The following is a 72,089-nucleotide window of genomic DNA, read 5'->3' on the forward strand; positions in this document are numbered from 1 at the left end:
GTTAGGATTTGATTACCTACTATTTATTATCTTAAAACTCAACTTATTACGAATATATATTTTATGATAACTATTGAAAGAAAGACTAGAAAGTAATTCTGTTGCATTAACTTGTGTTAGTGGGCAATATGTTTATTAGATTGAAGGAATATTATATAGGGATGAGAGACACATGGAAGGGATTAGGGATTGCTTCTAGTTTTTTCTTCCATAGCAAAGGCGGTGCAAGTATTCCCCCCCCTGGTTGGGTAATATGCTTCGGCATATGAGCATATTTTGCCTCTAACTTGTGATATTCCACTTGGATTTCATGTTCTATCTATGCTGTACTCCTTTAAATTATATATTCGTGTGATCTTCGTGCTTTTTCCATTGGAATTTGTGACACTATATTATTAAGTAATACAAACAGTCACGAATTTGAGAATGAAAGATCTAAATTTGAACTATATGGATAGAGTTTATAGTCTCAAAACAGCTTTTAATAATGGCGAGGCAGACAAACTATAGTGCTGAACTCAATCATATCAAGTTCACAATACATGGGCTAATGTCTCTCTTCAAACAAAGATGTGTTTTATCTGGTGGATCGTGGTCGTACTCAATTTTATTCTTATGTGGTAAAAGATAATTCGCTTGTCCTATCTTCGTTAATTCATTCCTAGATTAATATAAAGAAAATAAATCATGAATACTACTAGTGATTAGAGCAAGTAGTCAAGGTATAAGGAAGGCATGCTCGAACGTGCCGAATTTCAACTCCAAGACTTCATATGATAGCACCTTATGTCTTAACCAACGCATCAACCCGAGGGGACTAACTTTGCTTAGACTCATGTGACAAAAGGCGATTAGCTCGCCCTGGGTATCCCCACCAACCCGTCCCTAAGTCAACACGGTGGAGGTAAATCATGGGTGACTACTAGCTTTTAGTGTAGGGGGTCAAGGCATGGGGAAAAACATACTCGGATTCGTCAAGTTTCGACATTAAGACCTCATGTGACAACACCTCATGCCTCAACTACCATACCGTCCTGAAATGATTTGACAAATGAAATTTTGCTTAGACTCATGTGGCAAAAGGCGATTCTCTCGCTCCCATCAATTTGTCTCTAAGCCAACACGGAGAAGGTAATCATGGATAACTGCTAGCTATTAGTATAGGTGGTCATGGTATGAGTGAAGATATATTCAGACACACCGAGTTTCAACCTCAAAATCTCATATGATAACATCTTATATCTTAACTATAGGTACCCTCATAAACTTTCGCACCATCTCGAACGGACAAACTTTACTTAAACTCAGCTCTTTGTTTGGATCATAAAATAAATCATATTAATGATTATTAACACTCAATTATCCGTAAATTTAATAGGCCCAGCTATAGATATCCAACTATTATCCAAGAACATGATGCTTAGATCCGACAGATATCCAAGAACTTGGGCTGTTGGCCCACCTATATAATGGAATCCAACTATCCAAGTGGCTAGGTCCCATAGCAGATCAAATCTTCTGTCTCGAAATTCTCCCTGTCCCTCTGTCCCACGCAGAAAACGACACCCGACTCGTGAAAAACACGTGACGAAAGCGGAAACCAAAAGAGCAACCAATCCGCTGGACCGATCAGGACATATCCTGATCGGTCTGGGAGGCTTCTGATCGGTCCACAGGCCGATCAGAAGTCTCCCAGACCGATCAGGATATGTCCTGATCGGTCCAGCGGATCGATCTGTTGACCGATCCACAGGCAAGCTGATCGGTCTGTGGACCGATCAGAAGCCTCCCAGACCGATCAGGATATGTCCTGATCGGTCCAACGGATCGATTACTCTTTTGGTTTCTGTCTTTATCACGTGTTTTTTATGAGTTGGGTGTCATTTTTTACGTGGGACATAGGGACAGAGAGAATTTCGAGACAGAAGATTTGATCTCGTCCCATAGTGAAATGAAGGACTACTTACGGACAGCGGACGTGCCAAGATACATGTGAACCAAGTGCCACGCACTCAAGACGAGTATCTGCACGTAGATACGCTCCAATATCAAAGTCCACGTGGATCGCCAATGTTTAAAGACACTCCAAAAAGGTCTCGTCAGACTTGTACCTTCCGAACGGCATAGTTAATGTCGTGCATCCATATCGAACAGCTTCATGTTATCCTTCACGTGGCCACTCCTTTGCGTGGCATCCCCTCCCTCCTTTCCATTCGTCCCTATCATAATCCATCATCTCATCCCTTTTATACCCAAATGTGATGCAAGGCTCCAACAATAGCATCAAACTTTATTGGTCAAAAATATAAAAAAATAAAATAAAAAACACTCCATTAAAAATAAAAAAAAAATAAATCAATCAAATAACATCTGATAAGAATTTTTATATCTATTTTTTCACATTATTATATTAAAATATTTTTTAAAAAAATTCAAACTACTTAACAGTTAAGATCACTTTAAAAATAATGATAAAAACTTATAAAAATAATGATAGAAACTACTAACTGCAACATAATTATATAATTATAGTTAAATTTTAAAATATTAAATTTACTGTTATATTAAAAAAACTTTTTATTAACTTATTTTAAAATATTTATTTAAACTAGTAAATAATTGTTAGACGAGTAGAGAAACTAATAGATTTAGCACCGATTAGCTATAAAAATAAAATGTCATTAAATTTTTCATCATAGTAAAATTTAGTAACTTAATTAAATTTTAATCGCTAAATTTAAAGTCGAATTAAATATGAATTGCTAATATTTAGCCACTTCCATGACAAATCAGTAAATAAAAAATTATTCATTTTATTAATTAGTAACTAAAATTAAATTTTAGTCGCTAAGTTTAATGGCTAAAATTAAATTTTAGACAAACAATCAAAATTTAATTTCGATCGTTAATTTAACAATCAAATTTAAACATATATCCATTTATTTTCTTTATTTTTATCCTGTTTACATCAAAAATATCCAAACATAATCATAAAAATAATATATCACAAACTTCGCAACTAACAAACAAATATCACAAACATCACAACCAATATCCAAAATTTATAAATTTTAAAATAATAAAATTTAAATTCAAAATATTATTATATTAAAATATTATTTATCAGCTTAATTAAAATTATTTAAATTTCATAAAATTTATTTTAAAATAATTATAAAAGTTATTATGTAAGAAGTTATTAAATAATTATTATAATATTATAATAATTTACTAATTTACAATATTATAATCATAATGTATTGATTAGTATAAGTGACAATAATATTAAAAATTAAATTATTTCAAAAAAAATATATAGGATGATCTCTTTGACGATTTATAAAATTTAGCATCTTTTTGCAATTTTGTTCGTATCTTGGTTTTTACTTTTTCTATTTTGTAAGGATCATGAAAACGTGGTTTAGTGAGCGAAAATAAACTCATCGGGCCCCACCACCGATAATCCCCATAATGTTTACATTGAAATGGTCATGTGCACAGGATGACGTGTCCCTCGACAAGGAAAGTTCACGTCCGCGATACACTCTCCTTTCTCCACGTATGACGCACGCTTTTTACACGTGATCCTAAATCACTTTCGCTTCTCAATCTGACGACTGACATGTGTCATGTCGTTTCAGTTATCCAACTCGTTTCCCAATTATTCCTAAGGGTTTTTGATTTAAAACTCCTAAAGGTTGTCCGTCGTCGTTCCCTATTGCTTCGACTTCTTTCAACCTTTCTTTTCCTTCTTGTTTTCGCTTGCTTGCCTTCTTCTTCGTGCTCCTCACTTGTCCTCTGTAAGTATTCTTCCTTTTCTATCTGTCATTCCTTCTTTCGATCCTATAATGACCGACGAGATGAGATCTCGGAAAAACTCCCCTTCTACTAGTTCATAAGAGAAGGTGCTCATCAATATTTTCGAGGTAGCAGATGGGGCGTCCTGGACCATCTAGTTGAAGCGCTTGATATAGCTCCTCAAAGGCTCGGGCGACCCTTGCTTGAGTGCGAAGAGATAGTGGTCTGTCTTCTAGTACTTCCTGCTGCTGGTGAAGTGGCGCAGGAAGATAGTTTTGAAGTCATAGAAACAAGTGATGGACCTGTTCGACAACTCATCGAACCATTTCTATGCCAAGCCAGATAGAGTATTCAAGAATACTCGGTACTTAATAGCGTCGTTGTATTGATGCAACAGCGCAGCATTTTGAAACTTGTGGAGATGATCCGGATCCTTGCTGCCATTGTACTCTCCAATGGCCGGGGGCTTGTACCCCTTCGGTAGCTTCTCCTTTAGTACCCTTAGAGAGAAAGACACTTGCGCATTAGGTTCCCCTCGGGACTCCTCCCTGAGGACTATAGCTTTCCACTTCTTTGAGTCATTGGGTGGGGAGCTTTCTGTCATAGAAGCCTGCAGTTGCTCTTTTTTATTATAGCAGTTCGGACCCTTATGATAATAGTCCGGGATTGGTTCCCGATAGAAGGTGGGGGAAACTCCTCGGGTTGTTTCCTCTTAGACTCCCTATCAAAAATATGAGTCAGGTCCTTGGAAACTACAGACATCTTATATGGTCGTGAAGCAGTGGTCTATTTTTCGGAAACCACTCGTCTCTTAGCTTCCTTGAACAGTTCGTACTTCCCAGCCGTCATAGTCACATTGATTCGTCTGGTATCCTCCATCTTAACGCTCCAGAACAGGTGAAGAAAGTTCCCACAGATGACGTCAAATTGATCCTGTCCGGAATCTGAGTTAGATGAAGGCCAGGATGAGCTGTTGTTGGCGTTGACGGAGGGGCGACTGAGATACCTCACTCGTATACGCTTACAAAAATGGACTCCCACGTGGTGCTGACGGATGACGATGACTGATCCGGCGGTACCTGAACTTTGCCCACACTCAGACAAGCACACGGGGCATTAGAGGCCATAAACTAAGGGAAAAGTCCTGGGAGCAAGCCCTCCGACGTTCAAATCAGGTACTTTTTCCTCCAAAAGAACAGTGTACGAAGGAGAAAGAAAGTAGAAGACAAGTGCGAATGTGCGAGAGAGCGTACCTGTGCAAGGGAGAGGACCTCCCTTTTTATATGACAGTGCGTACCTTCTGGATCCTGACTGATGTTAGAGAATATTGGGTATCAAGACTTGTCGAGTGATGGAGGACACGTGACATCCTCCTATAGACTGAGGGAAGGTTTCATTCGTAGATGACCACGGACCGTTGGAATCTTCCTTGACATTCAGCAGTTATTCTCTAACAGGCGGTTACGATTCCTTGCCCTATTGTCGTGTAGCACTTTTTGTCCTGACCTTCTGTCCCGACCTTCTGTCCCGATCGGGTATGAATAGGACAGTTCAGGATGATCTGTCGGGTATAATACCTAGCTTAAACTTTGAGGGGTCGGGTGCTGTGGTGAGATTGTCCAATAGCCGATCAGAAGTTGGCTGATCGAGAGTTAACTTGTTGAGTGAACAAGGCCTGTACCTAACCGATCTATGAGAACCCGACCAGCCAGATCTGGGTCAGATATTACCCCGACGACCTCCTATACCTTAGACCTTGGTGTCTCAGATCTGAAATCTTTGTTTGTGAGAACCTGACTGGGAATCATGTTGCTGACGCCGTCACCCGATCGTATTTTCTTTATGCTGACTGTCACGTCCCCTTGACTTCTGGATACTACGTCCCCTTGACTTTTTGACTATCATGTCTCCTTGATCCCTGACTATCATGACTTTATCGAACCCATCATTATACACTGTATCATCGTTAAATTTTGATCTCAAAATTTTATATAATGATACATTATATCTTAACGATTTCGCTCGCCTGCGGTTTTCTCCCTGCGGTTTGGTGCGGCTATGATGAGCTGGACGCGCCACGTAAGCAAAAAAAAATATAAAAGGAAAAATCACTACCACAGCCGCGATCTCTCCGCTTCTCCCCGCGGTTGCAGCTGATCTTCACGAGACACTGGCGGATCACCCTCGGCCGGATCACAACCGGATTCCGGCCGAATTGCGGCCGGATTCCGGCCAGATGGCGACCGGAATCCGGCCGTTTCGTGGCCAAAATCTGCCGAAAACACTAGCAGACACAGCGCTACCGATTCTGCCCGCGATCCGGCCGGAATCCAGTCGCGATCCGGCCTGAATCCGTTCGTGATCCGGCCGACGGTGGCCGGACGTCCAGTGGAAGGTCGGCAGTCGGTGGTATGGCGAGGTCGGCGAAGAAGACGAGAAGAGAGATGATGCCGCGTTTTTTTTTTTTTTTTAGCTTGGACGAGGAATGCCAAATCATCTCTACCGCACCAAACCATAAAAATTACACCGCAGGAGAACATTTCTCTATATCTTAATCATTACATCATCATAAAGAAACGAACGTTGTTGCTTAGACTTAGCACTGTGTTTGGATCATAAAATAAGTCATATTAATGATTATTAACACTCAATTGTCCGCAAATTAATAGGCCCAGCGATAGATATCCAACTATTATCCAAGAACATAGTGCTTAGATCCGACAGATTTCCAAGAACTTGGGCTGTTGGCCCACCTATATAATGGAAGCCAACTATCCAAGTGACTAGGTCCCATAGTGAACTGAAGGACTACTTACGGACAGCGGACGTGCCAAGATACATGTGAACCAAGTGCCACGCACTCAAGACGAGTATCTGCACATAGATACGCTCCAATATGAAAGTCCACGTGGATCGCCAATGTTAAAAGACACTCCAAAGGTCTCGTCAGACCTGTACCTTCCGAACGGTATAGTTAATGTCGTGCATCCATATCGAACAGCTTCATGTTATCCTTCACGTGGCCACGCCTTTGCGTGGCATCCCCTCCCTCCTTTCCATTCGTCCCTATCATAATCCATCATCTCATCCCTTTTATACCCAAATGTGATGCAAGGCTCCAACAATTGCATCAAACTTTATTAGTCAAAAATAAAAAACAAATTAAAAAAACACTCCATTAAAAATAGATAAATCAATCAATCAAATAACATCTCATACAATTTTTTATATCTATTTTTTTCACATTATTATATTAAAATATTTTTTAAAAAAATATAAAAGTTATTATGCAAGAAGTTATTAAATAATTACTGATCCGGCGGTAAAAAGCCGGAACCCCACAAGGAGTCAACGCTGAGGGGAGGTCAAAGGGTCCAGTGGCTCACCCGAAAGGGGCGAGCCGACCGGACTCGGAAAAAAGGGAAATCTGATAGTAAAAAGACACCCTGGTAGGGACCAGGGTTCCGACGCTCAAATGAAGCAGTGCACAATGACCGAGCGAAAGGAAGCACCCCCCGGACGGCGCAAAGAATCAGGGCCGTCCGGACGACTTTCACCGCGTCCGGACTTTCACCGCCCGCCCGGTGGGCCGGGCTCCCCAGACAGGTGGTGGGTAAAAGATGGGAACATTTTCTGACAGCCGTCAAGTCGTATGGCTATGCCATACTTCTAGCCTGACAACGGGGGTCCTGCCGTCCCATCAAAGAACATTCTCTCACTGTAGCAGTATGGGATCAGGTAAGCTCTCTGACAAGTGCATACCGTGGTATGGGTTGCTGACACGTACGCATCTCGATGGGCGTGCATCAATTCTTTCTCCGTCCTATATAAAGAGGCTATTACTTCGCCAAAGGTACGCATGATACAGATTTGGCAGTCACTTTCTCCATAGCCTACCTGACTTGAGCGTCGGAGGACCGTCGCCGGGAACCTCTCCCGGCCCGGTTTGTTGCAGGCTCGCCGGAGCACTCGAGCGCCACGTCCCAGCGTCCGTGACTCTTGGTTCGGACAGGATCAAATTGGCGCCGTCTGTGGGAACGCTCCTGCATCCGAGCAGAGACAATGGACGAGGCTGGACGACAGCACACGGTGACGCTTTCAAGGGAGGAACTCGACGCTCTGGTCGAGATAAGGGCCGCCAAACTTGTGGAGCAAAAACAAAAAGCATCCGTCGAGCGGGCGGAGCAGCAAGCAACATCGGCGTCAGGTGGCCGAGCGGAAGCACCTCCAGCCACCGTCGCATTCCATCGGGCCTTATTTCGCACCCCTGGAGCCACGCCGGCCCGAAGAGATATAGGATCTTCCTCAGATGAAATGCCAAGGCGGGATGACAGGAAGGGGAAAGCTCCCCGAGCGGACTCCTCCCCCGAGCAGATCAATCGCCAATTCTCGGAGGCTATACTACGGGACCCTCTGCCCAAGCACTACGTGCCTCCGACAATCGGCGAGTACAATGGAACAACGGACCCGGATGATCATCTGGGTAAGTTTGATAACACAGCCACGCTCCATCAATACACCGATGGAGTGAAGTGCCGAGTCTTTCTTACCACTCTCTCGGGATCTGCTCAACGGTGGTTCCGGAGGTTGCCGGACGGATCCATCACGAGCTTCAAGGAATTCCGAACGGCCTTCCTCCACCACTTCGCCAGTAGTCGGCGTTATCAAAAGACAAGTGTCAGCTTGTTCGCCATCAAGCAAGAGCCGAGAGAATCGCTTCGAGCTTACATTCAGCGGTTCAACCAAGTGGCGATGGACATCCCAACGGCCACCTCGGAGACGATGATGAACGCCTTCACGCAAGGCCTAGCGGATGGAGACTTCTTCCGGTCGCTCATCCGAAAGCCGCCCCGAGATTATGATCACATGCTACATCGAGCCAACGAATATATAAATGTGGAAGAAGCGCAAGCCGCTCGGAAAAAGGAAGCTCCTGCCGAGCGGGCACATACTCACGCCGAGCGAAAACAGCAAGCCGCTCAACAGCCGCCCAGAGGACCGAGGGCCGATGCAATCCGACCCCCCCATGCCAGATCTCACGTACAAGAGGTGGCTGCCACTCGGCCCAAGCCAAAGAGGAGGTGGACCCCTATGTTCTGCACCTTCCACCAGACGGATACACACAACACGAGGGATTGCCGAAGCATTCCCTTGTTGTCCAATCCCGTTCCCAGGAAAGCCGAACGACGGTCTCCTCCCATCGACAGGAGACATAGGACTCATGAAGCTGACCGGACCCACACCGAGAGGCGACATCAGCAGACACCCGATCGGCACCGATCTCCGAGGCAGGAGAATCGCCGGGCGTCCAGAGAACGGTCACGACCGTCTGCTCGGGAGGAGGAAAACCGGAACAATACTTCCCGGGGCGAGATCAACGTTATTGCCGGCGGACCGACCGGAGGAGACTCCAATCGAGCCAGAAAGGCGGGCGTCCGACAGCTGCAGATCCACGCGGTCGGCTGTAGTCAAGAACGGGCAAGTGGACCGGAAATCACTTTCGGACCCGGGGACTTAGAAGGAGTAGAAGTGCCCCACGACGACGCGCTGCTCGTTAAAGCGGTAATAGCAAATTACACCATTCACCGCATATTTGTTGACACAGGGAGCTCGGTCAACATCATATTCAAGAAGGCGTTCGACCAGCTGCAAATTGATCGAGCCGAGCTGCTGCCCATGACGACCCCGCTCTACGGGTTTACGGGCAACGAAGTTCAGCCGGTCGGACAAATCCGGCTGGCCACCTCGCTGGGAGAAGAGCCGCTCAGGAGGACCAGGACAATCAACTTCGTGGTGGTCGACTCTCCATCATCCTACAACGTCATTTTGGGACGACCGGCGCTCGGCGAATTCCGAGCGGTTGTCTCAACCTTCCACCAAAAGATAAAGTTCCCAGTGGAAGACAAAGTAGGAGAAGTGCGGGGAGATCAGCTAGCAGCTCGGCGCTGCTATATAGAGATGATCCGAGCGGAGGCCTGTTCCGCCCGGAAGGCACCCCGAATCGAGGTACACGCCATAACTGAGAAACCTCCTGCTTTAATTTATGATGAAAAGGAGGAAGTCCAGATCCATCCAACCCGATCGGAGGCCACGACTTTTATCGCCTCTGATCTGGGGAAAGAACAGAAGGAGAAGCTGATCCAGTGCCTCCAACGAAATTATGATGTCTTCGTCTGGTCGACACATGAGTTACCTGGAATTTCGCCGAGCCTGGCGCAGCATGAATTGCATGTCCGACCGGACGCTCGGCCGGTGAAGCAGAGAAAAAGGGATTTCAGCGCCGAGCAGAATACTATTATCCGGGCAGAAGTAGAAAAACTTCTGAAGGCCGGCCACATACGCGAGGTGCAGTTCCCAAGCTGGCTGGCCAACGTAGTCTTGGTCTCCAAGCCGGGCGGCAAGTGGAGGGTTTGCATCGACTTTCGAGACTTAAACAAAGCATGCCCCAAGGATTTTTATCCTCTGCCCCGGATAGATCAGCTGGTGGACTCTACGGCCGGCTGCGAATTAATTTGCATGCTTGACGCCTACCAAGGATATCATCAAGTCCCGCTCGCCCGGGAAGATCAAGAAAAAGTAAGCTTCGTAACGGCCGACGGCACATATTGCTACAATGTGATGCCGTTCGGATTGAAGAATGCCGGGGCCACCTATCAACGCTTGATGAACAAAGTGTTCAAGGAGCAGATCGGGCGGAATCTGGAAGTTTATGTGGACGACATTCTTATCAAATCCGTCCGAGCGGCCGATCTTTTCAAGGATATGGAAGAAACCTTCCGCACACTGCGCAAATATGGAGTCAAGCTAAATCCCCAGAAGTGCTTGTTCGGAGCTAAAGGAGGGCGTTTCTTGGGGTACATAGTGACCGAGCGGGGAATCGAAGCAAATCCCAGCAAGGTAAAAGCACTGCAAGACATGCCGCCCCCAAGAAATACAAGAGAAGTGCAAAGGTTGACCGGTCGGATAATTGCTTTATCCAGATTCATCTCCAGAACCGCCGATCGGAGCCTGCCATTCTTCAAAATCCTGCGCAAGGCTACTAAGTTCCAGTGGGATGAAGAGTGTGACCGAGCATTTGAAGAATTGAAGACATATCTAAATTCTCTGCTGTCTTGCCAAGCCGATCGGGGTGAGTCACTATATATGTATCTGTCGTCAACTGAGCATGCTGTAGGCTCAGCACTTGTGAGGGCGAGCGGCGAAGAGCAGCCGGTGTATTTTCTAAGCCACATTTTAAAAGATGCTGAATTTCGTTACACTGGGCTCGAGAAGTTGGCTTTAGCTTTGGTTTTAGCCGCTCGGCGCCTTCGACCGTATTTCTTGGCTCACACCATCATTGTCCGGACGAACAGTCCACTCGGAAGAGTGCTGTTGAATCCAGAAGCGTCCGGACGGCTTATCAAGTGGACGACAGAATTAAGTGAATTTGACATCCAATATCAGCCCCGCTCGGCGATTAAAGCCCAATCTTTGGCTGATTTTGTGACCGAAGTGCAAAGACCAGAGCCGGAAGCTATGTGGAGAATATATGTGGATGGATCCTCCACTCGGCTCGGAAGTGGGATCGGAATATTACTACTCTCACCTCAGGAAGAAAAGATGCACCTATCCGTCAGGCTAGACTACAAAGCTACTAACAATGAAGCAGAGTATGAGGCCCTCATAGCCGGATTGCAGGCAGCACGGCATGTGGGAGCCGGTCGGGTGGCACTCTATTCTGATTCACAGTTGGCCGCTCAGCAACTTTCCGGCACCTTTGAAATCAACAGTGTTCGGCTCAAACTCTACGCTGAGGCTTTTGAAAAACTCAAAGCTGCTTTCCGAGAGGTGCTTATTCAGAAGATTCCCCGAACGGAGAACCAGGAGGCCGATGAGTTAGCCAAACTCGCGAGCTCAATAACGCCGGTCGCCGTTCAGCAACCAATTGAAAAAACGCTGCTGGTGGCGCATGTCGACCGGATGCAAGGCCTCGCGTTTTCAAATGACTGGAGGACACCTATTATAGAATTCCTCCGTTCGGGCACCACACCATCAGATGAATATGCAGCCCGGCTCCTCAGAAGAAGAGCCGGTCGGTTTACACTAATCGGAGATCAACTTTACAAGAAAGCTTTCTCGCGCCCTTTGCTGAAATGTGTAAGCTCGGAGGACTCAGCTTACATCCTCCGGGAAGTACATCAAGGATCATGCGGAGGTCATCCGGGCGGACGCTCGTTGGCCAAGAAGATTCTCTTGGCCGGATACTTTTGGCCAACTTTACAAACAGATGCCGCTCGGACAGTATCTACATGCCTTTCGTGCCACAACTTCTCCCACCGACCGCAGAGGAGATGAAGGCATCAACCATCTCATGTCCGTTCGATCAATGGGGAATGGATATTGTGGGTCCATTTCCGATGGCGACCGGGCAGAGAAAGTTTTTACTAGTGGCAGTAGACTATTTCTCCAAGTGGGTGGAGGCCGAGCCGTTGGCAAAGATCACTGAACAAATGGTTAAAAAATTCATCTGGCAACACATCATTTGTCGGTTCGGCATCCCTCGCCGACTAGTGTCCGACAACGGACGGCAGTTCATAGGGAAGATGTTAGAGGATTGGTGCAAAAGCTACGGCATTGAGCAACATTTCACGTCCGTGGCCTATCCTCAGAGCAACGGTCAAGCTGAAGTCGCCAACCGGGAAATTCTTCGTATTTTGCGCGCTCGGCTCGACCATATGGGAGGAAGTTGGCCGGATGAAGTGCCGAGCGTCTTGTGGGCCATCCGAACGACGCCAAAAGAAGGGACAGGAGTCACACCGTTCCATTTGGTATATGGCGGTGAGGCTGTCATTCCGGTCGAAGTCGGCATTGAGTCAGCCCGAATCCAGAGCTATGGTGATGGCAATGCCGAACGAAGAAACATGGAGCTGGACTTGGTAGAAGAGGAGAGGGCAAAGGCGTCCGTTCGGCTGATGGCATACCGTCAGCGGATGAGGCAAAACTACAACCGGCGCGTCATTCCCAGATCGTTCCAGGTCGGCGATCTTGTCTGGAAGAAAGTGAAGCCGGTCGGCGATGTCGGCAAGCTTGAAGCTCCATGGGCAGGTCCCTTCAAAGTCATCGAAAAGCTCCGCTCGGGCGCGTATTATTTGGAAGACGAGGACGGTAGGCAGCTAGATAGACCGTGGAGCGCGAACCACCTCCAACCTTATCGGTCGGGGTGAAAGGTGTATCACTGTAAATCACCCTGTGTACTTCATTTTTCGACTAAATACTTGAAATGCAGAGATGAAAAGTCAAAAGAGCGAATATAAGGCATTATCATCGTGACCCGAAGGCCCCCGAGCCGATCGGCCGGGAGGTTTATGTCCGAACCGGGAGCTCGAACTCGAAGACCCCGAGCTGTTCAGCCGGGCTGCATACTAGTGTGGCAGGAAGGAAACCAAAACCCTGCGCTGATCAGGATGATAGAGGGAGATTATTGCCTGGAGCGAAGGCCTGAGCCGTTCGGCTAGGTACATTCTAGCCGAGACTACCTCAGGGATGATTATATACAAGCCAAGCGCTCGACGACGAAGGCCGCGCCGTTCGGCCGGGTGTGCAGTCTCACTGGACGCGCCGACGAGCTCCGTCGTTAAAAATCAAGAGCCGCGCCGACCGGCTATAAAAACCGCGCCGTCGAGCTCCGACGATAAATATCGAGAGACGAGCCGGCGTCTTTAAATAATCCGAGCGGACGCGCCGACGAGCTCCGTCGTTAAAAATCAAGAGCCGCGCCGACCGGCTATAAAAACCGCGCCGTCGAGCTCCGACGATAAATATCGAGAGACGAGCCGGCGTCTTTAAATAATCCGAGCGGACGCGCCGACGAGCTCCGTCGTTAAAAATCAAGAGCCGCGCCGACCGGCTATAAAAACCGCGCCGTCGAGCTCCGACGATAAATATCGAGAGACGAGCCGGCGTCTTTAAATAATCCGAGCGGACGCGCCGACGAGCTCCGTCGTTAAAAATCAAGAGCCGCGCCGACCGGCTATAAAAACCGCGCCGTCGAGCTCCGACGATAAAGATCGAGAGACGAGCCGGCGTCTTTAAATAATCCGAGCGGACGCGCCGACGAGCTCCGTCGTTAAAAATCAAGAGCCGCGCCGACCGGCTATAAAAACCGCGCCGACGAGCTCCGTCGTTAAAAATCAAGAGCCGCGCCGACCGGCTATAAAAACCGCGCCGTCGAGCTCCGACGATAAAAATCGAGAGCCGCGCCGATCGGCTATAAAAACCGCGCCGTCGAGCTCCGACGATAAATATCGAGAGACGAGCCGGCGTCTTTAAATAATCCGAGCGGACGCGCCGACGAGCTCCGTCGTTAAAAATCGAGAGCCGCGCCGACCGGCTATAAAAACCGCGCCGTCGAGCTCCGCGTCTATAAACGCCTGAGCTGGAGGTCTTGCGAAAATCCAGCGAAAACCCCTTTGGAGACGAGGATTTCTAGCTCAAATAGAAGCTAAAATAGAGAGGAACAGAAGATTATCTAATATGCAAGTCAAAAAAGTCATTACATAAGCCGGGCCGAACGGCGGGAATTCAAAAAAGCTTACAAAAACGCTCTTCACACATCAAAATCAAAAAGAGCGTCGGGGATGGCATCCATCACGCTCGCTAAGTCCTCGGGGGGGATGGTCAGCTCGGCAGACAGGTGACCTTTGGTCTTCAAGTAGCCCACCGCCGCCTTGATTGCCTCCTCGAACGTGAGGGATATCTTGTCGGTAAACTTCTCTCCGAAGCCTTCCGAGCGGAGGAACGCCTTCCTCACTTCCTCCGAGCGGGCCGACTCTCCCTCTTGATATTCCTTGAGCGCGGCATGGGCAGCGTCGCTAGCGGCTTGGAGATCCTTCAAGTCTCCATCGAATCTTTGGAGATCAGCCGAGCGGCTCTCTTTTTCGGTGGCCAGCAGAGCATCCAGGTCCTTAATGCGTTGCTCCAGCCCCCGGATCTCCACCTTCATGTGGTCCATATCATTGATGGCCTGTTGCTTCCGAGTGGTCGCCGTCTGGATCTCCTTGTCTCGTTGTTTAATCATTGTTTCAAGCCGAACGACCTTGCTCGCCAGGTCAGCAGCTCGTTTCCGCTCAGCTTCTAGTGATTTTTTGGCCTTCTCTAGAGCGGCCGTCGACTGCCTGGCGTCCCCAGCTATTTTTTGTTTCTTCAGTTCCTCCTCCAGCTCGGCCAATCGATCGCTAATGGCGATCTGCTCCACCCAGTTCTGCTAGCAAACACGAGCAGGTTAAAAACTTCAAATAGGAGAGAAAAGAAGGGAAGGGGCCATACCCCGGTAGCTGATTGAAGGTTGCTGTCGCCGAGCTGCCCGGGAGTCAATTTGGCTATACGACTCCGAGCATCTATCCAAGCTTGTGCGAGAGGACCCGTCAGGGTGATCATCTGCTCGGGAAATACCGGCCGATCGGCGGCAGCCATGTACGCCTCCGAAGGGAGGCGCAGGACGGTTTTAAGTAGATTCTGGCCGCTCGGCCCGCTCTGAGATGGCCCACCAGCAGAAGAGGAGGGTAGCTCGCCTAAACGCTTGAGACGTCGTCGAGTCCTCGAAGGGCTGGACGGCGGAACTTCCGAGCTGGCCCTCGGAGAATCCTGAGGGGTAGGGGTACTCTCGACGGAAACTGTTCCGGACAGCACCGGCGCACCTACACCCTGCTCAGGTTGTGGCTCATCAAGTGTAGAGGCAGGTGCGGATTCCGGTCGCCGGCGTTTCCGAGTGCGCAGCGGCGCATCATCGGCCGAACGGGCCTCCACTTCAGCTTCACTTCCATGTTCTATATTGCCCGTGGCCTCATCAGGAGGGGCAGGGGCGTCCGGGGCTTCTGGGACCGTTGGCGTCCCCTCACCTTCTTCGCCGGCCGGGTCAGCCGGAGCCAGGCCCCGTTCGGCGGCCTCCTTGCTCGTCACCGCCTCAATCTGAGCGGCTTTCAGTTTGAGCTTCTCGGTAGCTCTGGCTCTCCACATGACCTCAGCTGCAGAAGCAGAGAATAAATCAGTTAGAACAAAATAAAGGAGGAGATAGGGAAGCTTACTCATGCTACAAGGCAGATCGGCTGGTGCAGAAGACAAGCCGAATATATGCATTACTCCTGGGAGAAGCATCTTGTCAATGTGGTAGCGCTGACCGACTAGCTGTTCGGCCGCATGGAGATAGTCTGCGTCACCTCTAAACTTGCCGAGTTCCGGTTGCGCAGGCATAGCTGTCTGCCACTTAGTGCGGAAAGTAGGCCGCTCGGGAAAACGAATATAGAAAAAATGCTCCTTCCAGTGTTTGTTGGAGCTCGGCATATTATCGAAAAGGACGAAGCCTATCCTAGATTGGAAAACAAAGGTACCCCACTCGGCTTGCTTGGGATAGTAGAAGTAGTGGAAGATTTTCGGGTTTAAGGGAATGCCGTTCAGTTTGAACAAAACTATCACTCCGCTCAGCAATCTAATAGAATTGGGAACTACTTGGCCGAGCGGAATGCGGAAATAGTTGCAAACTTCTAAGAAAAACTTGTGAGGAGGAAAACGTAGGCCGGCCAGGAATTGATCACGGAAGAAGACAACAGTGCCGGACGGAGGATCGTTAGGCCGATCGGAAGGCGTGGCTAACACTATTTCGTGGTCGGTCGGTAGGTCATATGCTCGAATAAGGCGCATGGCGTCTTCCTCGTCGAACCGACTTTCCATGTTCGAGTACCAAAGACCCGGAGCACCGCCGGTTGACTGCGAGGTACTGGTCATGATCGAAAGGCCAGAATGCGGGATAGAAGAGGATGGTTCAAGCAAAGGAAGAAAACCGACTGACGAGGATGATTAACAGAAAGAAGAACGCGTCTCGAGCGAGAAAAAGGATCTTACAAGCGAGGGAGATGATCGGAAGTTGCCGTGTGATCGTCGGGAAGTCTGAGCACAAGGTCGCCGGCGAAAGGAGGAGCGACAGGAATCTGGAAATGAAGAAGATGAAATGCGGCGGAAACAGAGTCAAGGGCTTTATATCGCCGCCCGGAAGCGATCTCCACCGTCCGATCCAGGTCGTCGATATCGAGGTTGTCATCTGATCGTCCGTTTCAAACGGCGGCTGTCCCATCGGAAGTGACGCAACCGCCATACTCTGACAAATGCACGATCGCCACGTGTCAGCCGGTTACTAGCCGCATTTAATGAACTCCCCTTACCGTGCGCAGAGCACGTGATGGGAGGTGTGGGAGAACAACGGACGTCGATTCCAAGAAAATACAAGGCATGGACAAAGTATCGCCGAACGGATAGATATCGCCGCATGGATGAGCAGCCGTATGTCGCGCCGAGCGGCCTAATGCAATAATCATTGTTCGGCAGATCGGCAGTCCAGTCAGTTGGACTTTGCCTCCTTCGACTAGACTCGAGAGGAAGGCAAGTGATCCGGCGGTAAAAAGCCGGAACCCCACAAGGAGTCAACGCTGAGGGGAGGTCAAAGGGTCCAGTGGCTCACCCGAAAGGGGCGAGCCGACCGGACTCGGAAAAAAGGGAAATCTGATAGTAAAAAGACACCCTGGTAGGGACCAGGGTTCCGACGCTCAAATGAAGCAGTGCACAATGACCGAGCGGAAGGAAGCACCCCCCGGACGGCGCAAAGAATCCGGGCCGTCCGGACGACTTTCACCGCGTCCGGACTTTCACCGCCCGCCCGGTGGGCCGGGCTCCCCAGACAGGTGGTGGGTAAAAGATGGGAACATTTTCTGACAGCCGTCAAGTCGTATGGCTATGCCATACTTCTAGCCTGACAACGGGGGTCCTGCCGTCCCATCAAAGAACATTCTCTCACTGTAGCAGTATGGGATCAGGTAAGCTCTCTGACAAGTGCATACCGTGGTATGGGTTGCTGACACGTACGCATCTCGATGGGCGTGCATCAATTCTTTCTCCGTCCTATATAAAGAGGCTATTACTTCGCCAAAGGTACGCATGATACAGATTTGACAGCCACTTTCTCCATAGCCTACCTGACTTGAGCGTCGGAGGACCGTCGCCGGGAACCTCTCCCGGCCCGGTTTGTTGCAGGTTCGCCGGAGCACTCGAAGATCCAGCAGAGAGCGCCACGTGCCCAGCGTCCGCTGACTCTTGGTTCGGACAGGATCAATTACTATAATATTATAATAATATACTAATTTACAATATTATAATAATACTGTATTAATTAGTATAAGTGACAACAATATTAAAAATTAAATTATTTAAAAAAAATATATAGGATGATCGTTTTGATAATTTATAAAATTTAGGATCTTTTTACAATTTTGTTCGTATCTTGGTTTTTACTTTTTCTATTTTGTAAGGATCATGACAACGTGTTTTAGTGAGCGAAAATAAACTCATCAGGCCCACCACCGATAATCCCCATAATGTTTACATTGCAATGGTCATGTGCACAGGATGACGTGTCCCTCGACAAGGCAAGTTCACGTCCGCGATTCACTCTCCTTTCTCCATGTGTCCACCGCGACCACCGAGCGCTTTAACTCCCGCCTCCGTTATCTTCCATCCCCTCGGCTCGGCGCCGGATGCAACTCCAAAATTTTGTCTGTTTCGCTCTCATACCGCCACGACGCCGTCGGATACGGACCCCGAGATATTCTTAAACGGAGGTTAGATTCTGACGCAACCACGGTCGCCTCCTTCCCCGTAATTTAAAGCCTACTCTCGTAGATCAACAAGCAAGGGAGGACACGACGGACGGCAGCTATGATGATGGGAAGAGGGATTAGTTTTCTCAATCCGACGGTCCATGTTCCCCCGGTCGTGGCTCTCGACGATCTGGCGGCCGGGAACTTCCTCTCCTCTCCCCTTCCCGTCAGCGGCGTCGCCGCCGCCGGCGACTGCCTCCCCTTCGACGAAGTCACGCTGGCGGCCATGCGGTTCTACCTAGACCACGAGGAAGGAGCCGGCTCCGTCACCGACTCGCCGCCGGTGGTGGACGCGTACGCGTCGGACGAGTTCAGGATGTACGACTTCAAGGTGAAGTTGTGCGGCCGCGGGCGGTCGCACGACTGGGCCGAGTGTCCCTTCGCGCACCCGGGCGAGAAAGCGCGCCGACGGGACCTTCGGAAGCACTGCTACTCCGGCACTCCCTGCCCGGACTTCCGCAAGCCCGGCGGTTGCAAGCGCGGCGATGCCTGCGAGCTAGCGCACGGGGTGTTCGAGTGTTGGCTTCACCCGGACCGTTACCGGACCCAGGCCTGCAAGGACGGCACCGAGTGCCGCCGCCGCGTTTGCTTCTTCGCGCACACCCCCGACCAGCTCCGCGTGCTGCATACGCCGCCATCATCTCCGCTGCAGAGCGCGACGGCACCGGAGTCCTACGACGGATCGCCTCTGCGCCACCAGTCCTGTTTGCAGTCTTACTTTTCCAGAAGCCTCGTCTCTTCGCCGACTTCGATACTCAACTCGTCGCCCAAGTCTTCGCCGACGGTGTCTCCTCCAATTTCGCCCAGCGGCGCCAAGCTGCGGCGGGCGTCGTGGCCGGCGAGCTCGGGTGTGAACGAGATAGCGGCGTCGCTGAGGCAGTTGCAGCTGAACAGAGCAGACTCTATGCCGAGTTCGAAGGAGCTGCATATGGGAAACAGTACTGGCTTCATCTCCCGGCCGGGAGCGCTTGCTAGATTCAATACTGTTTTCCGTAGCCTGCCGACGACTCCGACGGGCGTAACCGCTGGTTGGCCGGAGGAAATATCCCCGGTGGAGAGAGTGGAGTCGGGGCGAGCGCTGCGAGCGAAGATGTTCGACAGACTGACTAAAGATCACATCTTAAACAAAGCAGAAGCTACAATGGACGTGGAATGGGTCTCCGAGCTGCTAAATAGTTGAAATTTAGCAGAGAAACATATGAACAATTTGACGGTAAAAAGCTTGAATTTTGAAGGTAGTGTCATTGCCCTTTTTCATGGAAGATGAATATTTGAACCTCCAAAACGGGAGATAAAGAAGAATTTGGTAGCTGAAGCGGTTCTTTTGCTTCTCATGGGCGAAGAACGGAGGAAGGATTAGTCCGATTTGAAATAAATGGAGTCAATTTGCATCGTATATAGAATTAGAGGTTTGATCGAAGCTGCTGTAGCACTCTCTGCAGATTTCTGTATTTTGATTCCCTGGATGTTCTCGATGTCATTTCAGTTGACTGCTAAGCGTTGTAAATTAACCGCAAATTGAGATTGTAAATGTTAAAATTTCTTATCCAATGGATTTCACATGTTTGTCCTTATCCTCCACGTGGCATGGCGTGGCGTGGTTGTAATCTTGGATTCGAAAATATGCTCTGCATGATTAAACATAATAGATAATTAGAAAGGAAAAATAATAATAATAATATAAATTTACGGTTTTTAATACTAATAACAATAAAATTTGTGATCATGGTAACTGAATTATCACAATAAAATAAAATTAGTAAAAAAAATAAGCATGTTTTTTATAACTACAAAATACAAAAAATTATTGTAACAAACAAGGCCCTATAAGGTCTCATGATGTTAGAGCTTAGGTTTGTCATATTTAACTATTGACTATTATTATTATTTTTAGTTGATGATATCATAATTTTGAAAGCACGAATCAAGCCAAATTTGGTCAGTGACCAAGTGTTAATCTTGTGAGTTTTTTGTTTGTTTATTTATTTGTTTGAAAACTTGATCATTTCCCTTCTTCATCCATAACTATAGCTTGATTTGGCTTGAATTAGTGCTCATGAAGTTCGTTGTCAGGACTCGGGAAACATAACAAACTTTTCATTTAGTTATAAGCAGTCTCGTTGCCAGTCTCACAGCACAAGGAGCTACAAAATTGTAATGTATACACAGAACTAGAGAATTAATATATGGGTACGAGCACTCTTTAACTATTTTCACATTCTTTGCTTGCTATGACACAACATCTATAGGATCGCTGATAAATTACTTCTGTAACATCTATAGGTTTCCTAATTGCAACATATTCAACATGCAATACTTCAGATGTCACCATTGCCGATCCTGGAATCATCTGTCGCATGCTCATCGTGATCATGGTTCTTGTTGGCTGCATCCAGAAAGAAGTGATGTGATGCCTCATCTTCCTTTTTGGCGTCCTCAACATGCTCATGACTGAGAAAGCTAGGTTGATTAGTTGAGGAAAGCAGTCTTGCCCACATCCTATCTGTTATCACAACCTTCTTGCATCTCTCGGTTATCCTCTGTGACATTGAGACAAAAATCATTTTAGCAACGTTGATCAGCTTCTGAACTTTCAATCACAACTTTTAGTTTCGAATGAGGATTTGGTGTGAATTAGTATTAGTTGCATCTCACAATGATTAAGCAAACAAGACTTACGTGGAAGGGTATGTAAGCGTGTCTTCCGTTAACAGGCCCAACAATGAAGCCGGTGTATCCTGCCATAGCACCATGTATGGCACTATGGGCAAGCAATGTGCAGTAGACATTATCTGATGCATTACTTGGAACTGCACGAATCATATATGTAGGATCTACAAAATGAAACATGTAATAAGTAATCATATAAGTATTAAGCAGTTAGCAAAAAAAAATAGGATACAGAAGATTATTCATAGCTAAAGTACCTATATACTTGAGAGTTATGGACATCTTATGGTTTGAAAAGTGATCCTGAGACAGAAAATCAGTGTCTTTAAAGATCTGGCAAGATTCTGAAAACAATGCTTGAAAACTAGTAAAATTATTGGTCTTTCAGGTACGATTAACACTACATTAGGGAAAACTCTCTGATTGATTTTTGAGAAGTTGTAGAACCAAAACTAAGCATTAGTAACCATCTAGAATGAGGATTTTATCTGTGTATTTAAGGATGTACTTTAGAGTAAATCCTACCTTTATCTTTTGTGACAACCAAAGACCAACATCAAGTAGAAGCTTATTGCCAGAAGCATCTTGATGGTCCATGGATTGCATGCTTTTGGCAATAAGATCTTGTCCTGCACCCTCAGCAACAACAATAACCATGTGACCATTTTCTTTGAGCCGTCTTTCAATAAACTCCAAAAGTCCACCTTTGCCTTCCAAGTAAAAAGGGGATTCTGGAATTAAGCAGCAATCCTGTAAAGAAGGGGGAAAAATTACAAACTTAGCTATAAACATAAAGTTCTTTATCAATGTACATTCTTGATGGTCATCTTCAGTATGATGACTAAGAAAATAATAGGACCTACCACATCACGGCTTGCAAGAGTGGCATACATCGCAATAAACCCTGCAATACACATAATTTAACATACAGTCAGAAGGCAATACTAATATATTAGGCACATGTTTAATTTCTATGAACCAAAGGCAAACATACATAGTAATTAAGATTTGCATTTTTTTTTAAAAAAAAACTTGATTAGTGTCAGTCTCAGGTAATTAGCAACTATGAAATTTAATGTGATACACTTTGTTGGGATGAACTTTTATACAAATGATATCATATTATCTATCACTTTAAGTATCAACTCCTATTATTTCAGAAAACATAACACCCAAATTTAGTCTAAGTTGTGGGCTAACCAAGGAGCTACTTAGATGAGTTAATTACTATTAACTAGGTTTAAGCATTTTAGGCTAGCAGTTGGGCCTAATAAGTCAATGAGTTAATTCTATTATCAAAGCAAGTCATGGCAATTGGTATCAAAGCGGACTTAATCCTAGGGATGGGTAATTCTAAGCACGGTAAGGTGTTCAAAAAGTTGGCGTGTGTTATGGTGTAGCTACCATTGGGCTTCACATGTTGCCAATCAAGGATTATTCTAAGATATGAGATAAAGTTTGGGTCTTGACAGGATCTCAAAACCTTAAGTGAGGGAGATTATAACACCCTAATTCATGGTGAGTTGTGGTCCAATCAAGGAGCTTTGTAAATTTAGCTACTATTATCTTGACTTAAGCATTTTAAGCCATAGATACTAACCACTGTAGCGACCCATTAGCTTCACAACGCCAATACCATTTTCAACACTTTCAGCTTCAACATGCGCTGCATTTATTGCTCTCTGTGCCTCCTCCACAGCAGTATCAAAACCAAAGGACTTGTCTATGACCTAGTTCAGAAGAATAAAAGTAAAAAATCAATAAGCATAAATTAGTTTGAAATCCGGAAGCACAAGAGAAAAATTGGCAAGAAAGCAATGGAATACTAAGTACCATTATGTCGTTATCTATGGTCTTTGGAATTCCAGCAATAGAAACTTTGAGTCCACGTTTCTGAATTTCCTGAAAATATACCAGAAAAGTTTCAGGTGAATCTGATCATGAAGAAGAAAGCATAAAATATGATTACAATATTTATGGCTACGTTCCTTTCACTATAGAAGCCTTTTCATTTATGATTACAATACCTCAAAGATTGCAGAAGCTCCTTTCTGAGTCCCATCACCTCCAATTATATATACCTGGAAAGGAAAAAATACAGAACAAATAAGAATATATGACGACTTCAAGGAATGTCACTTGAACCTTTGAAAATTAACATAGAAGAATCTAATGAAGTTGTTGCGAAATTAACCTGATTAATACCACGATCCTGAATACTATCAACAATCTTTAAAGTATCATGACCACCTCTTGATGTGCCAATAATTGTGCCTCCTCTTTTATGAATATCATTGACGCTTTTGGGAGTGAAGGTGATGGTATTGCGAGCATAAAAGCCCCTATAACCACCCTACACATTTTGAACATTAAGTTAGTTGATGAGGTAATTTAGATGATGAAAAGAGATAAAACATTCAATTTTTTCTTGACAACAAAAGGATCAAACACCATTTACTTGTTTCGTTGTTACTTACGTCTATTCCAAGGACTTTAGTGACACCATACATATCATACAAGCCACATACGATTTCCCTGATGACAGTATTAAGCCCCGGGCACAAGCCTCCGCATGTCACAATGCAGGCATGCACCTCATCTGACTCGAAGTAGACCTGAACAAGCATGAAGAATATAAAGAAAGAAACCAAAGTCATTATCTCTTTTCCTCGAGTGTTAACCACTTCAGTTTGAATGGGTTCCGTCTATACTTATTTAAAATAAAGAGAAGAACCTACTTTTTGACGAGGCCCAGAACGACGGAAGTGCGTCCCTCTTGGACTATTCTTGTGGACCACGATCTACAAGCATTATAAACATCAGTGATCCAGTTTTTTTAACCTTCGAAAAGTAGAAAAATTCAATTTGACTAACTATTTTTCAGAAACAAAAATGTATAGCTTTATAAATTGATTTCTTCTAGAAAAATATATAGGCAATAAAGTAATTTCATGGTCACCTTATGCGCAACTGTGTCGTCAACGTTCACAAAGTATTGCCTGTGAGAACAAAGTTCAATGAACGATTGATTCAGGAATCAGGAATATCCAAAGACAAGAAGCTAAGATCTGGATAGTTCCAAAGAAACATACTTGACAACTGAGTATGCTGGATTATTTTGTAGCGGATTCGGATAGGCCTGCCAACGAAATACCCAAGCAATTAGGAAGATTAGAGTGAACTGAAAGGAGGAAATCTAATCTGAATTAGATTAGATGCATATAATAATATCCAATAAGGAAGCTTAACAAACAAAATTCCCAATCAATTAGAAAGCTGAATAAACACCAAAATTGAAGCAAGGCAACAGAGAATCCCCAGCATACTATGACCTCTTACTCAACCAAGCACCGGAACGACAAATCGAGAACTCCAAAGCCACTACAAATCAACTAGAGATGCCGAATTTGAACTCCTTTCACAGAAGGATCATCCAGGCAGTAACAAAACAGGGACTTTTAACTCACCGGAAGATCCGTCAAGTAATCGGTAAGGTGGGGCACGTCCTCGAGAACATATCCCCCATCTCCGTACTCAATTTTCTTCAAAGGTTTGGAATCGGACGCCATCGTGCTCCCCAGACGCACCTTTACCTCGCTCCCTTTCCGCGTCGGCACCGTCACCGAGGAGAGAGAGCTCCGGAGGTCGAACAAGCGACTCGGGTTCTTCACACTCCCGTTAGACTCCGGTTTAATCGTCTGAGGAAAGGGAGGGTTCTGCAGTGGCTCCATGAGTGAAGGAACGACGATAGATGTTGAAGTAAAGTTTCTTCTTTGAACCTCCACCTGGAGTCGCCATACTTATAGCAGAGAAGGTCGTGAATCTGGCGGCGTCGCCTTCGGTTCCGTTGCGTCCCAGTTTCCGCGAAGACGAAGAGGAGAACAAGACTGGAGAGAAACAGAATATTCCGTTATCGATTCTTTAACGGAGACACACGGAAACATTCAATACACGTGGACGGAGCTGATTAGCAAAGTTTTAATAGAGGGAAAATGCAACTTTTAATGGTTTATTATATCTGCATTTTTTTTTTAAAAAAAAAATAAATTTATCTATGTTAGCTTTTGAAATTTTTCACAATTTTTTTATTTTTCTTCCTTCCATTTTTTAAATAAAATCTATAAAAAATTATCCACCATTTATAAAAAACATAAAATGTTAATCGTGATTATGTAATCATCCAGCATTATTCATTGAATTTAATACATCTTTGTCCGCTATTATTATAATCACATGACATCTTGTTACAAGTAACTTCATATTTTACCCTTCATAATTTCTTCCATAATTATATGTGCATTTTTATAGAAAGATAACAAATATATATAATTAAAAATGTAATTAAGTAATGAAAATTTAATATATAAATTTCATAAAATTTTAAATATATTTTAAGAAATTTTATTTTGATTAGTTATAATATGTGAAAACTGATATTTAAACTATTTGGCGATTTTTAAAACACAACCAACCCAATACACTCATCCAAAGGACTTTTATTTTAAAATTAAAATATTTGTGAAATTTTAAATATATTAATGCTAAATTTAAAAACAAAATATTAAATGATTTGATTGAACACGGGATTGGACGCCGTTTGAGTCAAAGACAGGAAACAGCTTATTTGCACCGGCATGCATTCCGCGGGGAGCACGTGCCGGACTAACGCGCGACCGTTTGTCCACGTGTTAGCTACAGTTGGGCGTTGGAGTCTCCCGAGGTTCTTCTTTTTTTCAATAACGTCCGTCAAAATGGATTTTGTTAGCTTTATAAAGGAAAAAAAAAACACGTATTTAAGGACCATTCTAGAATTTGGAATTTTTTGTGGCTTGGAGGACATGTCACGAAAAGATGGCTTGCGGAGTGGGGTATGTGCACCAGATAATTCCACGCCATCATCTACCTTCTTGACGCTTCCATTTCTAGATCATGTGGAAGGGCAACAAGTGTGGGACCCACCATACAAATTAAAGGACTGGCCACGTTTTATTCTTCTTATTTTTAGAAAAAAAAATTATGCGTTACTTTTTAGCTCACGCGCGTTTAATTTCATTGTATGAGACCACTCCCACTTTGGTACAGTTGATTTGTCGTTTTTATAAAACAAACCCTACTACTTTAATTGGATTGAAATAGTAAATCAACGAGGGGTGATAACAAAAAAATACGCTCAAGGTATCTTATAAAAATGGATCAAAGTAAATTAATCAGATCAGTATTAAAATACAATAAGAACAATTATCACCATTCTTCCTTCTCTTGTCTTGCATTTGACAGAAAAAAAGAGAGAGAGATTGTAATTTATCCAGTAATTTATCATTTATGATTTATATATTTTTTAATCTGATAGATGAAAAGAAGAATTTATATATTAAATAAATAGATGTTATGAAGATGACAAATTGTAGTTATAGATAGAGCAGTTTCCTTATCGTGATAACTTATGCCATCCATGTTTTTTAAAAAGATTTGGTAGCCACTAATTAAAGTAAAACATAAGTTCAGGAAAGCAATTGTGAATTTGTGGTTCTAATCATAAAGGATCGAGCAGTGAATTCCCTAACAATTGAATTACTCTTTCATCAATCAAATCACATCTTTATCAAATATATATATATGCGATATCTTGCAAGGCTTATAAAAAGGTAACATTAATTAATACCTCAATGGAAAAAATTTAAATTAGTGGAAGTCATTATCAAGCTTTACTTATCTTTTAAAAAGTCTTCCCTGATTTCTTTATCTTAATTATTAATATAGAAACGCATACAGCCAACGAAAGCGCTAGTTAATTAACAAAGGCATCGAGAAAGTGGAGTACTTTAAACGTGTGGCCCAGAACAAGAAGACGGCAAATAAAAAAGAGAATAAAAAGTAAAAAATAAAAACAATATTGTTGGAAGAACAAACCGTTTCGTTAATTTGGTATTCGCATGTGGATTAAGAAAATTAAAACCACGAGTATGTCGCCTAATTTGACTTTCGTAATTAGCATAATCAATCAGGTAGAAAGAAGTTAAGGCAAAGAAAGATATGTTGACTTCTCTTTCATGGATTGCATGTTTGACCAAATGTTTCTTATGACTTGAAGGGCCATGCCATCTAATACATCTTTATTGACATTGTCAACCATCGACGGCCATTCTCGATGCCTGGTTCATGCATTTCTTCGATAAATCTTAAATTACAATGACATCAACGACATTAATTAGCAAATAATCCATCACTCTCCTTTCTTCAGTGCAGTCAGATCTCGACAGTAAAGATAGGACAACCTATCATCGAGCTTCGACATGATCTGTGAAGCAGTGAATCCACGGTACTTGTTTTCGCAGGCTGAGACACAGATATCCATAATGTTCTTCAGCATCCTGTCCTCCTGATGGAATGGCTGAGCCAAAAATTCATCAAGAGGCATCCACTGTGACAAAAGTTATCATCCATTCATTTCTAAAGGTTAGAATATTTTTTTTGTAGAAAATGGAAATCTGTACCTTGGCTGCTGCGATCTCAGACTCATCGATGGTGATTTCAGATGATGCCGGTTTGAGCATGCATATAAAAAACAAGTCGGATTTCTCAAAAGCCACATAGTGAGCATGCCTGGTAGCATATAAAAACAAGAAAACAGAATTTCATGACAGAGATTTAAGGTCTGGAGAGCTTTTATAATGAGATAGGTATACCTGAACGCAAGTAGTTCTACAAAGGTAGTATCGATCTGAAAAATAAAAAATATAAAGTTAGAAACTGGACGAACTGCTTGCAAGACCACACGAATCCCCTCACCCCTGTCTCTTCTTTGACTTCTCTTACCGCTCCAGAAAATATTTCTTCCGACTGAGAAATTTGAGTAAAAAAATTCGTTTAGCAGTGTTCATTTAAGAAATTGTATTGGTATATTTGCCAGAACTTGGAAATTAGAATACCTTGTTGACGAACCCAGTTGGTAACTTCCATATCCCATAGCACCTTGAAGGGCATTTCTTTTCCTTCACAACTAGCACCTGAATAGAGAAAAATAATGCAGCAGCATATTGGAGAATTAACTTGTGAAGATAATGCTGAATTTGTATTTTAAAAAAAAAATAAATAACACAAAAGAACAACCTCTTTGTTATCGTTGATAACAAATCCTCCTACTCCAATTTGATGAGTTGCCGTGCCAGGAAGCATGCAAGGTTCATCAGGAATCCAGTAGGTTAACATTACATATCCTGGATCAGCATGGTGATAGCTAAAACCCTCCTGACAAATTAATAGTGGAGAAATATTAAATAGTAATCATTATTAATTAACCGAAATCTTTATTGTCTTTCTGAACATTTCTAGTAGGAATAAGAAGACCCACCTTTAGAGCAATTGGCACAAGTTCTGCCTGTTCTTCCAGTATCTTGAGCCAAATCCCTTTCTTTCCCTGCATCAGATACATTGAATGATACGTAGTGAAAGCCAAGCATCATTTTGAGCAATGTAAGATAACAAAATTCCAACCATTAGTTTCCAGTGAGAAACTGAAGATTGAAGGACGGATGAAAATGCATTTGAACTATTCGGCAAACACTGTGAGTTGATGATAACTCCATCGTAATCGTCTTCCCAGGCATCCAACAATTCAACAGTTAAGGTCTCTGTCGTGCTCAGGTTTGCACGGTTGGCACTTCTCTTGTTCCTGTGGTCTATGTTCGGTAACCGATCCAAATACTTTATTGGATTTGGTGCTTTGAAGAAAGGTAGCTTGAACGTCAAATCTGGACTTCATAATTAATTTGATTAGAAATCTAAAGAATTATATCTTAGAGTCTCGTCGTTAGATCTGATCAAGCTTGATTGAAATAAACTTGTTTAATCCAACTACAACTCCTTAACTAAATAAATAGAGTTGGGCTTCTATAAAGCATGCTGAAGTCATATACCTGTTACCTTTGTGCTGCAGTTAAGATGAGCCATACTTGGATATTTGTTTCCTTGGAAGGCATAGTTGAGTGAAGGAAGTGATGTAGGAGCTCTAGTGAAAGCCATTTTTGTTTATTTTGATGTCACAAGCTATATCATCACGTTGAATATATAGACATCTCCCTGAAGATGTATATGGATGTGCAAGAGGATGAGAATTGCATTAGTTGATACATTCACTGCAACTAGGACCAAGAATTTTCCTAATGTTGGTGTGATAATGAGTCCATAAGATCTGGTTATTCAACCTCTAAATGATAAGAATCGCTAAAGTTCATCCAAATTCGAGAGATGATTGATACGGTGCATGATGGTAGAGTCTAGTCGTCAGAAGTCAAGGGGACGTAGCAGTCAGAAGTTAAGGAGACGTGACAGTCAGAAATTAAGAGGAAGTGGCAGTCAGAAGTCAAAGAAATATGACAGTCAATATACGGAGGGGGACCATCCGGGGCCATCCGGCGTATAAAGCCAGAGCGGAGTCTACCAGTCGGGAAACTAGGTCTGCGGCACGAAGCGTGCTTAGGATCAAGCCCGACCTGACTTTACCAATCGGGTGTTCTCAAACTAGCCTATGCAAGCAGACTTGTCAGTCTCGGTCAGGGTCTGAATCATAAAGGCCGGCAGAGAGGGACTCTGGGCGCGACCTTCCGTCTATCCAGTCCGTTCATCAACACCTAGCAGATCGACCCAAGCTGTTTCGATTGCATCCGGGTAGGATAGAAGGCGCTATGCGACAACAGGTCAGGGAATCGTAACAACCTGTCAGAGAATATCTGCTGCATGTCAGGGAATATTCCAACGATTGGGGGCATCCACAAATAGAACATTCCTCCAGTCTATAGGAGAATGTCACGTGTCCTCCACCACTTGATAAGTCCTGACACCCGACACCATCTGATAGGGGTCAATCTCCAGAAGGTACACACTGTCATATAAAAAGGGACGTCCTCTCCCTTGCGCAGGTACGCTCACTCGCACACTTGTCTACTTTTCTTCTTTTCTTCTTCCTTCGTACACTGTTCTTCTGGAGAAAAAGTACCTGACTTGAGCGTCGGAGGGTCTGTTCCGGGGACTTTTTCTCTGGTTCTTGGTCTCTAACGCTCCGTGTGCTTGTCTGAGTGTGTGCAGAGTTCTGGTACCACTAACTCAGACCCGGTAGTTCTTCAGGGCCACGTGAGGGTTTGTTCGCCGAAACCCATACGACCGCAGCATCATAGTCTATCCTCCGTCAACACCAGCGACACCTCATTCGGTCTTCATCCGATTCAGATTCTGAACAGGATCAATTTGGCGCCATCTCTGGGAACTTTCTTCGCCTGTTTTGGAGCGTAAAGATGGAGGACACCGACAAAATCAACGTAACCCTGACGACAAGAGAATACGAGCTGTACAAGGAAGCCAAGAGGCAAAGACCTCCGAGAAACAGACCACAACTTCCCGGCCATACAAGATGCAGGCAATTTCTAAAGAGCCGACCCACACTTCTGATAGAGGGTCCAAGAGAAAACAACCCAAGGAATTTCCCTCGGCCTTCTATTGAGAGTCGGGCCTCGATTACCATCACAAGGTCCCGGGCGACTATAATAAGAAAGGGCAACCGCAGGCCTCTGAGGCGAAAAGCTCCCCGCCCAGGGATTCTAAGAACGGTAAAGCTATAATCCTCAGGGAGGAGCTCAAAATGGATCCTGAGGAGCAAGTGCCATTTTCTACAAGGGTGCTCGAGGAAAAGTTACCCAAGGGATACATGCCTCCTGCTATTGGAGAATATGATGGTAGTCAGGACCCGGAGGATCATCTCCGTAAGTTTAGGAACGTCACCCTGTTGCATCAGTATAGCGATGCCATCAAATGCCGAGTGTTCTTGAATACTTTATCTGGCTCGGCACAAAAATGGTTTGACGGGTTGCCGAACGGGTCCATCACTTATTTCCACGATTTCAAAACTGTCTTCTTGCGCCATTTCGCTAGCAGCAGGAAGTACCAGAAAACTGACCATTGCCTCTTCACTCTTAATCAAGGGCCAGCTGAGCCCTTGCGAAGTTATATCAAGAGTTTCAATTAGGTGGCTCAAGACGTTCCATCGGCCACATCTGAAATACTGATGAGCACCTTCTCTCATGGATTAGTAGAGAGGAAGTTCTTCTGGGACCTCATTCGGGATCTCGTAAAGAACTTCGACGAGATGCTGGGGAAGGCCGCTAGCTATATCAATGTGGAAGAGGCTCAGGCTGCTTGACGAAAAGCAGACAAGGTGCCTACTTCCACCAATAAACCAGAAAAGAGGCCACCTCAACCGCCAACCCAGCCTCTTCCTCGTACTCGAGACGCCCGACCACCCTTCGGTCCCGATCTGGATACTCGACCGATTTCGCGGGTGGAAGTTGTTCAAGTCCCAAGGCTTGGGCCATGGGGACAACACTATTGCACTTACCATCGCTCCCACACCCATGCCACCAGTGACTGCCTTCAGTTCGCCCGAGACTCTATGCGTGCCGCTGAGCTGGACCTACCTCCGCCAGAAATCGCGCCTAAGACTCAACAAAGGATATTGGCCCTCCAACAGTCGCGACCGGGGCAGGTCAACCTGGCAGGTCTCAACCTGATCTTGCTAGACAAGGGAATCAGTAGCCCGATCGCGACCAGAAGCCTGGGGAAGCCAGGGAGGAAGAAAATTGAGGCAACACGACCGTCCGGGAGATCGGCATGATCTCTGGAGGGCCCACAAATGGCGCTAAATTGATCCTGTCCGGAATCTGAATCAGATGAAGACCGGATAAGGTGTCGTTGGTGTTGACGGAGGAGAGACTATGATGCTGCGGTCGTGCGAGTTTCGATGAACAAACCCTCACGTGACCCTGAAGGACTACCGGGTCTGAGATGGTGGTACCAGAACTCTGCACACACTCAGACAAGCACACGGAGCGTTAGAGACCAAGAACCAGGGAAAAATTCCCCGGAGCAGACTCTCTGACGCTAAAGTCAAGTACTTTTTCCCCATAGGAACAATGTACAAAGGAAGAAAAAAAGTAGACAAGTGTGTGAGTGAGCGTACCTGCGCAAGGGAGAGGACATCCCTTTTATATGACAGTGCGTACCTTCTGGAGACTGACCCATGTTAGAGGGTGTCGGGTGTCAGGACTTGTCGAGTGGTGGAGAATATGTGGCCTTCTCCTATAGACTGGAGGAAGGTTCTATTTGTGGATGCCTCTAACCGCTGGAATATTTCCTGACATGCAACAGATATTCTCTGACAGGTTGTTACGATTCCCTGACCTGTTGTCGCGTAGCGCCTTCTATCTTGCCCGGGTGCAATCGAAACAGTCCGGGTCGATATGCTAAGTGTTGATGAACAGATTGGATAGACGGAAGGGCACGCCCAGAGTCCCTCTCTGTCGGCCTTTATGATTCAGACCCTGACCGAGAATGACAAGTCTGCTTGCATAGGCTAGTTTGAGAACACCCGATCGGTAAAGCTAGGTCGGGCTTGATTCTGAGCACGCTTCCTACCGCAGACCTGGTTTCCCGACCGGTAGACTCCGTTCTGGCTTTATACGCCGGATGGCCCCGGGTGGTCCCCCTTCGTATATTGACTGTCGCATCTCCTTAACTTCTGACTGTCACATCCCCTTGACTTCTGACTGCCACGTCTCCTTGACTTCTGAATATTACGTTCCTTTGACTTCTAACAATAGACTCTATCATCATGCACCGTATCAATGCTAAAGTTGAGATTGTTGTCATTTATGAAGCATTTTAGAGCCCATATTCTTTGAGCATTCTAAAATGCTCTCTACACCCTTTGAGAATGTTCCTTTGTTTGGATCAGAGCAACTATTTGATATTCCCTACATGCACGGCATCTACTACTACTCTGAATATGCTAGCTGTTCTGCCTAAACTATTTCTTCTCTGCATTTTACAAACCACAAGTTTAGATCGCTTGGCTATTGCAAAACGTTGCTAAATAATTAATTATCTTTAACATTACTATATCTTTAAAGTTCTTGATATTTTTAAAGAGAATGAAGCATCTCATTCTGCGATCTACTTGGTTTATGGTTGGAAAGCAAATGGGCAGTAGTTTCAGGTAAATTGGTCTCCTTGTTCTCTTGCTTCGTTTGGAAGCCACAGCATGGTGTCACCCAAAAGGCACTGCACTGACGTCCATAAAGATCCGAGTTCAAGTTATCACCCAGCGACTTATCCAACAACAAAACGATCTGCCAATCTCCCAACAAAGCTAAAGCAACGTTGAACATGGGCAATGAATTAATAATATTGGTTCCACACTCAGAGAGGAGATGACATTTTAGATGATAACTTCTTTCATTTGTGATTCATTGGAAAAGGATACATCAAACTGATGGTTACATCTCATAGGTTGGTTACCCGTGCCCCTAGAGCATTTCCCCAATTCACTTTTAGCCAAACTAAGCCACTGTAAATCACAAATCAGCTTTCAAAGTTAACTTTAGTTTCAGCTTTCTTTCCCAATCCGAACAGGGCTTGCAAATCAAGTTATCTTTCTCAATCCAAATAATTAAATGACTTGTATTTATAGATAGAAATTTTTTTTTTGATAAACTCAATTAGCCTGATTATCTCTGGGGAGATCGTTCTGGCTTCATAAAATTTTCTCACCGACTAACAGGATAAATCAAAAAGTGCTTGTAGCGGGTGATCAAGAAATTCAGTATCCTTTAGTTATGCGTCCCATTTAGAAGAAAATTTTTATAAAATCATCATAGTTAGAAATTGAACCGTGAATACATGAGACTCTTTACATTTATAGATAGAAATCAATATCTAAGATGATCAAAATTTTAAATTTCTTTTTGAAAAAAAAGTGAAATTGAGTTTTCTCACTTCTTACCTTTTAAACCTAGATATGAAATTAACAATAAGAGGTCTATAGACCCTTTACTATACGTGATTTTGAATTTTGATCTCATTAATTTGTGAAAAAATACCACATAAACAAATTCAGTTTTGTTAATTAACTTATGGGTTAAAGAAATAAAAAAAAAAGAAAGATGAATTATATTGGAGATAAATCTTCTATAGGTATTCCGTAGAAGCTAATTTGTAAATTAGCTTTTGTATTAATTGTTAAAATATACGGAAAACTAAGATGTGAGGCACCCATGCAATTTGACAAAGATATTTACCGAGTTTAAAAAGTTGATTATCCGATCTTTTTACAAACACTTGTAAATGACATGCAGTTACGTTGGAGAAAAAAGCTTAAAAAAATATAAATAATATTATTTGCATTACAATTTTAAAAATATCTTTTGTTAAAGAGTATAATGTAATTTGTATTATTGTAAAATGATAAAAATATCCTGCGATCTCTACTGATGATTATCACACCTCTGTCGGAGCTTGCGGCAACCAATAGTCATCGTCGTTGGCCTCCTCCGCCGGCCGCCGCCACTGGCAACCGGCGACGATCGCCGGCGGCGACCGACGGTGGTCGCCGGCTGCGGCGACGGTCGGCGGGCGACGACCAACGGTGGTTGCCGATGGCGGCGGCTGGAGGTGGGCGGCGGCGCCGGCCGGCGGTGGTCGCCGGTGGCGGTGGCGGCGGCGTCGGCCGGCGGTGGTCACCGGCAGGCGGTGGTGGCCGGCGGCGGCGGCGCCGGCCGGCGGCGCCGGTCGGCGGGTGACGACCAGCGGTGGTCGCCGGTGGCGGCGGCTGACGGTGGGCGGTGGCGGCGGTGGTCGTCGCCGGCGACCGGCGGTGGTCGTCGCCGGCGACCGGCGGTGGTCGTCGCCGGCGACCGGCGGTGGTCGTCGCCGGCGACCGGCGGTGGTCATCGCCGGCGACCGGCGGTGGTCGTCGCTAGCGACCGACGGTGGTCGTCGCCGGCGACCGGCAGGCGGGGCCGACGGCGGTGGGCAGCGGCAGCCGAAGGTAGTGGATGGCGGTCACGGTGAACTAGGGGTATATTCGACATTTAAATTTTGATTAAACGGTGACCTCGTAATGTAATCTGATTACATAGTATTTGTTTTGCAATCTAGATTACAAAACTTCATTACCTTTTGTAATACAGATTACATTACATTACAAGTTTAAAATTAAACCAAACAAACTAATCAACCTTGTAATGTAATCCGGATTACATTACAAGGCAGATTACACTCTACCAAACGTAGCCTAAGAGGCTAGACTACCCTATTCGGAACTAACGGATCTTCACCGGTTAGTTTTTAATTTTAATCGTTTGATGGTTACGCTTTATAATTTAGACAATCGATTCACGATTCAATTCATGATTATCACGGTTTAATATTATTATATTAAAATAAAATAAAATAAAATTTTAAATTAAAAAAATAACTTGCATTTATTTAAATTTTATATGTAAAAATTGATAAAAAAAAGTAACCATCTTGATTTGATGAATTCCAAAAATAATTAAGAAATAAAGAGTACAAAGTTTTATATAATTAATTATAAGAAAAAAATCTAAACCCTAAATTAAAAAGATAAAAGACTAAATTATCTTCAAGGCTATAAACAAATAATTCTAATAAATTATATAATCTAACATCCCCCTCAAACTCATGATGCTACAGCCAGAAGTATTGAGAGTTTGTCAGTCAAAAACCGGAAGCGCCAAGCGAAATGAACCTTGGTAAACATATCAGTTATTTACAGTGAGGAAGAAACAAAAGGTAGTTTGATAGTGTCAAGCTGTAGATGATGACGAGTGAAATGACAATCTATCTCAATATGCTTCTTTCTCTCATGAAAAACTGCAAGCAACTAACGTAGCCAAGCAATCTCACAAGTGGTGGTAGCCATGACATGATACTCAGCTTCTGTGGAGGATCTAGAGATAATATCTTGTTTCTTATTCTTCCAATAGATAAGAGAATCTCCAAGAAAAGTATAGAAGTGGGTGGTCGACTTACGATCAGTAAAGTCACCCGCCCAATCAGCATCAGAGTATGCACAAAGCTCTAACGAGGAAGTAGAAGGGAATAAGAAATTCTAAAACTGAGTTCCCCGAAGATACCAAAGAATATGAAGAACAACAACCCAATGAACTATGGTCGGTGCAGTAACAAACTGACCAACCACATGTACAACATACGCGATATTAGGACGAGTCATAGTGAGATAAACCAAGCTTCCCACAACTGTACGGTAGAGGTTAGGATCTGGCAAAGGAGAACCATATGATGAAGAGTACTTAGCATTAGTCTCAAGAGGAGTATCAACTACCTTGTTGTTAGTGAGACGTGCACGCTCAAATAGATCAGCTATGTACTTTGACTGAGACAAGAGATAACCTTTAGGTGAAGAGGCGATCTTAATCCCCAGAAAATAGTATACTAAACCCAAGTCTTTCATAGTTAAATAACGAGCTAATTCAAATTTCAAAGACTCAATTCCTTCTAAATCATCACTAGTAATTATCATGTTATCTGCATATAAAGACAAAAGTATACGACCTGCACGCATACTCTTGACAAATAAAACTAAATCATGATTACTGTGACGAAAGCCAAGCGAGGTAATCATCGTGAAAAACTTTGCAAACCAAGCACGTGGTGCTTGTTTGAGTCCATAGAGAACTTTGCGAAGCCTGCAAACTTCACCAGATCGGTGAATAACTCTAGGAGGAGGCATCATATACACTTCTTCTTGAAGATCATCATTCAAGAAAGCATTTTTCACATCCATCTAATATATTTTCCATTGACGAACAGAGGCAATGACAATTAACATATGAACAGTGGTCATTTTAGCAATAGGGGCAAAAGTTTTCTCATAATCCATGTCATACTCCTGAGAGTAACCTTTAGCAATAAGACAAGATTTGTAGCGTTCGACAGAACCATCAGATTTAGTTTTGATCTTATAAACCCAACGAGAACCAATGACGCATTTCCCTAGTGGCAGAGGTACCATATCCTAAGTATGAGTATGATGCAGAGTAGTTAATTCCTCGTCCATAGCATTCTGCTAAAGAGGATTACCAACAGCTTCTCTATAGGACAAAGGCTTAGAAAGATGATGAATAGAGGCAACAAAAGAAGCAAAGGAAGTAGAATAACAAGAATAAACAAAATCAGGTAGTTTAGTAGACTTACGAGGACGTGTAGACCGACGAATAGGATTGTTTGCAATCTCTAGAGGTGATGGAATAGTCGTAGGAGGGGGAGGGGGAGGGGGAGGAGATGTCTTGAGAATACAAGATTAAGTGAAGCCGTCATGTGGAAGAGTAGTCGTGGGGGAGGCTTTGTCGGTGTTGGTATTGAAGGGATCAATGCGAATAAGATCTGCATGAGTCATGTCATGTGGTAGAAGAGGTATGGAGAAGAAAGGAATATGCTCAAGAAACACAACATGACGAGAGACATATAATTTGTTACTAACTAGATCAAAACAATGATATCCCTTTTGACCAACACTATAACCAAGGAAGACACACAAAGTAGACTTAGAGGACAACTTATCATGCTCGACGTGTGGTCAGAGAACAAAATAGGTACAACCAAAAACACATAAAGAGAAATAATTAGGAGCATGACCATACAATTTTTGAAAAGGAGACAAACCTAAATTATGAGAAGTACAATAAGAACTGCTTCTCCCCAAAAAATACTAGGAACATCTGCAGATAATAAGAATGAACGAGCTGTCTCAACAGGATATCTTTGCTTTAGCTCTGCAATCCCATTCTGTTCAGATATTTCTCGACACGAGGTTTGATATATAGTACCTTCCGATGTAAGTAAATGAGAAAAATTATTGGAAGTGTATTCGTCCCCCCTCCCCCAAATCACAACAAAAACACTTGATAATTGTCAATATTGAGTTTTGACAAGAGCTTTAAAGTTATTGAAGATGGTAAGATAATCATATTTGTGTTTCATAAGATAAACCCAAGTATAGCGAGTGTAATCATCAATAAAAGAAACATAATATCTTGATTCCCCTTTTGTAGTAATAGGAGAAGGCCCCCACACATCAGAATGAACAAGATCAAAAAGATTAGGAGAAAAAGATAGACTTTTATTAAAAGATAATGTAGAAAATTTTGTCAGTTTACAACTACTACAATCTGTAATATTATGACTTTTTAAAATTCCTAATACTCCAGACGAAACTAAAAATTATAAACGAGAGACTGAAACATGACCTAGACGAGTATGCCACAAATAAAAATAAGAAGAAGAATGACTCAATCGGAAAGATGACAGATCGATACTAGAAGCTGCAACATCTAGTACTTGAAGCTGTAACATCTGGTCTATCCCAATCACCTTCTGAGATCACAGGTTCTACACATAACAATTGAACGAAGAAAAAGAGCTTAAATATCCTAACTCAGACAATTGACTAAGAGAAAGTGTAGACTAGGAATATAATAGACATCAGGAAGAGATAAGTGATTATGACCCAATTTGTCGTGAATTGGGCACAAACAATGAAGTACCAAACCCCTCCTACGCTAATGTAGTATAGGAATGACTCGGGTCGTCGGCCAACGAAAGCAACGATATGTTAGTAAACTTAGGATCGTATGCTATTTCTATTTTTTGAGATTTTTAATATGGAAAAGGGGGTTTGGATTTTAATTCTAAACCTAACAAATTAAAAGCAAGACAAGTAGGAAATTACTCTAATGCAGAATGAAATCTAACTAAGTGCGAATAATTAATCCACAACGCATTGTCACACTACGCTATGGATTAACTATCAACACAATTAAACTAAGGAACGAAATGACAAAACATTAAATGAAACCTAATCTAGTAAATGAAAGACAATGCAAGTAATAAAGCTAAGCCTAACCTAACTACAATTGCAGAAAATAAAAGGCACTATGAAGTAAAGCATCAACGAAACTAAGCATGTAACAAAACCTAAACCATGAAACAAAACCTAAACTAATCTATCCTAATTGCATTCAATCAAAACTAGAACTCAACTAAATTGAAATAACAAGGTAAAGCAAGAATTAAACAAACCAAAATGTATCAAAATAAACCTAACTATTGGTTGAAGCAATTCACCGAACACAATGTGGGTGTGAAGCTAATTAAGCGTAGTAAGTGCAATTCAAACATGGAATATCATATTCAGTACAAGCATTCAATGAAAGAACTTCAACACAAGCAAACTTCAACAATGAACCAAATTAAACTAACTAAACAAGAAAACTCTAATTATCCAAACCACAATCCACACTTCTTCTTCGAATATTAACGACTACCTCTGCCGTCACACGGAGACCCAACTCCGAACCCCGAAAATCAGTGGACAGCAGCACACAGTCGGACTAACTTCGACAATGAGGATGGTGCGAATCTTCCACCGAAGAACCCCCTTGGATAGAAGTTGCTGGAAAATTGAAATGGACTAAATCGCCGGTGACTGAAGGTGTCTGCTGGAACTCGCTGAGAACTCCCTTACCCTTGCAACCCGCTGGAAGCAGAGAAGGCCCAGGAGCTTGCTGATAAATTGGAGATAACGGGATTGCCACCGACGAGATGGTGATGGACTACCTGTTGGTTGGTCCTAAGAAGATCGTACCGGTTCCACTGTACAAAAATTTTGTACAAGTGTCGAACCTTTCCTAACAATCTATTGTGTCCTTTAGAAAATAAATTCAGAATCGCAAACGGAACTTAACATTATTGATTCCAAATTTAACTTATCTGTTCTTAGTGGTTTAGACTTGGATCGCAAACGATGCTTAACATTATTGATCCAAATCCACCTATGTTATAAATTCAATTAAATATTAATTTCTAAAATTGGCTTCCAGGTTAAACATGGCGAGGCACTAGGCCTTCTTGGATATGGGAGCAACTACCACTTCCTAGACAAAGTCTTTTAAAGAAATCTAATATTTAATTTCCTTATATAACTCTAGGTTTAACAAAAAAGAACAATCGAATCACAAGATCGAAAAATAAAATAAAAGAAACACAACATCAAATATCTAATCCGAAAATCTAGAATCATATGCCTCTTGTGTTTGAATTCATACAAAGAAAAACTAATATGATGCGGAAAATAATTACTAGTTATAGCTTTCTTTGTATACAACGACCTCTTGATCTTCTACCATATTCCTCTTCTAATCTCGGACGCTGTGTGGGCAACGATCTACCAAGATGAGAACCTCCCAAGCTCCTTCTTCTCCAAGCTAGTTTCGGCCACCACCAAGTCTCCAAGAGATGTAAAGGTCCGGCCACCACCACCAAGCTCCAAGGGATGCTAGAAACAAAGCCTCCTTTTCCTCCTTCTTCTCCAAGCAAGATCCGACCACCTTCCAAACTCCAAAGGATGAAGAGGTTCGGCCAAGGAGAAGAAAGAAAAAGGAGACAGAAGAACTAGAAGGGTCGGCCACACCAAGGAAGAGAGGAGGAGAATAGAATAAAGTTATTCACCATGAGGCACCCCTACCCTCTCTTTTATAATCCTTGGTCTTGACAAATAAGGAAAATTTAAATAAAACCTTCCTTAATTTCTTTGCCATGAAAAGGAAAATTTAATTAATTAAAATCAAATTTCTTTTCTTAAATCATATGGTCGTTCACCTTAAAACTCCAAACAAGGAAAGTTTTAACAACAAAATTAAAATTTCCTAATTTGTTTCCGGAAATTTTAAAATAAAAATTTCTCTAATAATTTTTCTCTTCATGGTTGGTTATAAAAGGAAATTTTATAAATTAAAATCTCTCTTATTAAAACATGTGGATGATTTCCAAAAAGGAAAGCTTTCTCTAAAATTAAAAACTCCTTTCAATCTACAAATAAGGAAAGATATCTAATCTTTCTCTTAATCTTTTGTAGAAAATTATAAAAAGAAATATTTAATTTTTAAACTCTTCTTTTAAATCATTGCTTCCACATAAGGAAAGATTTTAAAAAAATAAAAAATCCTTTTAATATGATGTGGCCGGCCACACCAAGCTTGGGTTCAAGCTAGGGTCGGCCACACCATCTTACTCATCCAAATTGCTTTGGCCGACCTAAGCTTGGGTTCCAAGCTTGCTTGGACGACCCTATTAGGATGGGTATAAGGTGGGTAAGAAGTGGGTATGTGGTGGGCATAAATTTCTATATACAAGAGGCTACGATAGGGACCGAGAGGAGGAATTGATTTTGGTCTTCCGATGAAATTAAGCTTCCCGTGTTCGCCCCGAACACCCAACTTAATTTCATCAATAATAATTCATACCACTAAAGAATTATTATTGAACTACCGCACCAATCCCAAATTATATTTTGGGCTCCTTCTTATTATGAGTGTGTTAGTCTCCCTGTGTTTAAGATGTCGGATGTTCACTAATTAATTGAGTTACTGACAACTCATTTTAATTAATGTCTTAGTCCAAGAGTAGTACCACTCAACCTCATCATCATGTTGGACTAAGTTCACCTGCAGGGTTTAACATGACAATCCTTATGAGCTCCTCTTGGAGACATTATCAACCTAGATTACTAGGACACAGTTTCCTTCTATAATCAACAACACACACTATAAGTAATATCATTTCCCAACTTATCGGTCCTTTTGATTTATCGAGTTAAATCTCACCCTTTGATAAGTCAAAGAAATAAATACTAAATATTTATGCTTGTTATTATATTAGGATTAAGAGCGCACACTTCCATAATAACTAAGGTCTTGTTCTTTTATTAAGTCAGTATAAAAAGAACTTACCTTAAATGACCCTACTCAATACACTTAGAGTGTACTAGTGTAATTTATTAGTCAAGATAAACTAATACCTAATTACACTATGACTATTCCAACGGTTTGTTCATTTTCATCTTAGTCGTGAGCAACTATTTATAATTTATAAAGAACTGATAACATGATCTTCTGTGTGTGACATCACACACCATGTTATCTACAATATAAATTAATTGAACAACTAAACTTAGCAAATAAATGTAGATATTTGACCAATGTGATTCTTTTATTTCAAAATATATGTTTATACAAAAATCTAGGCTTTTAGTATACACTTTAACACTGCTGGTACCCTCTTCGTCCCCTGTCCGTCCGAACCCCAGAAGGAGAGGAGATGTCTGAGAGATCCCGGAAGATGGAGGACACACCGGAGAACCCCTCTGGTAAGGTGAAGATGGTCAGAATCGTCGTCGTCGCTCGCTGCCCCGTCTAGAGTGCTTCTGTCGTCGCCTCTGGAATCGAGAAGAAGAAGTGGTGGAAAGGGTTGACCGGCCGGCGGCGGTGAAGAGAAGAAGCAGGGCCGCCGACCGAGAGAAGAGGAAGAAAGGTGTTGGTGTGGGGAGAGTTGCGTGCCCTAGATGCCGCGGGGAAGAAAGTCACGAGAAGAGGGATCTGTGTCGTCGTGTGAGGAAGAAAAGGAGAGGGTTCCTTAACGGATCGGGTTTGGGTTAAAGAAAGGGTATCCATTAGAGCTTAGATCCGATTCATTAAGAGTATGAAATTGGGCTTTTGGAATTGACTTTTAAGAATGGGCTTTTAGATTGGATTGGGTTTTTGAAATTGGACTTGAAGTCACATTGAATTAAAGCTCCACTTCTTGATGATCTTGATCAATGGACCAAATTACTCCCCTACAAAACAAGATGCACCTTTTAAATAAAATACCAAAAAATATAGGAAAAATTAAATCAACGCTCCAAATAAATCTCAACTCGTAAAATATGATATAAATGCGGAATTAAGCATACGAGAGGGTAAAAATACTAAATATAAGAGCCAAAATAGTGTATCAAAATGCTAGTTATCAATAAGCAAGTTGTAACAACAGAACCAACACCTAAGAATGACATCGGAGTACCATCAACAGTCATAATTAGAATATAAGGATATAAAAGATGATAAGTTAGGTGACATATGATGAGAGGCTCTAGAATCTAAGATCCATAAAGAAGAAGATATACCTGATGTACCAGAGGATGACAAACCTATATGAGAAGAAGCAGACATGACAGGGGACTCTGAAGCAAGGAATTGTTGAAACTGCTCCAGCATATGCAGATCTAAAGAGGGGCTAGCCACTGCATTACTACACTGAGATAGCCTATTTGGTAATTGTTGTGGTTGATTACCAGATTTCCATGAAGCATTCTGATGTAGCAATGATGGTTGTTGAGGTCGTTGCTGTTGATATTACTGTTGTGGTGGTTGTTTTTGCTGCTGCGGTAGTTTGCCTTTGTTTAACAATAATGGACACTAAAACTTTCAATGTCCTTTTTCTTTGCAATAAGAACACTCATCACTAGAAACCTTCGAAGTCAACCTACTTTGATTATACGGTATAGACCACTGTGGTGTGGCAAAAATAGATGGTGTAGATGGTGCAACAATTCTCTTATCAACTTGAGACTTAAGACGAATCTCCTCAGCTAGCAATTCATGTACTACTAATCAATGGAAGAGAGAGGACTATGATGCAAAATTGTTCCACGTAATCCTTCAAAATCATCACAAAGAGCCATCAAGAATAGGACCAGACATTTTTCTTCTCTACGAGTGACATAAGTTGGGAATGCTCTCAATTATGAGGATTCTGTGAGTACTAATTGGTCCCATGATTCCAACATGACAGAATGAACATCTTGGATGCCCATATCTTGCTGTCGAAGTGTGCGGATATTTGCTTCAAATTGATATTATTTGGCAAAATTAGACTGCGTGTATAATCTTGCCAGATGATCCCAAACCTCTTTGACAGTCTCGTACTTGGCCAACTGAGCACCAATGGAGTGTGAAACAGAATTATTGATCCACGTAATAATCTTTGCTTTATCGGTCTCCCAAATATCCAACGACTTTGCATAATCATCAGCATTGATGTTCATAGGTTGAACTCACACACTTGGAACATATCCCCACATATATTTTCCTCACAAAATTTTTTTCATAACATATCCCCAATACGAATAATTTTTTCCATTCAATCAGACACTGATTGATTGAAGTGAATCTTCTGTGCGATCACTCATGATGATAGAATGAATTGTGTTGACGAATAACTGAACACCAAATAAAACTAAGTATTGTGAAAACAAAGGACACCTGTGGATTAAATTAACAGTTCTTCAATTAAATTATCAAAAAAATATAAAGATGAAGGCTCTGATACCATGTAGAAATTGACACCAAAGAAAAGGTAGCCGTCTTGATTTGATGAATCCCAAAAGTAATTAAGAAATAAATAGTACAAAACCTTATATAGTTAAGTATAAGAAAAAATCTAAACTCTAAATTGAAAAAGTAAAAGATTAAATTGTCCTCAAGGCTATAAACAAATAATTCTAATAAATTATATAATCTAACATTATGTATCATCAAAGTCTACCTGGTTCTCTTACATTTTTACTCTTGTATATTAAGAAGTAACATTAGTATTCACTTTCAATTCTTGTTCCCGTAGTATTCATTTTTTCGGTATCAAATACTTCAACTTCCTCATTTGAAAGTTGTATTCTTTAGATTATATTTCAGCTCTAGTACTCTAATTGTCGAGTAATGCTTGGGTTTTCAACAAGTCAGGAGACAAAGTCGATTGTCGTTCATCCAATATTTACCTCCTTGACACTAGACAAGCTAAAATTTCATCGATGATCATGGAGAAGATGAAAATCCTTTGAGTCTTCTATGACCACCACTTTAAAATATTGAAATCCGCTTCACTATCAACTTTATTAAAATAGAAAAGTCATAAAATAATTTTCAAGTTCTTGTGTGGAACTTGAGTATTCTCATTGACATTTCATCGGTTCTTTTAATAAAAGTTGTACTTTTGTAAATTTAAATTACTATTACTAGTATCTTGTGTTTCAAAAATATTAGTTTGTATTGTATATTTTATACTATATTCTTTATAAATATCATATAAGTAATTTCTAAAATCATATATACAATATTATTATTATGAAGAATCTTTAAATGGATTAAAGCATCATAATACAAAATTAACATTTCTTATAAACTTCTAATTTAGTTCTAGAGTCTAAAGCAAATGTAACTAAATAAATTTTAAAAATATGAAAAAATAAATTTCTATTTCATTTTAATTGCTGATACACAATAAAATAAAATTGTATTGATATCATGTTTATTTAAAATTAATACTATATTACAAAAATTCATTAAAACTAAATAAGAAAAAAAATAATTGTTGTTGGGTGACTCATATATGAATGAAGGTCAATGCGAGAGATGTCATGAAAGAAAGATCTATTAAGATTTTTTTGTAACCGAATTATGTTACAATTTTTCATAACAGAATTTAGTTACGATTTTTCATAACAGAATTCTGTTACAATTTTACTAGATCTGGGGTTTGTTGGATCGAGTCACACGTGAGAAGGGGGGGGGGGGGGGGTGAATCATGTGATTTTGAAAAACTTATCTTTTTCTTTTTAAAACTAAGATCAAAGTATGCAGCAGAAAACTAAGTCAGACAACGAAACAGAAAAGACACACAAGGAAGTACGCAAACACGGTCATTTTACTTAGTTCGGAACCTGCGAAGACTCCTACTCCAAGACCCAAATCTCGTGGATCTATCGATGAGTAATCTACTAAATACCTCTTCCAGTACCCCCGAAAGAGGTTATCGAATATAAGATGAATGTAGGACAGTGTAACAATCTACACTTCCTTTTTACAAGTATGACAGGTAAACAGTAAATAAAAATTTGTTACCAACACTTTAGAAGATAGGAATCTGAACAGGCTCATACGTTAGTGTTGGTCAACCAGCAGTGGTCGGATATCGTGGGGTAATAGTGTAGCAGCAACAGATCGTAGTCTAAGCAGCAGAAGAATCTTACAAGCTCAGTATCAAGTTCTATTTTTTTTCGTTGCTTCGAAGTGCTAGTTGAGGCCCTTTATATAGCCGAGCTAGACCTGATCCAGATCCATTGATCTCGGGATCAGGGTTTGACTCGATGCTGATTTGTCGACTGATCCAGTTGTTTGGTCGACTGTTCTTGCCTAATTCGGTTCATCTTCCCATCTAGATTCAGCTTCGAATGAGTCTTCATTCGATCGATCGATCCCTCCATTCGGTCGACCGATCCCGCTATCTGGTCTGATCCGATCAATCGGCCTGATCTCGGTCATCGCATATCCATTGTTCAGTCGACTGATCCTGATGTTCGGTCGACTAATCCTGAGGTTCGGTGGACCGATCCCTTAGTCGAGCCTTAGCCACAAGTTGATCTGATCTCCGAGGTTCAGTCAACTTATCCGAACGTTCGGCCAACCGATTCTGATAAAATTTGAACTTGTATAATGTTAGTTTTCATGTAAAACAGAGTTAGAATAAAAAATAATAAAACATGTAAAGATAAGTTTTAATAGCCTTCGGACTGTCCGGTCTTGACTTTGAGTTTCATTGAAACTCTAGGTCGGATCGATACCTACTGTTCTTTCTTTAGGGAATGCATCATCACCTAGTCACTCTTCTCCAGTGACCTACCTTTACTTACCAATTTGTTGTTGGTTGACTAGCCTCTTGACTCACCAAGTCTTTATGCCAGTTGTCCAGTCCGACGGGCCTAACTGGACTTCTTTCAGTTGTTCGGTTTCATGGACTCAACCGGACTTCCTGCCAGATATCCCGTCAGCCCGTTGACATATCTGGACTTCGTACTAGTTATCCGGTCCCGCAGATCTAGTTGGATTTTAGCTTGGTGTCCAGTCCTTCAGATTCGTCAATTCCTGCACACTTACTAAAGTAGTTAAACTGTTAGTGCAAACTACACTAATAATCTGTTGGTGCGGGAAACATCCGACGATTGAACATAAGTTTTGATAATGGCAAAGGGTCCAAAGTTAAGGTTATTTGTGATCTAATGAGTTTGAATGAGATTGTAGGAAAGTCCTAAGTGTACTTAGGTAAAAGTCCTAGCTGCTGTTAGGCAGATGGAAAACCCTAGGGGGTGGCAACCCTAGGTCCTAGGGGGTGGTAACCCTAAGTGAGGAGAAATCCTAGCTAAGGTTAGGCAAGTGAAAAACCCTAAAGGGTGGTAACCCTAGGTCCTAAGGGGTGGTACCCCTAGGCAGAAAGTCTTGGTGGGTCGAAGGCTTCGAGCAAAAATCCTAGAGTCGGAGACTCTAGGTTGAAATCCTGGTGTCGCGAACCGGGTGGAAGACTGGATGGGTCGTGGAGCGAACATTCAGCAGAAAGTCCTGGAGATTCGGATGCTAAGCAAAAGTCCAGTTGATTTGGAGGATCAAAATGACAAATAGGTAACTAAGTAAAAATCATAGTCTCTTACTTATTTTAGTAGATATTTACAACTACCTTGGATTAACAACCATCTAGGTTGTAACCAAGTAAAAATCATAGTCTCTGACTTATTTTCCTTTAAATTGTTATTTCATCTATTGTTGTTGCTTAACTAGAATTGTGCTACTAATACAAGTCAAAAGAATGGGAAGGGGTTTTGTTTTCTTCTTACAGACAATGCACCCCCCTCTTGTCGGCCCCACTGCACTAACACAATCTTATATATGGACCTCTTCTTAAGATAATAGTGTACTCTGGTTACTATGTTAATGACTTCGAATTCCAGGTGGCCTCACGCAGACTAACCTTGAATTCTAGTGTTTATGTAAAAAGATCTATCAACAACAATAATTCTGAGTTTGATTATTACGAAATACTTGAATAAATCATAAAGGTTGAGTATCCTGCTTTACTTATAAAAATATGTGTTATTCATATGTTCTTGGTATGATCCGACTCCAAGAACAGGTACTAGAATACATTCAAACTATAATTTAGTTGAGGTTAATGTAAACAAAAACTTTGACAAGTATAAATCTTTCATTTTCATGGTATAAGCTGGTCAGCTTTTCTATCTTGAATATCCGATGAAGAGAAGAAGAGTTAGTGAATGGTTAGTAGTTTTTCGAATGAAGCCTTACTCAACCATAGAAATATCAAACTCCATTATGATCCAAAATTATGATGCATTTCCAAATGAAGAAGTGGAGATACATTCAGTAGATTTCCAGATTCAACCAACATCTCAATTTCTTGTAGATGCTAATGTACCTTAAGAGAAGATAGATGATGGAAAGATTTTTAGTAGTGAGGAGCTTATTGAACTAATATAGTTTAGCGAGGAGGACCTACAAAGTATTGGTGTTAATGATTCAAAATTCTTCAATCTCACTGGTTATACTCTATAAGTCATTAATGTTAAGTTAAATTTCTATTTAGATCTAAATCTTACTAGTTCTATCATATAAGTCATTATTGTTCTAATTTGATTATTATTATGAATGTATATATGTTTTAATATAATTGTGCAGTTATAGACATGTCAGATCTGATAGTTGCACTCAAGGGCCAAACTATATTGTGGATTATTGGGAGTTGTTATGTATTTATATTATTAGTAATTTTTATTGAATCTATATTTTATATAACATATTTCTAATATTTATATTTTTTATATAGTTTACCTCAGATGGTCAATAGGTAGCAGCGTACATAATGTTAAAATTAAAAGAATGATTAAGCCCTGCTAGTACTACATGGAGGCGACATATAGACCAAGAGATGAGCCAATTTTATTATGATGAATTTTTGGTAAATAATTTTAATTAACAGGATTTTTATTCTTTTTTATACTAATTTATGAACTTATTGTTGCAGAAAAGATATACCTAGGAGCCAGGACATGAGGCGACATTTTATGCAACTTGAAATGCAGCTTGTGCCAAATTGTATAAAGATATGTTATACAAAACAAGACAAAAGAGAATAAATTCATCTTATGTACTAGAGGATATTTGGGATGTATAGCAAGAAATCTGGGCTATAGATAGATGACAAGAAAATTCTACGACAGCTCGAGCCAACAAAAACATTGAGCTGACTAACCTTTTATTAGATCCACAAAGCATACAATTGGATCACAATCGATCATTGAGCATGTCTTAGACTTGGTAAGTTTACAATTAATAAATTTATATAAGAATTATGTGATTATCGATGAATTCTAATATTTTGATTTAATTGTATTTTTAATATTCTAGAAAATGAGCTACAACTATTGGATCGGGTGGACTGACTAGAGGGGGTAAATAGGCTGCAAATAAAATTAGAACCTCTCTTTCTTCTATCTTAGCAATGACACACTAATTAATTAGATAAAAAATAACATAAAAATAAACAAGAGAATCAGAAAATTTACTTGTTTACAACCTAAATGATTGTTAATTTAAGACAATGAAAAACACTAAAAGAAACTCCTTCCATATAGGTCGGAGGTAGAGAAACCCCTAACAGCAGTTAGAAGCTCAAAACTTAATTACAGAAAATGAATACTAAGTGTGTTGTTGAATTCCTAGCTCTAAAGTGCTATTTATAGCATTATGATCACAAGTGACTGTTGATGACTTGCATTAGAGGCCACTCCAATGTCATGCAGGGGGCCTCCATGTGAATAAAATCTTATCCGCATTACAACTACTATGCAACGACTCTATGCCATTGGAGGTGCCTCTAGTTGATTTAAGGCACCTCAGCTATTGTTCATCTGAGTCCCCTCCAGTCAACTGAAACATCTTAGGTCTCTTCCATGACAGTTATTCTGCTGGGCATCCGAGGCACCTCCAGGCCCATCTAAGGTGCCTCAAGCACTGTTCATCAGAATGGTTAATCTCAGCATTAACCATTCTTCGTTTCTCTTGTTTGGGTGATGCTCTGACTGTCCAAAGTTGAGTTCACCCAAACCTAATTCCGGCCTTCTCCTCGCAGGTTTCCTATCGACTTCTTGTCCCTCAGATGCTCCGCGCGTGTCCTTCTCACTCCACCAGTGTATTCTTCCATAGCTCGTCGTCCTTCAGATGTATTGAGCTCGTTGATTCCCTTCCCGTGTTATCCTTCTTGCTCATTGCATCTTCCGTTCGATTTCTTGCGTCCCTAAGTCCCTGCATACTCAGAAATAAAATATCAAATATACAGAGTCTAACTTAACTCAGTTGATCACATTAAAATTAATTCAAGGCACTTACAATCTTTCTCTTTTTAATGTGCATCAATCTGAGTTAAGATTAGGGTAAACAAAAAATAAATAGTTTAGCAATGAATCTCCTCCTTAACTTAACGCCTATAATTTCTCCCCCTTTGATTACATAAAAATAAGATAAATAAAATGCTAAACAAATTTTAAAAATCTGAATTTTTTTTAGGAGTTGTACATATAGTACGCAAGTCTATATGTTTTTCAAGAATTATTTTTCAAATATACAAATTTCTAGAATTTAAAAACCAGATTCCCCAAGAAAAATTTAAAAATTATTTTTAACCTTCGAAAAATTCTAAAACTCTTTGTTAATGTGAAACACAATAAAACTAATCTTAAAAAAAAATCACAAGAAAATTATTTTTCTTTTAATTAGAAAATAGTTTTCTTTATAGACATGAATGTTTTTGTAAAATAAATACTTAAAAATATAATTTTGCTTCAAAAATCATGATAATTTTTCTAATCATTAAAAATCTAACCATTATATTTAGAAAAATAAATTTTTAAAAATTAGTCTCCAAAAATTTTAAAATTAAAATTTCATTTTTCGGTAAAAAAATTCATAAAATATTATGTAATGGTTGAAAATTTTCAAGATTTTTCTGGCTAACAGAAAACATATTTGTTTATCATAGGAAAAAAAAATACTAAATAGAAAAGTCAAATAAAAAATTTACAAAGAAATAATTTTTCCAATGCATTTCATAATTCAACTAAATTAATTTTTATTATGAACATAAAATTAATTTAATAAGCTAAAATAGATTTTGAAATCTAAAATAAATTATTACTTATTGAATTAATTAAATATTTTTATAGAATATAATATTTTTATAACTTTTATAATTTGACCCCTATGATTTCTCAAATATCAGTTTAGTCCTCCATAATATCAAAATTATTTTATGGGGTATATGAATTTGAACATGCAAAATCTTTTTCTAATTTTAATTTTTACATTTATTCTTTCAATTTTGTATTTTAGTTAAAATTGTATTAAACTCTTCTTTTTATTTTTCAAGTTCTTCTAGTAAGCATGCATTTTTTTTTTCATTTATATATTTGGTCTTAATTTTACATAAAGTTCTACTTAACATTTTAATAGCATCATACATTTGGTCAGAGGGAAGGAGTCGTACCTCACTTACCGTGTTAAATTCATAGGTTAAGGCTCCCCCTTCATTGTTGCTTTCTTCCTAAATGACTTCATTATCTTCTTCTTGGTGACTAGCCATTAGCGCTAGCTTGGCGTATTGTTCCGTTTTAGACTCTTCTGATGACAACTCGCTTTATGTTGCTTGTAGTTTCTTTTGTTTGGACCTTCTTGTCACTTTCTCCTTTTCTTTTCTTTGTTCTTCAATCTGGGGGAGTCGTTCTTGATATGCTCTTCTTCATTATAGTTGTATCACTTTACCGTTCTCTTCTTCCGAAGTAGCTTCATTGCCTATTGCTTCTCAAAGTTGTTAGTTTTAAAGAGTTTACTGAACTTTCTTACCATGTATACTTCTTCATTTTCGTTGAGGGATGACTCCAAATTCAATTTAGTCTTCTTGGCTTTTAGTGCTAAATTCTGACTTGACTTCTCTTTATTTCTTTAGCTTATACATCTGAACTCATGTAATTCGAAGGTAGAAAATAACTCTTTTAAAGTACTTATCTCTAAGTCTTTTGAGATGTAGTAGGCATCTACTATTGGTGTTAACTTTTGGGTTCTCAAAAAGGTATTAAGTGCATATCAGAGAGAATCCCAATTTGAAACTGTTTCTCTAAGCTTGGTTAGTTCAGTGATTAGCTCTTTGATCTTTGTCTACAGTTGAGCCACCTTCTTTCCCTTTTCCATCCAAAGGTTCGTTAGTTAATTTGGGAGGATATCCCATCTTGCTAGCTTGGCCTCTAATGTTCCTTCATGAATCTCTAGGAACTTCTCTTACAGTTCTTTGGCAAAGTCGTAAATGTCGATCCAATTGACTTCTTGGGGTGATAGTATGCTCAGCAGATTGAACTTTGCTTTGTCGTTGGCCACAAAGTCAGTCTACTACTTTTTGTTCCATTGATGCTCTTCCTTTTCCTCTCTGTTCTCATCCCTAAGTGTTTCAAAATTATATTTAATTGTTAGCAATATATCAAAATCTGTTTTAAAAAATAGCTTCATACGGCGTTTCAAAAGAGCAAACTCCCCCTCGAACTTCGATGGGTGAATGCTTGATCTGACCATCTTCTTGTTGCTTCAGTTAGCAGTTAGTTCTTCTAAATGGTTAGACTCTAATATCACTTATTGAATAGGATGTATCAACTAAAGGGGGTGAATAGCCTGTAAATAAAATTAGAACTTCTCTTGCTTCTATCTTAGTAAGGACATACTAATTAATTAGATAAAAAAATAACATAAAAAAAAAAGAGACTTAAGATTTACTTGGTTACTGTTGACATAGCGGGGCTGACAAGAGGGGGGTGAATTGCCTGTCGAAATAAAACAAACACCTTTCCCATTCTTTCAACTCTAATTAAAAGTGACAATAATGATAAATTAAAATAACGACTAGAAAGAAGAGACACAAGGTTTACTTGATTATAACCTAGATGGTTGTTAATCCAAGGCAACTGAAAGCGCAATAAAAATCTCCTTCGTTGAAGGCAGAGAATCCTCTTATACTTGTTGAAAAGCTCAGACAATTGCTAGGAAATGATTACAAGAGTTGATATTTATTTTCTAGATCCAGGCGGTCTTTTTATAGCTTCTGAAAAATTTTATCCGAAGCTGGAAGGCGCCTCCAACAGACTGGAAGGCACCTCCAGTGAGGTGCCAAAGGATAAAGTTTTATCCTTTGGTAACGACAATATTAGCCTGGTCGAAGGAGCCTTCTATAGGGCTGGAAGGCGCCTTCGTATTGTTCATCGAAGGTGCCTTCCAGCCATGGAAGACGCCTTCCACAGTAAAAGTGCGAAGGAGCGTGGAGGCGCCTTCAACTCCCTTTGAAGGCGCCTCCGGCAACACTCACAGTCACCTTTTGCTCTTCTGCTGCTCCGATCACCTGGGTGATCGTGGCCATCCAGGATAGGGTTCACCCGAACCCATTTTTCGGTGTTCTCCTCGAACAGGCTTCCGCTCCGGCTTCTCATCCACCGGTGTACTCTTCCGCCGCACCTCATCTCTCGGATGCATCGAGCCCGTCGACCCCCTTTCCGTGCTATCCTTCTCGCTAACTGCGTCTTCTGCTCGACTTCTTGTGTTCCTAAGCTCCTGCACACTCACTACAAAAAAATAGGTGTATGTATCGGTCTTTTTAAAGCGTTTGAATAACCGCATCGAATGAGTAAAGGTTTAGAAGTGGTTACATACTTTCCGCTGCAATAGATCTTTCGTAGAAGCGGTTATGATATACCGCTTATATTTAGCACATTTAGATGTGGTTTTATATTCTTCTTCTAAAAGAATTCTTTTGAAGCAGTTGAAACCACTCCTAAAAATAATAGATTTTATTTTAAGCAAATATAAATAGAAGAGTTCATGCTCGTTTAGACATTAATAACTCATCTATTTTATTGAAACTCTCTTGATGTGTTAAATATGATTTGGTGTTGCATTAGATATTTTAGTTTCATTTTATTCATTAACGTGCGTATCTCTTTAAGCTATGTTATTGGTTCTGTAGATAGCATGTGGGGTCGCTTTTTAAAAAGTGATGAATTGAAGAGAATGGTTGATTAAGATTTGGCGCACTTGTTCCTGAAATAGGCAGCTATTTTTAGGATAGTGAATGTGAAGAGATATTAAGGTAAATGATGTTTCTTTGGTGCCTTGGACATCCGGAGTATGGTTGTAGAGCTTTAGATACTCTGCATTGAAGCACATGTACTTGTATGAATGTGTAGAGAAAGAGAAGCCTATTGAGGTGCATAGGTGAATTTCAATTTGTTGTTTTTGTGCAATTTTTATATGAATATAAGTGTCACCACACAAATGACTATTGTCACATGGGCAGTTTTCAATTATTTTTCATTGTTAATTTAAACTTGTACCAATCTTAATAAATTTATGAGCTCATTTTAATTATTATTAATAAATTTTACCATATATTCAGAATGGAAAAAATTGGCTAAGTGTAAAACTCGGCAAGGTCTACTCTTCAAGTCGATCGTTTTTTAAGTCTACTAATTCCTGGGCAAACAACATTATTATCAAGTTTATTTACTTTGCGGATTTTTTGTACCATCTACTGAGTTCAGACGACCACTAATTAATTAAATTGGTATTTGATCAGGGATTGATGAGATTTGATTTAACTAAATAAAATCCTTATAAAATTGAAAAGATTTATTAGGATATGAGCTATGGAGAAAATATAATTACTTGTAATAATAACTTTTTATATCTATCTCGTAAATTTCATTATTTCTTCAAAATCATACAATATTATATTTTTGGAATCATGTACACTAAATTTACAATTTTTGGAATCATAGTTAAAATTCTGTATATACTATTGCCATATTTTCTCATATCTAATTTAATAATCTAATATTTTATAAAGTTAAAAATTGTATGCATTAATTAAAAAGAGAATTTGGAAAACGAAAAGGCTCTTATTTTGGGAAAATGAAAGGGCTCTTATTTTTCTCCTAAACCCTAAAACCTCCATCTTATTTCAGAATCCCGCATTAATATTTGGTATTCCCGCTTGTAAGATTTTTTTTTTTCAGAAAATCTGTTTATAAAGTAAATCTACCTCACGATCGATTTTTTCCATCTTCGTGTAAAGCAAATCTATGCTCTACCCTAAGTTACAATTCATTTTGAGGTTCTGGAGATAAATTCTCTTAACATTATATTTTAAATGAATTTAGTGTTCAGATAGCTTAGAATGGACTTTTGTAAATCCTCCATAAAATAACTTAGAATGAGTGATGATTATTTTAATATTATATTTGTTCTTTATTAGGTTGCAAATATTTTTCGTTTGAGATTGGAATGTAGAATTTGTTCGCTAGGAGAGAAATTTTCATACGTGTTTTTATTCATCCAAGTTCATGACCAATGTTGGTAGAAATAAATAACCTGTTCATCATGATCTCTTTCTATATAATGTATAATTAAATTAAAAAACTCCACCACATCAGAAATCTGGGAAAGATTATGTGAGCACTAGAAGGTTACTGAGATAATCATGAGTATTGATAATTTTTTATATATAGTTATGGATATTCCTAGTAAAACTTAAACTTTTTTTCAAAAAAGTTCAAAAATAAATTGAGAAAATGGAAAAAATAAAAAAGGAACTCATGCACAGGGCCGAATAAGTATTTGCTTCTCTGGAAGACAAATTTGTAAGTATCAAATCATATTTTTTCTTTGTAATTTATGAATGTGTGAATTAAGAGTATAAGTTTTGTTTGCAAAATTTCAGCTGTCACATTTGTTGTATATGTGTTATTTTTCTTCTATTAGTTGAAAGAAAATGGTAGGAAGCCGACTCGCATCGAAATAATGCATTTGAGTCGAAGAAGTAAAAAGAAAGGAGGTGTTCTAGTCGATGCTGAAGCCATACACTATGAGGTACTAATTTGTTACAATTTTTTAAAAATGGCTTTTGAATAAATTTTTCATTTAATTGACGTTTTGTTTGTTAGCATTTGTTGGATGAGGTTGTGCAAATTTGCCTACAAGACATGCCTGAGGGAACACAAGCAATAGAAGTGCATGAGGATGCATTTCGATTACATTTTCTTTAAAATTTGATATCATTTTTGTTAAGGCTATTACAAAATGTATATCTATTCATTATAAATTTAATGCAGTGATGTATTCAGAACTCAGCATTCTGGTCGAGTTCGATGTCTAGGAGCAGGAGCACTGCCTAGCCAAGTCTTCCCTGAACAATGTAAACGTAGCTCATTCTACAATAGGCAAAACTATCACTCCCCTGCGGATATGATAGATAAATTCAAAGCAATGCAAGAACAAATGAAAAAAGATATGGAGATGTGTGAATCAAAATTGCAAGCAGAAATGGAGGCACAAAAAGCACAATTTCAAATAGAAATGGAGCAAATGAGACAAATGCAAGATCAGTTTGAAAGTTTTACACGTGTTATGGAGAGTATGATACATGGAAATGTTGGAGGGTCTAATGGACCTGAATTACTACCAACACAGGTATTTACATATTATATAATATCAAATTAACAAGTTCGTTACTTGTTCAAATCTATGATTTTAATTTTGATTTATTTTTACAGATGACAATTGTAATGGCAAACATCATTCAGAAACACATGCATGCCACATCAAATCCAAAAGAAAATGATACCTCCCCTAGAAGATTCATCTGATAATTAGATATTGAAGGAAAAATATATTTTAGTTTGTGCCTTCATTTGTAATCATTAGTATGCTTTTGTTTTTAGAATTTCATGTTTCTTGAAACTTAGATACTCATTTGTGGATTGTTGGATTTTGTTTGGTTTATATCCCATTAAATGACAATTCATTTTTGTTATATTTCAGTTATTTCTCTTATATGTACCATGTTTTTTCCATTATGGAGTTGCTTGTGCAGTACGAACGGAATAGAAAAATCTAAAAATATTTTTTTAAATGACTTCTGAAGCAGTTAACAACCACTCTTAGAAGGGAAAATATATTGCAGGGCCCATGGTTGTACAATCAGTTTACAACAGCTTCAAAAGTTTGTACAAGCGTCCTAAATAACCACTCCTATATATTAATTTGAAGCGTTAGTTAACCGCCTCAAGAACAAAGCAACCACGACGCTAGAAAACCGAATGTGATGCATGTTTATAGGTCCGGTTATCAACCACTTCCAAAGACTAGAAACACGAACGGTTAAACAACCGCTTCTATGACTACCTGTTGAAGTTGTTTAAAACCACTTCGAATAATGCTTTTAGGAGCAATTATTCTTGTTTCACCACCGGCTGTTGTTGTGGTATAATAGACGATAGGAGCGGACGAAATTGAGCCAGTAATGGAACCGCTTCAAATTTATTTGAAGCGGTTAGAATATGCTTCGGAAGGTCCCAAAAACCAGCTCTAAAGCCCTTGTTTTTTTTAGTGACTTAGACATAAGATTCAAACATAACATGATCTAACTTTAACTTGTTTGATCACATCAAAACTACCACGGGGTTACAACAGTTATAACCTAGATGATTGTTAATCCAAGACGATGGAAAGCACTAAAAGAGACTCCTTCTTGACAAAGGTCGGAGGTGAAGAAGCCCCTTATAGTAGTTGGAAGCTCAAAACTTGATTACAGAAAATGAATACTGGGTGTGTTGTTGAACTCTTAGCTCTATGATGCTATTTATAGCATTCTAATCACAAGTGACCATTGATGACGTGACATTAGAGGCACCTCTAATGTCATCCGGGGTGCCTCCATGTGGATAAAATTTTATCCACGTTGTAACGGCTACGCAATGGTTATGCACCATTGGAGGCGCCTCCAGTTGGTCGGAGGCGCCTTGGCTATTATTCATCCGAAGCACTTCCAGTCAACTGAGGAGCCTTAGGTCTCTTCCACGGTAACTATTCTACTAGGCATCCGAGGTACTTACAGGCCTATCTGAGACACCTCAAGCACTGTTCATCCGAATAGTCAATCTCAACATTGACCATTCTTTGTTCCTCTTGTTTGGGTGATGCTTCGGCCGTCCAAAGTTAAGCTCACTCAAACCCAACTCCAATCTTCTTCTCAAGTAGGCTTCATGTCAGCTTTTTGTCCCTCGGATGCATCATGTACATTCTTCTCACTCTACCGGTATACTCTTTCGTAGCTCCTCGGCCCTCGGATGCACCAAGACCATCAACTCTCTTCTCGTGCATCTTTCTCGTTCACTGCATCTTTAACTTAACTTCTTATGTTCCTAAGTCTCTGTGCACTCAGAAACAAGGCATCAAATATACAGGGTCTAACTTAACTCGGTCATAACGACATCGAAACTAATGCTAGGTACGTACAACAATGTCCTCCTACTTGTTGAGAGATATTTACTAAGACACACAAGTTAAAGCATAACACATTTATCGATCATCAACATTAGACGTAAGAATATAAACTTGAATACTTGTAACGGTTAACAATGATTAGTTTTTTCAATAAATCTCTTATATGATTTTTTTTTAATGTAAATAAAAAGAAATGGTTGCTAGGGTTGTACAAGCGTCTCAGCCTCCTACAAAGGGAGGTGAGACGCAAACTCTATCCACCGACCAGATAAATAAGATTTATTATAATGTGGTTTATGGAAGGAAAAAGACCTCCACCCTTTACGGTATTGGATCCCAGGCGAGAGTCATATATGTTCGGTTGATGGCTCCTAAGGTCAGGGGTCGTCCTAGTATATTATCTACCAGTGTCGGACCTGAGATTTTGATGGCCTGAGTCGAGTTTAAAAAAAATGGTCCCCTCTTATAATATCTTATTACTATTTTAATTTAAAAATTCATCCACACTTTAAAATATGAAAGCCAAAAGTCTCACCTCATTTCACTACCAAAATCAATAAACCCATAATCCAAATCTCTAAAAGGATAAATAATATCAATGTCATATGCTGCAAATTATGTAACAATATGAAGTAAAGACTATAAATTACTATGTGCATCTTTTGTCTCGAACTGTAGACATTTTGAAGTAAGTTCCACTAGCTTTGTAGCATCCTCATTAGCATATTGCCTATCCAGGGATGAATCCATTATCATCAACATGCTCTTTCCTCTTATCAAATCTAGTGCTTGACAAAAGACAACAAAAATTTAGTTTGATCATAATCAAATAGTATTAGACTAGTAAAAATAAATTATCAGACAATCAAATATATCAAGAAAACAACTTAAGATTTATTTATAAACATAAGTATTAAGAAATACAAATAAAATTGAACTAATTGCAATGTGCACAAAGAGCTACTGAGCTACAAAAATAAAATAGACCACAGTCAGTAAAAAAAATAGGTAAGACAATAGTAAATATATAAATATAAATATCAGAATGTAAAATGAAATGCACCAATAAAGATTCAATGGTAAGATAGATTTAAGCCTAAAAGAATAATGCATAATAGTATTTACAATGATCAATTAGAAACATATCTAATTAGAAGTAAAGAATTTCAAATGCAACAAGCTAACAAATTTAATGGTGTAAACTAATTGAATCGAATTGGATGGAGTTAATAGGAATTAAGCATGAGTAGAAGAATAGCAGAAGAGAACAAGAATAATTGGCCTTGCTTAATTGCTCTTGTCTCCCTCTCACGGTCTCACCTTTTCCCTTTGATTTTGTAACTGCACAAAACATTAAACACACAACGCTTCAAAAGCAAGAGAACTAATGCCGCAAGCAAGAGCAACGAGCCAGCAAAGTTGATCGAAAACAAAAACTGGACAAATCGAACAGAATTACATAAACTTACCAAAATAGAAGATGAATCAAAGAGGCTGCTATCGTTGGCCGTGTAGGAGACGAGCACCCTTGAAGAGTAGGAGCTTAGTACTGACGATGAGTGAGGGCCGAAAGTGGAAAATGATCCCTACCGCCCCACGCACGAGGTGACAGCGTGGAAGAAGTGGAAGGGGAGAAGGAGGTTGGTGGAGGAGAATGTTGGTGCAATCATGCCCTGGAAGTTTCAATGTGTTGAAAATTATTTAAGTTTAGGTTAATACGGTGGAACTAACATGCATTGTGAGTTTGCAGGAGGAGTTTCTTGCAGGTCAGAAGACCAGATGCAAGAGAAGACCAAGAAGGTCGAGGACTGGATTCTTGGCAAAATGAGTTCTTGCAGGTCAGAAGACCAGATGCAAGGCAAGAGAAGTCCAAGAAGGTCGGGGACCGGATTCTTGGCAAGAGAAGCTCCTGCAAGTCACAAGATTATGTGTGTGATAGGCTCACTGTTAGAGAACGACTGGAAAATCGATTCAGACATGGCTGTGCGGCAAATTGCCTCTGAATCGATCAGCCGATCGATTGAAGGTAAGGCAATCGATTGGCTGATCGATTGGTAAAGTTCTCGATTGGCTGATCGATCGGTACGGATCGATTCAGCACCGAATGCGTCTGGATCGATCGGCCGATCGATTCAAGGTACTGAATCGATCAGCCGATCGATTCAAGGGATTGAATCGATCGGCCGATCGATCCGTGAACATTCTGTGCGAAGCACAGAATCACTCCGAATCGATCAGCCGATCGATTCAATGTATTGAATCGATCGGCCGATCGATTCAAGCAACTGCGATTTCATGAGCAAGCGGCTGAATCGATTCAAACGCTGCCTCCAATCGATCCAAGTCAAATGAAAGAATCTGCACCGTCGATCTTGACGCGATGGCTTCCAACGGATAGTTGTGAATCGATTGGAATATGACCTCAATCGATCCACGGCGACAGCGGCGTGAGAAACGGCTAGTTTTCTCAACGTATAAAGCACGGAAAGAAACGGGAAAACAAATACAACGAAATATATACTGTTCCATTGCTCTCCAAGCCTTTTGAAAGCTCTCAAGTGAAAAAGATTCAAAGCAAAGGGTTCAAGCTCCTCTCTACTACGTACTGAAATCTTGCCTGCAAAGAAGAAGCTGGTTAAATCTTGTAATCCTTCTCTACTTCTTCTTTGTAGCGTTTGTGATATTTATTTTGAAGAAAAGGGAGAGGTGTATTTCTGTTAAGGTTTCTCCACCTTCGGTGTGATTCCGAGAAGGAGGGTTTTCGATAGTGAAAGAGTGTGAGTGGTGTGGATCCTTGGATTAGTCACCTCCTTGAGGAGGTGGATACCAAGTAAATACTGGTGTTAGCATTGCCTTCAGATTTTCGCTGTGCAAAACAAAGTTGGTCAGCAAAAGAAGTGAGCCATTCACCCCTCCCCCCCTCTAGCTCAACCGATCCTAACAAGTGGTATCAGAGCATTGGTTTGCTTTTGAGGATTCATCGTCAAGAAAGCACAAGTTAAAGAGCTACAAGATGTCAATGAAGGAGGGACATAGTACTTCACGACCACCATTCTATGAAGGCATCAATTTTGCTTATTGGAAGAGCCGCATGGAACACTATCTCATGACCGAAATTGATATGTGGTTCTCAATCACGGAGGGATTCATGGCGCCAACTGAAAATGGAAAAATGCTTGAGTCATCCAAGTGGACTGTTGAACAAAAAATGAAGGCTCAAGCAAATGCAAAGGCGATTGTGACTCTTCAATGTGGATTAAGCTCGGAACAACTCAACAAAGTTGGACCCTTTAAGAGTGCCAAGGATTTGTGGGATAAGCTTATTGAACTAAATGAAGGCACCAAGGATTCAAGAATTGCAAAGAGGGATTTGTTGATAAATCAACTTCAAAACTTCACCATGAAGGATGGAGAAACGGTAAGCTCACTACATGGGAGATTCAAGGAACTCCTAAATGGTCTTCATTCAGTTGGAGAGAGTGTGGAGAACCGAGATCTCATAAGGTATGCTTTAAAATCTTTCCCAAGAAACTCTTTATGGTCATCCATGGTGGATGCCTATAAGGTTTCAAGGGATTTGTCAATAGTGAAATTGGATGAATTATTTTATGAACTTGAATTGCATGAGCAAGCTAACACAAGCCATAAGGAGAAAGGTATAGCATTGGTTGCAGGTGAAAAGAGCAAAAAGAAGCACAAGGAAAAGAAAAAGGAGAAGGAGTCATCTTCAGAATCCGAACAAGATAGTGATAGTGATAGTGATAGTGATGAAGAGCTATCATCAAGTGAAATGACAAACTTCGTTCGAAGAATGATGAGACATTCAAGGAATTTTGACAAAAAGGATGTTAAGAAAATCTTCAATGATGAGAAAAGAAAAGGTAAATCTCTTGTGGATTCTAAGAATAAAACTGATGTAATTTGCTATGAATGTAAGAAAAAGGGGCACTACAAAACGGAGTGTCCAAAGTTGAAGAAGCAAGAGGAAAAGATCAAGAAAAAGAAGAAGGCGTTGAAAGCCACATGGGATGACTCATCATCAAGCTCATCGGAAGAAGATGAAAGGAAGAGCTCAAAGCACATGGCTCTCATGGCCTTAAGTCATGTAGAAGATAGTGAAGATGAAGATAGTCATGAAGAAGATGTGGAGTCTTCAAGTGAGTCATCTTCTAGTGATGATGAGGTAATTTCTCCCAAGCTTGATAAGATGTATGCCACCATTGCATGCTTAACCAATGCACTAGCAAAATCAAAAGGGAAGGTCAAAAGATTGCAAAATGAATTGAAATCACTCAAAAATGAAACTGTGCCATGTGAAAGTTGCATGCTTCATGAAAATGACAAAAATGATGTTGATGATCTTGAAAAAGAAAATGTATCATTGAAATCACAAGTTGATGATCTTAGATGTGCTCTAGTAAAATTTACTTCAAGCTCAAAATACTTAGACATGATTCTAGGAGCTCAAAGAGGCGTGTACAATAAAGCGGGACTAGGTTTCAAATCTCAAGATAAGGAAGTTAAATTCATGTCCCTAATTAGTAGAAACCATGCTTCAAGGGTTAAGGTTGTTCAAGCTTGGGTACCCAAGCAATTTGTTATTGATGCTACCGGACCCAAAGTGTGGGTACCAAAACATTTGGTTCATCGTGTTTAAACAGGCATGCACAAAGGGGGAGCATCCAACAACATGGTTCGTAGATAGTGGATGCTCTAAGCATATGACGGGAGACTCATCAAAATTTTCATCATTTAGACACAAAAGTAAATGTACCGTTTCTTTTGGTAATAGTGGTGAGCTAAAAGTTATAGGAATTGGAGATATTAGAATTTCCGAGAAATTTGTAATAAAAAATGTGTTACTAGTAAAAGGCATGGCTTTTAATCTCTTGAGTGTTAGCCAACTATGTGACTCGGGGTATAGAGTTGAGTTCAACTCATCTCAATGCCTAGTCAAACATAGTGAACTAAACACCAATGTTCTCATAGGCCATAGAAAAGAAAATATTTATCAAGTTGAACTATTTGGTGCTACTAATGTGTTTGCTAAGTGTCTCATGTCCAAAGAAGAGGAGACGTGGCTTTGGCACCGGAGACTCGCTCACACCAACATGAAGAATATCAAAAATCTCTCAAGGAAGGAGTTGGTGCACGGATTGCCAAAGTTGAAGTTTCAAAAGGACAAAATATGTGATGCATGTCAAATGGGTAAGCAAACCAAAGCTACTCATAAAGGTAAAAATGTTGTAAGTACTTCAAATGCTTTAGAGCTCATTCACATGGATTTATTTGATAGTAGCAAATATAGTTCTTTAAATGGTAGTAGATATTGCTTTGTAATTGTGGATGATTACACTATAGATATACATGGGTGTTTTTCTTGAAACATAAGGATCAAACTCTAGATACCTTGATTGCTTTTTGTAATAGAGTAGAAAATGAAAAGGCTCATAAGATAAACAAAATAAGAAGTGATCATGGAGGTGAGTTTGAAAATGATAGATTCACAAGTTTTTGTATGGAAAAAGGCTACAAACATGAGTTTTCAACCCCTAGAACACCTCAACAAAATGGAGTTGTTGAGAGGAAAAATAGGGTGTTACAAGAGGCCGCTAGGAGCATGTTAAATGAATATTCACTACATAGTTTCCTATGGGCCGAAGCAATCAATACGGCTTGTTATGTCCAAAATCGAACTTTAATACATAGGTTTCTAGGAAAAACACCTCATGAATTGTGGTTTGGTAAACAACCTACAATTAAGCATCTTAGAGTATTTGGGTGTAAGGTCTATATTCTAAACACCAAGGATCACTTGGGAAAGTTTTCCGCTAAGGCGGATGAGGGGATTCTTGTAGGTTACTCAAGTCATAGCAAGGCATACCGAATTTACAACAAAAGATCAAAACTAGTTGAAGAATCACTAAATGTTGTATTTGAAGAAAATCCTTCTTTAAACTCTATAAGAACAAACGATGAAGAATTACAATTTGAGTTAGAGAAACTAACACTAAATGAGGTAAATCATCAAGGAGAAGAAAATCAAGAAAGTGATGGTGAGAAAAATGAACCTTTGCCACTTGAACCCGAAATTATAACAAATCAAGACTCAAGACCTATTAGGACTCATGTAAATCATCCCTTAGATCAAGTAGTAGGAGACATTACTCAAGGAGTGAGAACTCGATCTTACTTTAGAAATGAAGGAAGTCAAGTTGCCTTAATATCTCAAATAGAACCAAAAACCATTGATGATGCCTTGTTTGATCCGGATTGGATTTTAGCAATGCAAGATGAATTATCTCAATTTGAGAGAAGTCAAGTTTGGGATTTAGTTCCTAGGCCTAACAACAAATCAATTATTGATACAAAATGGGTTTTTAGGAACAAACTTGATGATAAAGGGATAGTGGTGAGAAACAAAGCTAGATTGGTCGCTAGGGATTTCAATCAAGTAGAAGGGTTGGACTATGATGAAACTTATGCACCCGTAGCAAGATTGGAGTCAATTAGAATGATGTTGGCCTTTGCCGCCCACAAGGGCTTCAAATTGTACCAAATGGATGTAAAATCAGCATTTTTAAATGGTGTAATAAAAGAAGAAGTATATGTTGAGCAACCACCGGGATTTGAAAATTTGGAGTGTCCAACCCATGTATATAAACTTAAAAAGGCCTTATATGGACTAAAACAAGCTCCTCGGGCTTGGTATGAACGATTGTCAACATTTCTAGTATCAAAAGGGTTTCATAGAGGAAAATTTGATCCTACTTTATTCTTGAAAAATAATGGTAATGATTTGTTTGTGGCCCAAGTATATGTAGATGACATTATTTGTGGTTCCACAAATAAAGATTTTTTAAATGAATTCATTAATCACATGGAGAGTGAATTCGAAATGAGTTTGGTTGGTGAGTTGACATTTTTCCTAGGATTACAAATTAAGCAAACAAAAGAGGGTATTTACATTCATCAATCCAAATATGTCAAAGAGCTATTTAAGAAATTTGGAATGAAAAATGCAAAGGAAATATCTACCCCCATGGCCACAAATACTAAGTTGGATAAAGACATTGAGGGGAAAGAAGTTGACTCCAAAGTGTATCGTAGTGCTATAGGAAGTCTTCTCTATCTCACGGCTAGTAGACCGGATATACTTTTCGCCGTAGGTATATGTGCTAGGTATCAATCTTGTGCCAAGGAGTCACATTTGAGTGCCGTTAAGCGAATTCTTCGTTATCTCAAGGGGACTCAAAATGTTGGTCTTTGGTATCCTAGAACCGAAACTTTTGACCTAGTGGGCTATACCGATTCCGATTATGCCGGATGCAAGTTGGATCGCAAAAGCACTAGTGGTAGTTGTCAATTTCTAGGGTCCTCTTTAGTAAGTTGGTCAAGTAGAAAACAACATTGTGTAGCTCTCTCCACAACCGAAGCGGAATATATTGCCATGGGAGAGTGTGTATCGCAATTATTGTGGATGACTCATACTCTAGAAGACTATAAACTTACCTATAACAATGTTCAAGTACTTTGTGATAATGTGAGTACAATCAATTTAACAAAAAATCCCGTTCATCATTCAAGAACGAAACACATAGAGGTTAAGCATCATTTTATCCGTGATCATGTAACTCGAGGTGATATCATTTTAAATTATGTTGGATCAAAATCTAACTTAGCCGATATCTTTACCAAACCTCTTCCCGAAGTTGAATTTAGCTTTCTTAGAAGAGAATTGGAAATGTGTTGTATTGATTAAATCAAATCCTCCATGGTCACTTTATAGGTAGAGGCTTTGGGTTCTTCCCTTTAATTTTTGCCTCTCACAAACACATAGGGTTATCTTCTTTGTGTGATTTAGATGGGGGTGAGAGGTTAGGAATATTTATCTTGGTCATAATGCTTGTTATGATGCATTAAGTTGGCCAAGAAAAATGATTTTCACATGAAACATTCATTTGTTCAATCATAGGGAAAGCAAGTGTACAACTCATGTGCCCGTTGCCCTACTATTATGATTGAAAATTTCCAATTGATCATGTCACAACTCACTTCTGAAACATTGGTTGAAGTGTGTTATTGGATGGGGATTATTATGAAAAAGATAGATACAAACTTTCTCATATCTTTGAAGTTTTCAATAATTTGTGGTTTTGTGTAAGTTTTCATTAAGACGAGGTTATTTTTATTAAACTTTATTTTTCCTTGATAATATGGGACATATATAGTGTCTATGCAAAATTTCGTGATTTTTGGAGTCGTGTACAATTAGTTGTGCTTTTCCAAATCTTGGTTCTGAAAGTTTTTCAGACATGCAGAACTATCAGGCTTCCCAATCGATTGGTCAATCGATTGGGAGGCTCTCACTTGGCCACAGAAGGCATCTGAATCGATCAATGGATCGATTCAGAGTACCTCGATCGATCAATGGATCGATTGAGACGCTCGTCGGTTTTCCACAAAAGGCATCTGAATCGATCAATGGATCGATTGAGACACCCTTTCGTTTTTCCACAGAAGGCGTCTGAATCGATCCATGGATCGATTCAGACTTTTGTTCGACTTTCACAGAAGCATTTTGAATCGATCGACCGATCGATTCAATTACTCTCAATCGATCGGTCGATCGATCGAAGCCCTAAAACCCGTCTTAAACCCGTGGATCCGAATCGATCCCTTAATTTTTTCTTTTCTCGTTCTCTCTCTCGACGCGACTTTTACCCTAGGCGACTTCCCAAGCGACGGTTCTGCCTGTCTCAATCGTCACTCCGGCGTTCCTCTCCGGCGAAGAGGAGCTATTCCACTTCTCTTCCAGTTCTCTCTCGACACACTGGACAACTCCTTTCCTCTTCTCCGCGTCCTCACACAAAATGCGGACTCAAAACCCTAAACCTAGGTAAAACTCGTTGCTCCAGTCCTTGTTGTTCCTTTTTTTTTTTTGCTCCTATTCTTGACCTAATTTGTATTTTTGTGTGTCTTTGTGCATTGCATTATCCCTCATGCATTGCATTACTTGCATTATCCTTGAATCTTTGCATTTCCTTCCCGTTCACTGTCAACCCCGGGCATCTCGTGCATTTGTTTTCTATCCCACAGAAAGAAACAAAAGGTCCATGAATCGGGCGAAGGGTCGTCTGTCCCTTCCTCACGTCCTCAACCTCCCACTGACCCTAGGTTTCCAAATGCTGCAATGCAACAAGCTTTCACCAAAAATGCTTTCAAACTTATATCCCCTAGATCAGTGAATTTGCAATATTATAGATCATCTTGCTTTGATACCTATAATAGGTTCAAACATTATAAACTTGACTCCTTGTTGACTTGTGAGAGGGATATCAATATAGGTCTAGTCTCCGAATTTTATAATAATTTACACACTACAGATGGTGTACATTATCGTACTCGTGTAGCAAAACGGAGCCTAGACTTCTCCTATGAGATTCTTCAATCTTATCTTAAATGTCTACCTTTAGATAATGATTTTGTCTTTTATCCCACTCTTCCCGATGAGCTCCCTCCACCTTTTGAGCGTATTAGCATCGCATCCATGCATCAATTTCTCTTTGGTCGTCCGCGTCCGGATGGGCCAGATGCTCATGTCACCAAATTCTCTTCTCTTGAGTTATCGGCTGAAAATGCCGCTTTGTTTAAGGTGATCATCAATTGTCTTTTCCCCATTGCCTCTCGTGCCCTAGCCACTCTCCGACCGCCTCATATGTTTGCTCTCTACGCCATTCGTCATTCCCTTGACATCAACATCACTCTGAATATCTTTCATTGCATCATCCATTTCACCCAGCCTGTACAGCAGACGATACATATGCCTTTCGGGCATCTTATCACAGATTGGCTGGCGTCCCAGAAGGTTGATGTCTCCAGGGGACGTTTGGAGCACATGACCGTGGCTTATTCTCGGATTTCTTCACGCTCTTTCAAGAAGTCGGGTCTGATTGGTGGTCCAGCTGGAGTTAGATGGATCGATGGCCGTGCTTTTGGGGAGGGACCCCGAGCTCGCCACAGGGGGGAGGCACAGGCCTTGGCTCCTGCGGAGGATGAGGCTGAGGAGGAGTTCCATGGGCCAGCTTCTCCGAGTTTTGAGGAGACGGTTTCCACTCGCCTTGAGGAGCTGACCCTGGAGGTAGCCAGCCTGCGTACCACGATGGATACCGTGGTCCAGCAGCAGACTTCGATGCAGCGGACTCTGGATACACTAGTGGACTTAGTGGGCTCGTGGGTGACGGTTCACCCGTCTCAGTCTAGTCCATCCACCGCCCCTGTTCCTCCTGCTGAGGATGCCCCTGATCCTGACTCTGCGGCGGTTCCTGCTCCGGCTACTACGTCCGCTCCAGCTGCTGATCCTGATCCCACCCCTTCTGGAGACGAGCTTATCGAGTTTTATGTTCCTATATGATGTATTTTTATCTTGTTGTATGGATGGTTGTTCTGGGGTCCTTTTTGTGAACTCTCTTTTATTTTGAATGTATGATATACTTTTATGCTACCCTCTCCTTTTGATTCTACATTTCAGTGTTATTCTGTTCTGTTGATATATGTGTGTTTTAGGGGGAGTATTCCTTGGATTTATCGTATTTGCTTTGTGCACTTATTGAGGGGGAGTTATTTGCTTTTGATTTTTGACTAAGGGGGAGATCTATGTTGAAGTTTATGCTTATTGCTTATGACTATCTTAGTAAATTAAAATCAAGCTTACTGCAATTATGAAATTATTATTTCAGCAAGCTACAATCATTATTTATCATTGTATTGGAAATTAGCCTAAACTTAAATAGATTGTCAAACATCAAAAAGGGGGAGATTGTTGGTGCAATCATGCCCTGGAAGTTTCAATGTGTTGAAAATTATTTAAGTTTAGGTTAATACGGTGGAACTAACATGCATTGTGAGTTTGCAGGAGGAGTTTCTTGCAGGTCAGAAGACCAGATGTAAGAGAAGACCAAGAAGGTCGAGGACTGGATTCTTGGCAAAAAGAGTTCTTGCAGGTCAGAAGACCAGATGCAAGGCAAGAGAAGTCCAAGAAGGTCGGGGACCGGATTCTTGGCAAGAGAAGCTCCTGCAAGTCACAAGATTATGTGTGTGATAGGCTCACTGTTAGAGAACGACTGGAAAATCGATTCAGACATGACTGTGCGGCAAATTGCCTCTGAATCGATCAGCCGATCGATTGAAGGTAAGGCAATCGATTGGCTGATCGATTGGTAAAGTTCTGCGTAGCACAGAATGCGTCTGGATCGATCAGCCGATCGATTCAACGTACTGAATCGATCGGCCGATCGATCCGTGAACATTCTGTGCGAAGCACAGAATCGTTCTGAATCGATCGGCCGATCGATCCGTGAACATTCTGTGCGAAGCACAGAATCACTCCGAATCGATCAGCCGATCGATTCAATGTATTGAATCGATCGGCCGATCGATTCAAGCAGCTGCGATTTCATGAGCAAGCGGCTGAATCGATTCAAACGCTGCCTCCAATCGATCCAAGTCAAATGAAAGAATCTGCACCGTCGATCTTGACGCGATGGCTTCCAACGGATAGTTGTGAATCGATTGGAATATGACCTCAATCGATCCACGGCGACGGCGGCGTGAGAAACGGCTAGTTTTCTCAACGTATAAAGCACGGAAAGAAACGGGAAAACAAATACAACGAAATATATACTGTTCCATTGCTCTCCAAGCCTTTTGAAAGCTCTCAAGTGAAAAAGATTCAAAGCAAAGGGTTCAAGCTCCTCTCTACTACGTACTGAAATCTTGCCTGCAAAGAAGAAGCTGGTTAAATCTTGTAATCCTTCTCTACTTCTTCTTTGTAGCGTTTGTGATATTTATTTTGAAGAAAAGGGAGAGGTGTATTTCTGTTAAGGTTTCTCCACCTTCGGTGTGATTCCGAGAAGGAGGGTTTTCGATAGTGAAAGAGTGTGAGTGGTGTGGATCCTTGGATTAGTCACCTCCTTGAGGAGGTGGATACCAAGTAAATACCGGTGTTAGCATTGCCTTCAGATTTCCGCTGTGCAAAACAAAGTTGGTCAGCAAAAGAAGTGAGTCATTCACCCCCTCCCCCTCTAGCTCAACCGATCCTAACAGAGAAGACTGAAGGGGGGAAGGGAAGGGTGGGCTCGAGGATGACGAAAAAGGTGAAGCCGACGAAGGGCACGATAGAGCCCTCGAGGACAGTGTCCGATTCGACAAAAAGTATCTCGGCGAGCCGACGTCGGGTTACTCACGACAAAATTAGGGTGGAACCATAATTTTGAGCCCCTCTTAAAAATGGGCCTGAGGCGAGCACCTCTTGGGCCTTACCTCAAGTCCGGGCCTGTTATCTACTAGTGTAGATGCCTTAGAGCAAGAAAACCAAGATTTGAAGAATCAACTCTCAACATTGAAGAGAGGATTTTAAGAGGAGCGGCAATCTCAAATAAGATACGAGGAAATTTGATAGAAAATGAGGGAATTTATAGCTTGGATTAGTCAAACGCTGTGTCATTTTGACTCTCAGGAGACTTAGGATCCTCAGGACCATACTGATCAGTAGCTGACTCAGAGGTGTGTTGACCTTTTATTTTTCTTTTATTTTTTGTTTATCACTTATGAAATATGCATAATAGATCTATTAATTTTCATATTAGATGCATCTGTAATTGTATTATATTTTTTATGAACATTATAGATCTATTCTATATATCATCATTAATAGATAAACCAACATTCAAAGTGTGTAAAATAATTTTCTATCCAAACTGTTCATATTATTAAATTTAATATGTTAGTCATAATTCTAATGATATATCACTAATTTGTTATTTGTTTTATTAATAACCTATCGTATTATACTTTCTACCGGATTGACTACTACTAGCCAGTTTTGGAGTGGATTGTCTTCGCTAGGAGGTATTGTATTTCGTATTATTAGATTCAGATGTATTATATTTTATTTGAGATGTCTGGATATTCATTTTTATTTTGTTATTGGATTAATTTGATACTTAGGTTAGGTTTAATGCTCTATTTTTGTGAATGTATGATTTTGTTAAATTTTATCTTTGTGAATGTATCATTTTGTTGAATTTAGTTTTTATGAGTGTTATAATGTGTTATGTGTTTGTAAGTGTCAATGTTATGTTTGAGAATGTGTTATGTTATTTGTGAATATGTAAATGTTATGTTTGAGAATAGTTATATTATTTGTGAATATGTAATGTGTATTTATTAATGTGTTATGTTGTTTGTGAAAATGCATAATGTTTGTGAATGTGCAATTTGAATGTGTTTGAAAATCATGTGATGGTGTTAATTGATATATATAAACAGGGAAAACTACAAATAATAATAATAATAATAATAATAATAATAATAATAATAATAATAAAATAGTTGCTATTGGAGTATTTTGAAAATTAGAAATGGCTATGGAATTTTAAAATTTTGTTGATAATTAGAGATAGAATTTTGAATTCTATCGCTATATTTAAATATAAAATTTTAAAAGTTACGATAATTAGCGACGAATATTTAATATTTCGTCTCTAATTAGTGACAGAATTTTAAAATTCCATCGATAATCAGACATAATTTATTATTCCGTCGCCATATTTATGATAATTAGCGATGAACATATAATTATCCGTTTTAACGAAGTTAGCGACATAATTAAATATTTTGTCTAACTTTAAGATTAGGTATTGGATCAATAAATTTTCGTCTCTATATTTGCGACGGACTATTTAGCTCCGTTGCTAAATTTAACTATGAACTATTTAATTTTATCGCTAAATTTAGAGACGAATATTAAATTTCATCTCTAATAGTAACAGAATATTTAATTCTATCGCTAAATGGCATCGACAATCAATTTCACAGCAATAGAAATACTCGATTGGTAATCAGTCACTATATTCAATTAGTGACCGATTAGCGACGAATAATTTCGTGATGAAAGAATTTTTTTAATGAATCGTAGGTA

At 40.6% G+C, this 72,089-nt stretch overlaps 3 protein-coding genes across 5 annotated transcripts; 1 reads left to right on the forward strand and 2 right to left on the reverse strand.

Moving 5' to 3' along the window:
- The first annotated feature begins 18,411 nt into the window (after positions 1-18,411).
- Positions 18,412-20,025, forward strand: LOC122000758 (zinc finger CCCH domain-containing protein 2-like). Its single transcript, XM_042555210.1, has one exon. The coding sequence runs from the start codon at positions 18,538-18,540 to the stop codon at positions 19,657-19,659; it is 1,122 nt and encodes a 373-aa protein (XP_042411144.1). The 5' UTR covers positions 18,412-18,537; the 3' UTR covers positions 19,660-20,025.
- Positions 20,026-20,565: 540 nt separating this feature from the next.
- LOC122000760 (ATP-dependent 6-phosphofructokinase 6-like) lies at positions 20,566-25,028 on the reverse strand. The gene is made up of 14 exons (XM_042555211.1): positions 24,617-25,028; positions 24,242-24,288; positions 24,109-24,148; positions 23,888-23,950; positions 23,627-23,764; positions 23,344-23,502; positions 23,177-23,230; positions 22,983-23,051; positions 22,750-22,879; positions 22,013-22,053; positions 21,675-21,899; positions 21,407-21,452; positions 21,159-21,313; positions 20,566-21,019 (listed from the first exon to the last, which is right to left on the reverse strand). Exons 1-14 carry the CDS (start codon positions 24,878-24,880, stop codon positions 20,798-20,800), a joined length of 1,653 nt encoding a protein of 550 aa, XP_042411145.1. The 5' UTR covers positions 24,881-25,028; the 3' UTR covers positions 20,566-20,797.
- A 2,162-nt stretch (positions 25,029-27,190) lies between these two features.
- Positions 27,191-29,192, reverse strand: LOC122000761 (nudix hydrolase 8-like). 3 transcript variants are annotated; one of them, XM_042555213.1, is made up of 9 exons: positions 29,066-29,192; positions 28,644-28,900; positions 28,501-28,566; positions 28,260-28,397; positions 28,079-28,156; positions 27,966-27,989; positions 27,836-27,870; positions 27,644-27,752; positions 27,191-27,570 (listed from the first exon to the last, which is right to left on the reverse strand). In XM_042555213.1, exons 1-9 carry the CDS (start codon positions 29,169-29,171, stop codon positions 27,373-27,375), a joined length of 1,011 nt encoding a protein of 336 aa, XP_042411147.1. In that variant the 5' UTR covers positions 29,172-29,192; the 3' UTR covers positions 27,191-27,372. The 3 variants fall into 3 exon arrangements, with proteins under 3 accessions (XP_042411147.1, XP_042411149.1, XP_042411146.1); XM_042555215.1 differs by having other exon boundaries at positions 27,191-27,540; positions 27,939-27,989; XM_042555212.1 differs by having other exon boundaries at positions 27,939-27,989.
- Positions 29,193-72,089: the final 42,897 nt, after the last annotated feature.

The sequence above is a fragment of the Zingiber officinale genome, chromosome 7A, assembly GCF_018446385.1.
Source record: "Zingiber officinale cultivar Zhangliang chromosome 7A, Zo_v1.1, whole genome shotgun sequence".
Taxonomy (NCBI): domain Eukaryota; kingdom Viridiplantae; phylum Streptophyta; class Magnoliopsida; order Zingiberales; family Zingiberaceae; genus Zingiber; species Zingiber officinale.

Bases quoted from the DNA above. Each gene is read 5' to 3' on its own strand.
- LOC122000758 (XM_042555210.1), top strand. From the start codon at position 18,538: ATGATGATGGGAAGAGGGATTAGTTTTCTCAATCCGACGGTCCATGTT.
- LOC122000760 (XM_042555211.1), bottom strand. From the start codon at position 24,880: ATGGAGCCACTGCAGAACCCTCCCTTTCCTCAGACGATTAAACCGGAG. The intron at 23,503-23,626 runs GTAAGTAACAAC...CAAAATGTGTAG, and splicing joins CTAAAGTCCTTGGAATAGAC to GGTGGTTATAGGGGCTTTTA. The intron at 21,020-21,158 runs GTAAGTCTTGTT...TCAATGTCACAG, and splicing joins ACGCTTACATACCCTTCCAC to AGGATAACCGAGAGATGCAA.
- LOC122000761 (XM_042555212.1), bottom strand. From the start codon at position 29,171: ATGGCTTTCACTAGAGCTCCTACATCACTTCCTTCACTCAACTATGCC. The intron at 28,567-28,643 runs GTTGGAATTTTG...TATCTGATGCAG, and splicing joins TTTCTCACTGGAAACTAATG to GGAAAGAAAGGGATTTGGCT. The intron at 28,398-28,500 runs GTGGGTCTTCTT...TTAATTTGTCAG, and splicing joins TTGTGCCAATTGCTCTAAAG to GAGGGTTTTAGCTATCACCA.